A 69,325-nucleotide genomic window follows, 5' to 3' on the forward strand; every position below is an offset into this window, starting at 1 on the left:
CCCCCTTGAGCCCCTACTCTTGTGAATTATATCTTACCCAAGTGGGATGAAATATCACAGGGTTGGTACCTGTACCCTAGCTCCAAGACTGCCAAGGAGAATTCCCCAAGCATGTTCTGGTTTACTTAGTTTTTTTGTTATATCTGCCAGCTGCATGTACCAAGTGCCTTTTGAGATACGGTATCTCTCTCTCTCACCCAAAGTTGGAGTGCAGTGGCATGACCATGGCTTACTGTAGCCTTGAGCTCCTGGGCTCAAGCAATCCTCCCGCCTCAGCCTCCTGAGTAAGTGGGGCTACAGGCGCACACTACCACAACCAGCTAATTTTTTGATAGAGATGGGGTCTGGCTGTGTTGCCCAGGCTGGTCTCAAACTCCTGAGCTCACACAGTCTTCCAGCCTCAGCTTCCCAAAGTGCTGGGATTACAGGTATGAGTCACTATGCTTGGCCTAAAAGTTTTTTACATGATAGATCTCTGAATACCTTTTGAGTCTCTTCTCTGATAAATTGGTTTATTCAAGTTATTTTATGTTTCCTTGGGACAAAATTTGAAACATATTTTTCTAACTGGTGATTTCCTTTAGGTTTTCTCATTAGTTTCTATGAGATTAAATGTTACAGTTGCTTATAATTTCATTCATCAGTGAAGAGTCTGTGATTATCTCCTTTTTCATCTTAATTCTGTATTTTTGTTTCCTTCTCTCCTTTTTAAAAAAATCTGGCTTGGGGAAAGTTTCTCTCTCTTACTTTTTTTCAAAGAGTCAACTTTAAAATTTTTCTTATTATTTTTTTCTACTTACATGTCATTATTTTCAACTTTTATTTTTATTATTCCCCCCTCCATATTTTTTAAAAGAATATCTTATGAATTTTTCTAATTTATTAAGATTACTATCAGGTTTGTTTTTTATTATAGTCTTTCTTCTTTGGAAATTAATGTGTTTAAGACTAATAGAATTCTGGCTGGGCGCGGTGGCTCACTGCTGTAATCCCAGCACTTTGGGAGGCTGAGGCGGGTGGATCACGAGGTCAGTAATTCGAGACCAGCCTGACCAACATGGTGAAACCCCGTCTCTACTAAAAATACAAAAAAATTAGCTGGGCGTGGTGGCAGGCGCCTGTAACCCCAGCAATTTGGGAGGTTGAGGCAGGAGAATCACTTGATACCGGAAGGCAGAGGTTGCACTGAGCCAAGATTGCGCCACTGCACTCTAGCCTGGGCAATAAGAGCAAAACTCTGTCTCAAAAAAAAAAAAACAGACTAATAGAATTCCTTCGGAATGCAACTTTTACTGTGTTCCATTCCCTCCATTTTGCATAAAGTATTTTCCTTTTTATTGCATTCCATATGTCTAATCTGTTTTGACTTTCTCACTAATCCAAGATTTTTAGAAATATGTTTCCTTTTTTTTTCTTCTTTCTTTTTTTATTTTTTATTTATTAAGACAAAGTCTTGCTCTGTCACCCAAGCTGGCATGATTATAGCTCACTGTAAACTTGAACTCCTCTTCTCAAGTGATCCTCCCACCTCAGCCTCCCAAGTAGCTAGGACTACAGGAGGCACCACCATGCCTGGCTAATTTTTAAAAAATTTTTTTTTATTGAGACAGGGTCTCACTATGTTACTCAGGCTGATTAAAAACTCCTAGCCTCAAGCAATTCACTTGCTACACAGCCTGGCAAAATGCTGGAATTACAGGCATGAGCCATTGCACCCAGCCTAGAAATGTGTTAATTTATAGGTAATTAAGTCTTTTTGTTTATCTTTTTTGTACTTATTTCTAATTTTATTATGTTATAGTCTAAGTTTTTTAAACATTTGATGTGAGATTTTCTTTAAGGCCTGCAAACTTTGTTAAAATTTTAAAATTTTGTTAGAAGTTTTTCTTTGAGACCAATTACCAAACAATTTTTATAAATAATCTGTGGACATATGGGAAGAAATATACATATATATGTATATATATACACATACACACATACACACATTCTCACACACACACATATCCTTACTTAAAATATACAAAGACCGTATCTACTAACTTGAAATTGTTGACTATATCATTCAATTTCCCAGCATCTTTACTTATTTTTTCTTTTAAGATGGAGTCTTGCTTTGTAGTCCAGGCTGGAGTGCAGTGGCTTGATCTCGGCTGAGTGCAACCTCCATCTCCTGGGTTCAGTTGATTCTCCTGCCTCAGCCTCCCAAGTAGCTGGGATTATAGGCCTGTGCCACGATGCCAGCTAATTTTTGTATTTTTAGTAGAGACAAGGTTTTACCATGTTGACCGACTGGTCTGGAACTCCTGGCCTCAAGTGGTCTACCGCCTTGGCCTACCAGTGTTGGGATTACAGGCATGAGCCACCATGCCCAGCCTTTAATTACTTTTAGACTATTAAGTTTCTCTGATTCTGAAAGATGTATATGAAAATATTCCATAAAATAAAATCTCCCAATAACAATTTTAAAAATCATTATATTTTATCACCTTTCCTTTCCTTAAATTTAGCTCCATGTTGTTTGATGCCTACAGGTTTATGATGTAGTAATACCTTTATATGTTGTAAGTCATACACTAACATAATGTCCATCTTTGTATTGTTTTATTTGTATTACCTCAGTGTATCAATTTGTTTTCAAACCTTTATTACCCCATTTTAAATGTCTTTCTTATAAATAATATAGAGATGGGGGTTGTTTTCTGCTATAATATTTTAGAATTTGTTAATAGAAAAATTAATTTACTTCATTTTTAGTAAAACTGACCTTTTAATTTTATTCTTTTTGTCATCATATTTACTATTTATTTAATTTTTCTCTTTTCTTTGTCTTTGCTTTTATGGTTTTGACAAGTTGCTCTTCATTCTCTTTTCTCCTTCACTAACTTGAAGGTTTTATTGTAATTTTTTATTTCACTATTGATTACCTTTTATCTTCCCTATAGTTATATATTTCTTTAGTATAATTTTTTCTTTATAATAATAATTATAATAAATATTATATAATAAAATAAAGATATATTATTTTTAATATAATTTTATATTTAAATAACTATATTATAATAATGGTTATAATAAAAATACATAATGATATATTTCTTTAGTATAATAATAGTTATATGGAAACAAGAGCGCAAAAGAGCACCCTTTTCCTCTTATAGAAATGCTTAATTCTCCCAGTGTTTATTCTCTTCCCCTTAAGATAAGACCTTCAGAATGCGTTTAGTTCCCCACTTAGTGCAAATATTAGATCACTTTTACTTTCTCCCATCTGTCCAACATACCTCAACTCTTAGGTTGTTGTTGTTGTTTGTGTGTGTGTGAGACAGAGTCTCGCTCTGTTGCCCAGGCTGGAGTGCAGTGGTGCAGTCTTAGCTCACTGCAACCTCCACCTTCTGGGTTCAAGCAGTTCTCCTATCTCAGCCTCCCAAGTAGCTAGGATTGCAGGCATGCGCCACCACGCCTGGCTAATATTTGTACTTTTATTAGATACAGGGTTTGCCATGTTGGCCAGGCTGGTCTTGAACTCCTGACCTCAGGTGATCCGCCTGCCTCGGCCTCCCAACGTGCTGGGATTACAGGAGTGCACTACTGTGCCCGGCCAACTCCTAGGCTTTGAAGAGATAGTTTAGTCCTTTGTGTTCCTAGCCATTAGTAGGTTTTCCCACTAATGAATTGTATCTTTTGTATTTCAAGACACTTTATTTAATATTTAAGTTATACTTTCCTAGGTACTCTATCATTATCCTTTTAACCACATGTCAATGTGAAGTAACTCTTCTGCCACATATTAAGTCTCTGTTCCAATAACTTTGTTGTTTGGCAAGAGCTCTTAGTGGCACATGCAAGTGAGAGAGTCTATGAATTCTTGTTTGTCGGCAAATATCTTTCTTTTACCCTGGTAGGTGAATAATACTTTGGCTGAATGTTAAATCCTTGAGTTGCAGTCCTTTTCTCTCAGTAGCCTGAGGATGTTACGTGAATGTATTTTTCCTTCCAGTATTGAAGGTCAGCAGTCACATACTAGTTTGTTTCTTTTGTTTTTTTGTTTGAGACGGAGTCTCTCTCTGTTGCCCAGGCTGGAGTGCAATGGTGTGATTTCCTCTCACTGCAACCTCCACCTCCTGAGTTCAAGGGATTCTCCTGTCTCAGCCTCCTGAGTAGCTGGGATTACAGGCGCATGTCACCGCACCTGGCTATATATATTTTTTTTTTTTTTTTTTTTTTTGAGACGGAGTCTTGCCCTGTTGCCCAGGCTGGAGTACAGTCGCACGATCTCAGCTCACTGCAAACTCTGCCTCACGGGTTCACGCCATTCTCCTGCCTCAGTCTCCTGAGTAGCTGGGACTACAGGCACCTGCCATCACGCCTGGCTAATTTCGTTTTTGTATTTTTAGTAGAGACAGGGTTTCACTGTGTTTGCCAGGATGGTCTCAATCTCCTGAACTTGTGATCCACCCGCCTCAGCCTCCCAAAATGCTGGGATTACAGGCGTGAGCCACTGCGCCCGGCCTAATTTTTTGTATTTTAGTAGAGACGGGATTTCACTGTGTTGCCCAGGGTGGTGTTAAACTCCTGAGCTCAGGCAATCCACTTGCCTTGGCCTCCCGAAGTGCTAGGATTATAGGCGTGAGCCACCGCATCCAACCATTTGCTTCTTTTCCTTTCTGCCTAGAAACATATAAAATTTCCTCTTTATTTTTCCAGTTCAGAAATTATTTTTGATCAATCTGCCTGGAACTCAGTGTGTCTTCTTTCCCCTTCTTGATATTTCTTTTTTATTTTTCTGCAACTCCTATTATTTGCATGGGAAGTTTCTTAGATCTGAGTCCTTTATCATTTTCTTCATGATTTTTATCTTTTTATATTTTTGCTCTGGGTTGTGATATATTTCTATCACTTTTAGACTTCCAGGCCACGGTTTCAGATCTCAACAATGACCATCCTCCCTTTTAGATTATTTACTAATGTTTCTAGCCCACAAATCAAGATTTTTGTTCCCAGAAATTTTTGTGAGGGGATCGGGGGTATTCCATGAAAGGGGCCATATAGGCAAAGTGACCCCCAAAGTTAAAGGAGCCGAGAAACCAAAGAATGAGGCAGACAAATTCAGTTTCTTGGCATTGGGTGACTTATAAAGGGAACTTACAGAGAAAAGTGTAGTCTTGGGCAGCCAGGATACAGGTAGAGCTCCGCCTCACAAGGCCCCAGACCCAGGGCTTATATCATGGGAAAAAAGCGTAAGGACCCTGGAAAGAACGTACAGGTGGCTTTGGGGATCACAGCATATGATTTCTGCAATGAAGGTTGTTTTGGAAAAAATGTACAATGAATAGGTATTCCTACATAAAGAGTAATACATCAACTACATATTTTGGAGGCATTCCTGGACTCAGGCTTAGTCAGGCAGATTAGCAGTTAAAATAAAGTCAGTCTTGTCCCCACATGGGGGCTACTAGAGTTCTTGTAAATGCTCTTATTGTTTTTGGTTCAGGTTGTCATTTATTTTCTCCAACAGTTCCACTTTCGTGGGGACTGCCGACTTTGTGCTTGTTTGCCATTTCTCTGGCTATCGCGTCCCTTGGGTATTCTTTGCTATTTTCCCTCAGTGGCTCACTGAGGCCTAGGGAGAACTTACAGTGGTAGTATCTTAGTCCATCTGGGCTACTGTAACAAAAATCCTGGCAGGACATGGTGATTCACACCTGTAATCCCAGCACTTTGGGAGGCCAAGGCAGGTTGATGGCTTGAGCCCAGGAGTTGGAGACCAAACTCCAACTGGAGGCAAAAATTCCACTTCTACAAAAAATTCAAAAATTAGCCAAACATTGTGGAACATGCCTATAGACCCAGATAGTCAGGAAGCTGAGGTGGGAGGACCACTTGAGCCCAGGAGGTCGAGGCTGCAGTGAGAGGTGATTGTTGCGATTGTGCCACTGCACTCCAGCCTGGGTGACAAAGCAAGACCCTGTCTCATTATATAAAAAAAAAAAATCTCAGGCTGGGCCTGGTGGCTCACGCCTGTAATCCCAACACTTTGGGAGGTTGAGGCGGTTGGATCACCTGAGGTCATGAGTTTGCGACCAGCCTGACCAATATGGTGAAACCCCATCTCTACCAAAAATACAAAAAAATTAGCCAGGCGTGGTGACGTGCACCTGTAGTCCCAGCTACTCAGGAGGCTGAGACAGGAGAATAAATTGAACTTGGGAGGGGGAGGTTGCAGTGAGCCAAGATCGCACCACTGCACTCCAGCCTAGGCGACAGAGTGAGACTCCGTCCCCAAAAAAAAAAAAAAAAAAAAAAAAAAAAAAAAAAAAAAAAATCCTAAACTAGATGGCTTATAACAGTTTATCTCTTACAGTTCTAGAGGCTGAGAATTTCAAGATCAAGATGTCAACAGATTCAGTGTCTGGTGAGGACTCACTCTCTGCTTAATAGAAGGCATTTTCTATCTGTGTCTTCACATGGCAGAAGGGGTGAATGAGCTCCCTTTGGTGTCTTTTATAAGGGCATTAATTCCATCCATGAGGGCTCCATCGCCTTCCAAGGTCCCACCTCTTAAAACAATTGCACTGGGGATTAGGTTTCAACATATGAATTTGTCAGGGACAGATACAAACATTCAGACCATAGCAGGCAGCAGTACCATGAGTGGTGGAAGGAACACTACTCCTTCCCCACGTGGTTCAGCTGTGCACCCACTGCCCAGCTGACAGAGCCCACCTGAGCACTAGGAGGAGGCATCTCTCTCCCCAGTCTCCTCAGCTGACTGACTGTAGGCCTTGCGGGTAGAAAGAGCTCAGCCCCCTCACTCCTTGGCATGGAAGAGCAACCTCTAAGGAATTATTGAGTGGACGAGAGCAGCTCCTCCCCCAGGGATCAACAGGTCTTCCCACCTCAAGTATCTAGAGTTTGGTCTGATTCTCACCCCAGGGCTTCTCCATGGCTGATCTTCAGTCCTCAGCAGACTCAAGTAAGAAAGGTAACTGTGCCTGCTTTCTCCTGTGGAGGAGGGTCCCAGGCCCCACCATCCTCTGGACTCAGAAGAAGTACAGTGTTTGGATGGGAGATGTGGACAAAGGCAACCAGTATGAGTTCACGCTGCCATGTGCCCAGGGGCTCACAACTCCATTACCAAAACTGTTATTAAAACAGTTGCCTAGGATCAGGCATGGTGGCTCACACCTGTAATTCCAGCACTTTGGGAGGCTGAGGCAGGCGGATCACCTGAGGTCAGGAGTTCAAGACCAGCCTGGTCAACATGGCTAAACACCGTCTCTACTAAAAACACAAAAATTAGCGGGGCATGAAATGGTGGGTGCCTGTAATCCCAGCTACTAGGGAGGCAGAGGCAGGAGAATCACTTGAACCCGGGAAGCAGAGGTTGCAGTGAGCTGAGATCATACCACTGCACTCCAGCCTGGGCAACAGGGCGAGACTCTGTCTCAAACAAACAAACAAACATAAAAACCAGTTGCCTAAAAAATTTACTGAACTTTTAAATAAATAATAACATTAATTTAAACTTTTCAAAATACACATAAGCCTACAATTCTAACAAAAATATTTTCATTTTTCAATGTCCTTTTCTGATCTTTCTCTGTTTGCATGAGATTTTCACATTGCTGCAATCAGAGTACATGTCCAGGTGGTCCTGCCTGTCTTACTATGGCATCCGCTTCTCTGTGCCATTCCGTAGCAGCTTGGTAACATGCTAATGGCTGCATGAACAAGGTTTGGAAGCATTCTATGTGTCTGACAATAGAGGAATACCTTAAAAAGCAGTCATACATCCACTGTAGGTGATTATTTTCCAGGCTTTATTTTAACAATTTTGCAAATTTTCTTTTGAATCAACAATTATCCCATTTCCCACTCCATCCCACCTAGTGTTCTCATTGACTTACCTCTTTAAAGTAAGTGGGTCAGCATTCAGGAGCAACTTCCCTGTTCACTAGCCCTTCTATGTTAGACTTCAGAACTATTCTGAGAGCTATTTGACAGTCTCAACTCTGGCCAGGCCATGTCCTCACGATGACAGTTCCGGAGGAAAGATGCTTTAATTTAGCAGAACAAATTCCCTCACTGTGTTGCACAGCCTGGTTCCTCAACTGTGGCTCATCTGCAGCCCTGGATGATAGAAGCCTGGTATATTTTTATGACTTGTGGAATTTCTCCCTCTACAGCTCATTGATCTTCTTTTTCTAACTGCAGAAAGGCTGGGCGCAGTGGCTCACACCTGTAATCTCAGTACTTTGGGAGGCCAAAGTGGGAGGATCGCTTGAGCCCAAAAGTTCAAGACCAGACTGGGCAATAAAGTGAGAACTCATCTCTACAAAAAAATCAAAAGCTAGCCAGGCATGGTGGCGTATATGGTCCCAGCTACACAGGAGGCTGAAGCAGGTGAAGCACTTGAGTGCAGGAGGTTCAGGCTATAGGGAGCCATGTTTACACCACTGTACTCCAGTCTGAACAACAGTGAGACCCTGTTTCAAAGAAAACAAAAACAAAAAAAAATTGTTTGTGGCTGGGCACAGTAGCGCATGCCTGTAATTCCAGCACTTTGGGAGGCTGAGGTGGGTGGATTACTTGAGGTCAGGAGTTCAAGACCAGCCTGGCCAACATGGTAAAACCCCATCTCTACTAAAAATACCAAAAAAAAATTAGCCAGGTGTGGTGCTCCACACCTGTAATCCCAGCTACTCAGGTGGCTGAGGCATGAGAATTGCTTGAAGCCAGGAGGCAGAGGTTGCAGTGAGCTGAGATCATGCCACTGCACTCCAAACTGGGCAACAGAGTAGACTCTGTCTTAGAAAAACAAAAACAAAACAAAAAAAAAAAAAAAAAAAAAACCGAAAAACATTCTGTGGTAGTGAGATGAGTTGCTTGCCAGCAACGTGGATCTATACAGACACCTCTGAGCAGGCTGGGCTGCCTTTCCCACAGCAGCCCTCCATCCCCACTCCACCCCACATTACCCACCCACCAAAATTCACAGCCACATCTGAGAATATCTTTGGTCTCCAGATCTAAGCCATTATCTTCACATTTTCAGGAAGAATAGATTCTTGAGGGTAGTGGAGCTCTCTTGGGCATTTCTGGTCAAAAACATATAGTTTCATCTTCTTTTCTCTATAGGAGAATTTCACTCAATATAATTAAGATTTCTCCCTTGTCAACAGCTACAGGGTCCAGCATCCCTGTCACTCTCCAAGCCTTCCCGGAATCTCTGGTCAAAGGTCTTAGGGCAGGGCAGTCTTCTCCTAGCACAGCTTCTTCAAGCACTCTCAGAACTCGGTCTTGTCTTGTCTTTTCTTTTCTTTTCTTTTCTTTTCTTTTCTTTCTTTCTTTTTTTTTTTTCCGGGGGAAAGGGTGAACACAGTCCCCCATTACCACAAATTATGCAGTCAAGTTTCCCACATTTGGGGAAATCGCAGGGGTCAGCACATCCGGAGGGCAATGGATAAGCCTCACCCTGGGAAAACCACCTTCATGATCATGGTATCTCCCCTGGCAGGTAAATATAGAGCTTGGTCTTTTCTTCTCTGGTCCTGGTGCATCTTTGCAGGAAGCAAAGAAGCTGGGTGCAATTTTCCTTCTCAGCAGCTCGAGTGTCCTAGTCCAAGTGCTGATTGTCACTATTATGAATCAAGTTATAGGCAATCTCAGAATCAGATAACATTGTCATCTGGCTATATTTTAAAATATGGTTTGAGGGTGTGTCTAACTCCTGTCAATGCTTGATAAAAGTAAATTCTTCATTTATGAATCTTGAATTTCAGTCTAGGTGTGAAACTGGACTCCAACTCAAAAGAGTTGACTGTAGTTGATTTATTCACATCCTCAGTCCACTTTTACAAGGCTTTCCATGCCATTCCTCTACTAAATAGCTCCTACTGAGGTCATCAGTGACCTATCTATATCTTGCCAAAGTCAATGGTCCTTACCTTACCTCTCTGTGGGATTTGGCAAGCTGACCACTCCATGCTTCTGGAAGCCCTTTCTTCTCTAGGCTTCAGGGAAACCTCCCTCCTGGAGTCCTGTCTTCCTGCTTTCATTCTTGCCCTCCCAGCAGCCCCTTTTCCAGATGGCAGTCTGAGTGATATTTCAAAAACATTTGCTAGGCAAGGCACAGTGGCTCACACCTATAATCCCAGCACTTTGGGAGGGCAAGGTGGGAGGACTGTTTGAGCCCAGGAGATCGAGACTGCAGTGAGCCATGATCGCACCACTGCACCCCAGCCTGGGTGATAGAGCAAGACCCTGTCTCAAAAGAAAGAAAGAAACAAACAAACAAAACATTTACTTAATCACATCGCTATTCCTCCAAAAGCTTCCAATTATGTGTTGGGTAATAACCCAGCCCCTACCATGATCTACGGTTTGACCCTGCCTTCTTTGCCCAGTCCTCACCCACACTCCCAGTCATCTACCAGGCTCTAGCCACACTGACCTCCTTCTACCTGTCAAATTCTCCAGGAGCTTTCAAATTGTTGAGACTTCTTTTTAGAATGGTCTTCCTACGAGTCATCACGTGGCTGCCTCCTCTTCACTTGGGTTGCAGCCAAACATCAGCTCCTCAAGAGTTTTTCCCTGTCATACCTCTTCCTTCAAGTCATTCATTTTTCTCTTCACAGCTCATATTATCTGAAATTGTCTTCATTTGTTTGTTTTCTGGAGTGTGAGTTCATGAAGGTCAGGGACTTTATCTTGTCATATTATACCTAGTACTGAGAACCCCACAGAGCAGGCCCTCAATAAATACTCATAGGCTGGGTGCAGCGGCTCATGCCTTAATCCCAACACTTTGGGAGGCTGAGGTGGGTGGATCACTTGCAGCCAGGAGTTTGGGACCCACCTGGCCAACATAGTGAAACCCCCATCTCTACCAAACATTACAAAAATAACTGGATGTGGTAGTGCACCTGTAGGCCCAGCTACTTGAGAGGCTGAGGTGGGAAAATCACTTGAACCTGGGAGTTGGAGGTTGCAGTGAGCCAAGACCACACCACTGCGGTCCACCCTGGGTAACAGAGTGACACTCTGTCTCAGAATAAATACACACATACATATATACATACTCATAGACCGGCTTTTAATCATTTTACTATCCAATGTTCAGAAGCCCATTCTGTTTATTATGTAGACACCTCAACTAGACTGCAAAAAAATATATAGCAAATCATGTGGTTTGTAGTTTTTGTTTAACAGGTATTAGAATGCCTCAAGTTTTTTAGATTTCCTACATTAGAAATACTTGCCCATAAGTGAGCTGAAAGAAAAACATGACTATAATGGTTGGAAGTTTCTTTTTTACATAAATGCTTCTAATTTGTGGTCAATAAGAAGGTAGGTTAAAGATTCAAGAGAAGTACAAGACCTCCCCTAACTAACCTTTGTCAGTATCACTCACTTCAGCTTCCCTCCTAATGCAGGATACCTATCACGGGTCAGCCACTGGGCTAGATGATGGGAAATGAGTAAGACACAGGCTCTGACCTTGACTTTACACTCTGACTAGGGAGACAAGCACATAAATAGGTAATGTCAGCGTAATGTGGACTGTGCTGCCAGAGGGCCACCCATGAGACACAAGGTTGGTCATTTGGTCTGTCTGGAACATGCCGGGGATGTTTTCTCAAGGAGTCTACCTCTGTGTTTGGCCCCTACTAAGATGTATCACATTTCCTCACTGTGTTCCTGTGTTTTATACAGTATTTATAAACCACCTATCTGCTTTCTGTTCTTTTGAAACAAGAGGAATTTCTTTAGCTATATTTCCAAAGAAGATATGATACATATGATAAGATATATAGGATATATCAAGTGTCTTAGTCCATGTGGATTGCTGGAACAGAATGCCATAGATTGAGTGACTTCTAAACAACAGAAATTTATTTCTGGAGTCTGGAAAGTCTAAGATCAAGGCGCTGGCAGATTCGGTGTCTGGTGAGGGCCCACTTCCTGGTTCCTAGATGAACATCTTCTTGCTGTGTCCTCACATGGCAGAAGGGGCAGGGATCTCTCTTGGGTTATCTTTAATAAGAACAAGCATCTCATTCATGAGGACTCTGCTCATGACCTCATCACCTCCCAAAGACCCCACCTCTAATACCATCACATAGAGGATTAGAATTCAACATCTGAACATTGGTGTGACATAAATATTCAGTCTATATCATCAACATTGGTTTTTTTCTTCTTCATAGCATTGAATTTTTATCTGATATAATTAGATTTTCTGCCCAGAGGCCTTTGTGAAACTTTCTGACAGTTAATTGCTAGAATGTGTTTTAACGTTCTTACTATTGAACTTTCTGGGATGAGTCTTGTATTACCCAGATCAGATACGCTCCAGGTCAGCATATTTGGAGATGAAAGTGACCCTTTTAAAATTCCACTGAACCAGTAATGAATATATCAGTCAAAATATGATTTTAATTATTAAACTAGACTAAGATCTTTTTATTAGAACCAGCCAAACTGTCAGTCATCAGTGTTTTTCTGTCCCATATTTAATATGCAATATTTAACCATATTTAAATACATTTAAGTTACCTATTTAGAAAAACCTTTAGACTTTCTGTCTTTTCAATTGACACCCAGTCTCGTTTCATTTCATGGTTATTTTCTGTTTTAACCATTTGATTCTAGACAATATGGCTTGCTGGTTTCCATCTTTTGCTCCACAGGCCCTCATTTCTTTAAGGTTAATGAAATGCTCCCTGTCAAATAGAAATGTAACTTGTTAGTTCTTCTATAACCAAAGGACACTATGCTTGCCTGACACCGCCCTGAAAGGGGACTTGACTGTAACCATTTTCTTTGTATTGAAACTACTTTTCAGCTTCTGTGATAGTATTAATTCCTAGTTTCCTACCAAACTCACTAAATGCTTTTCAAGTGACAGAACTGTGATGCCCTTGGAGACAGGACTGGGCTAAATGTGCAAAGAAAATAAGGTAGTAGTGGTGGGGAAATTCTGAGGGAGCTGCAGCTTACAGGAAGCTGGACAAAATGCCAAGAGAAATGAAAATTAGGATGGTTTGGATCTAAATAATCTCCTGAAAGAGAAAATTATTATCAGGCATAATTTTACGGAAACATATATAAACATATTCTTGGCTGCAAGACCCTACATGAATAGCTTCTCCTTATATACACACATTCAGGCTCACACAGAATCTCAGACCTCATGTCTCATGACTCTTTCATTGTTCACTCTGCTACAATCAAGACAGGCCTTGGCCCCAGTTGAGCCTTTGCTCTGGCTATTCTCTCTTCCTGGAACACCCTCCCCTACAAATACCTAGGGTGAATTCACTGTCTTTGGGTCTTTGTCCAAATACCACATTCCTAAGGAGGCTGTAAGGGAGAAAAAGTAACAACATTTTCTCACCCATCACAAAGTCCTCCCATCACAAAGACCCCTATAACAAAAGCAGACTAACAGGGGAAGCATACAAATATACTTAATGGAAGTTTAACATGGCATGAGAGACTTCAGAAATAAAGACCTAGGGAAACAGGGAAAACTATTTTTGTAGAGGGTCATGCAGAAGTATGATTGGAAGGCAAAAGGATACGATTTAACGGTAATTAACTGGGAGGAACTTAGCAAGGCTTATTTGTTCAGATTTTTCTCTGTGTCTTCATTCATTTCCTCTGGGTATAGGGAGGACCTTTCTAGAATGAGGGTCTTATGACCTGCTTTAGAGGAAGATCAGATAGTTATTTTATGGCCTGTTTCAGGGGAGAACAGTGGGAGGAGGGCAGAGGGACCTTTCTGCTTCTGTTTTTTTCTAAATGCCAAAGTGTCCTACTTTGGGGTAACGTGTCCCAAACCCTGTCAAGGCCTTCTTTGATGATTATATTTAAAACTGTGAAGTATCCCTATCAAATGCTGGCTTTCAAAAACTATCACAGAAATAACCTATTGATAAGACAAAGCTGACTACATTCATGCTACAATAAGTCAGAGTGTGCACTACCTTGACAGTCTTAGAGCCCACAGGGGGTGAAGTTGGGATGTTTATGAGGTATGCAAGTCAGGTTTAAGGCAGATCTTTCATTGTGGGGGCTTGCTTAGGATTGCATAAAATTATGATATAATTTAGAGTTGGTAGACAGAGCAAGGTGAAGGTTTGAAATGAACCAATATTTGAGATGAGTCAACAGTCTTTGATCAAACCATTCATTTAAGTGGGTATTTTGGGAATTTCCTGGAATGAATGATAAGGTTATGTGCAACTTGTATCTCTTGGGCAAGAGTTTCCTGGAATAGTAAAATTATATTGATGAAGACAGAATAGAAAAGCTATGTTAGTGAAGACAGCCCAGTGGTAAGAGAATGTTAATATAGATGGGAAACTGTGAGTAGTTCTCACTTCTAGTCCCCTTTACCTTGCTCTCAGCACTTATTCACTTCTTACATACTATACAATTGAATCACTATGATTGTTTATTGGCTGTCTCCCACCATCCCCTCACAGTGAGAGTGTAAGCTCCACTAAAAGTACCTGACATACATTATTAATAATAATAGCAAATACTTATAGTACCAACCATGTATTGGATGCTGTTCTGAGGGCTTTATATTTATTTCCTCATATAATCCTCACTAAAACCTTATGAGAAGGTATTAATATTGTCTACATTTTAGAGGCATAAGCACAGAGTTACTAAATCCATTTGCCCAAGACCGCACAGCTAGTAAACGTAGAATCTGGATTAGAATCCAGTGTCTGGCGTCTTTTCAACCTCATTACTAAGAGCCTTCCCTGTGGGTGGACATTTTGGTGAACATTCACACAGAAGGTGTTAAAACAATTAATTGGATGCCATTAGGCTGAGGTGGCTATAGCATCCCGGGTTCCTACAGAAACAAACTGAAATCCTGCTCAGTATTAATAGTAAAATGAAACTTAAGCTTAACCAATCAGAAACTACCAACTAGCCTTTAGCTAGGGACTTTTCATCAGAATGATCCAAGTAAGGCTTGTTCACTTCAGCCAATCAAATGTTTTATCTGCCTTGCTTCTGCCTTCACCTCATATAAGTCTTCTTCCCTGATCCCACTTTGGTGGCACCTTTGAACCACATGCAGTCTGGCACTGCCCAATTCATGCATTGCTATCTGCTCAAATAAAATCTTCAAACAGTTTTAATAAGTTTTATTTTGGCCAGGCACAGTGACTAATGCCTGTAATCCAAGCGCTTTGGGAGGCTAAGGAGGGTAGATCACTTGAGGTCAGGAGTTTGAGACCAGCCTGGCCAACATGGTGAAATCCCACCTTCACTAAAAATACAAAAATTAGCTAGACATGGTGACGGGTGCCTATAATCCCAGCTATTCGGGAGGTTGAAGTAGGAGAATTGCTTGAACCCAGGAGGTTGCAGTGAGCCAAGTTTGCGCCATTGCACTCCAGCCTGGGTGACAAGAGTGAAACTCTGTCTCAAAAAAAAAAAAAAAGTTTTATTTTGTTTTTAATTGGCACTTTATTGTACATATTTATTGGATACAATGCAATGCTTTGATACATATATATATTGTGTAATGATCAAATCAGGATAAATAACATATTCATTACTTCAAACACTTGTCATTCCTTTGCAGTGAGAATATTCAAAATCTTCTCTCCTAAACAACCCACCAAATGAGAGAAAACATTTGGAAACTATACATCTGACAAAGGATTAATAACCAAAATATATAAGGAGCTCAGACAATGCAATAGAAACAAATCTAATAATCTTATTTTTAAATGAGCAAAATATCTGAATAGACATTTCTCAAAAGAAGACATTACAAATAGTCAGTGGGTATATAAAAAATGCTCATCATTTATCATCAGAGAAATGCAAGTCAAAACTACATGAGGTATCATCTCACTTCAGTTAAAACAGCTTTTATCCAAAAGACAGGCAATGACAAATGCTGGTGAGGATGTGGAGAAAAGGGAACCCTTGTACACTGTTGGTGGGAATGGAAATTAGGACAGCCACTGTGGAGAACAGTATGAAGGTTCCTCAAAAAACTGAAGATGGAGCTACCATATGACCCAGCAATCCCACTGCTAGGTGTATATCCCAAAGAAAAAAACCAGTATATCAAAGAGATAACTTCACTCCCATGAATCAGCCTAAGTGTCCATGAGGAGATGAGTGGATAAAAAAAAATGTGGTACATATACACAATGAAATATTATTCAGCCATAAAAAAGAGATCCTGTAATTTGCAGCAACATGGATGGAACTGAAGGACATTATGTTAAGTGAAGTAAACCAGTCAAAGACAAATTTTACACATGTGGGAGTTAAAAATTAAAACAAACTCATGGAGTGACAGAGTAGAATAATGGTTACTAGAGTCTGGGAAGGGTAGTGGGGAGAGGGGTGGATAAAGTGGGGATGATTAATGGATAAAAATAATAGAATTAATAAGATCTAGTATTTGATAGCACAGTGGGATAACTACAGTCAATAATAATTTTTTGTATATTTTTAAATAGCTGGCTTGGCACTGTAACTCACACCTGTAATCCCAGCACTTTGGGAGGCCAAGGAGAGTGGATTATTTGAGGCCAGGAGTTTGAGACCAGCCTGGCCAACATGGTGAAACCCTGTCTGTAGTCCCAGCTACTCAAGTGATTCTCCCGTCTCAGACTCCTGAGTAACTGGGACTACAGACGTGTGCCACTACACCCAGCTAATTTTTGTATTTTTGGTAGAGACAGGGTTCACCATGTTGGCCAGGCTGGTCTCGAACTCCTGGCCTCAAGTGATCCACTCACCTCAGCCTCCCAAAGTGCTGGGATTTCAAGTGTGAGCCACTGCACCTGACCATCTTCCATACTATTTTGAAGTATATGGTCATTGACTGTAGTCACCCTACTGTGCAATAGAACCCAGAACTTGTTCCTCCTCCTAACTATAAACTCTCTAAAATTTTATTTTATTTTATTTTGAGACGGAGTCTCGCTCTGTAGCCCAGGCTGGAGTGCAGTGGCCGGATCTCAGCTCACTGCAAGCTCCGCCTCCCGGGTTTACGCCATTCTCGTGCCTCAGCCTCCCCAGTAGCTGGGACTACAGGCGCCCGCCACCTCGCCCGGCTAGTTTTTTGTATTTTTTAGTAGAGACGGGGTTTCACCATATTAGCCAGGATGGTCTCGATCTCCTGACCTCGTGATCCACCCGTCTCGGCCTCCCAAAGTGCTGGGATTACAGGCTTGAGCCACCGCGCCCGGCCTAAACTCTCTAAAATTTTAATGTACCTAAATTTATCTTTCAATAGCAGCAAATATTTTTCAGCACTGAACCATTTCCAAAAGCCAGTCCACAAAGGATGTTCTAAAACTTCCTTGGCAACACCTGCCTTGAGGATTAAAAGTGTGCCTGGCACGTCTCCTTCCACTGAACAGCAAACATTTACTTCTTTCACTTTCCTTTCCCTCACTGCTATTGCTGATCAAGGACCCTTTCCTTCTGATTCACACATTCGTTCTTCAGTTGTGTCCATGCAATTAAAAAGCTTACTTAGAAGCATCTACTGACTTTTCATGTCTCTCTTATTCAGTACAGAGTTTGACTCTTCAGGGCAGTTAAGTCCTATTTCTGGCTCAGTCGCCCAGGCTGGAGTGCAGTGGCCAGATCTCAGCTCACTGCAAGCTCCGCCTCCCGCGCTTACGCCATTCTCCTGCCTCAGCCTCCCGAGTAGCTGGGACTACAGGGGCCCGCCACGTGGCCCGGCTAGTTTTTTGTATTTTTTTTTTTTTTTGAGACGGAGTCTCGCTCTGTCGCCCAGGCTGAAGTGCAGTGGCGGGATCTCGGCTCACTGCAAGCTCCGCCTCCCGGGTTTACGCCATTCTCCTGCCTCAGCCTCCCGAGTAGCTGGGACTACAGGCGCCCGCCATCTCGCCCGGCTAGTTTTTTGTATTTTTAATAGAGACGGGGTTTCACCGTGTAGGCCAGGATGGTCTCGATCTCCTGGCCTCGTGATCCACCCGTCTCGGCCTCCCAAAGTGCTGGGATTACAGGCTTGAGCCACCGCGCCCGGCCTGTAATTTTTTTAGTAGAGACGGGGTTTCAACGTGTTAGCCAGGATGGTCTCGATCTCCTGACCTCATGATCCGCCCATCTCGGCCTCCCAAAGTGCTGGGATTACAGGCTTGAGCCACCGCGCCCGGCCCCAACCTGTCCTTTCTACTCTGATTTAGTTGGGTATCACAAGAATGACCCAATTTGCATAATCAACATTCAAAAGAAAAAGTAGCCAGCGCTGGTGCTGGTTCCAGAGGATGCTGAGTAGGCTGAGACTGGGGACATGCACACCATGATATGTCTAAGCAAAATGGCCAGGTCTAGTGCTTTGACTGCAGTGAGGAGGGTGCCGAGGGAAGGGACACATCAGTGGAAGATTGATACAGAAGTTGATACAGGTGTGAGCAGGAGACAGTCACATAGTGGTCCTCACAGAAGATGGTGGTGTCTTCCTCTGAGGCTGTTTCCAGAACAGTTACAATGTGGTCAGGCTGTTGGAGCCCATGAATAAGACCACGATGATTGTGCAAGTGCAGCTGGACATGCCCATGGTGAAGATGGCCTCAGGAAATGGCCACTTGGTGATGCTGACAGCGGACAGTGATCTAGATACCTTGTGTTGTGGGAGCAGGGAAATCCCGGCCTTGTGCTTGAATTATGTGCCAACCGTGATGGCCAATAGGGCATGATTCCTGGTCCCCCAGATATGATGCTGAAATTCAGGGGACACTGGGACCTGATGCCTTCTGTGGCACCTGTTTCACCGTTCCATCCCCTGTAAGGGGCACATACACAGAATATGGCTTTGGCCTCTTCAACAACAATCAGCTTGGAACCTCAGGCACAGAATCTTGCTTCATACCCCAGAACGTGGGATCCTTCAAGAACTCTACCAAGTCCAGGCCAGGCGTGGTGTAATCCCAGCACTTTGGGAGGCTTAGGCTGGTGGATCACGAGGTTGGGAAATCGAGACCATCCTGGCTAACAAGGCGAAACCCTGTCTCTACTAAAAACACACACACAAAAAAAATTAGCCAGGCGTGGTGGTGGGCACCTGTAGTCCCAGCTACTCAGGAGGCTGAGGCAGGAGAATGGCGTGAACCCAGGAGACGGAGCTTGCAGTGAGCCAAGATCATGCCACTGCACTCCAGCTTGGGTGACAGAGTGAGAGATTCCATCTTAAAAAAAAAAAAAAAAAGAACTCTACCAAGTCCAGGTAGGCTTCTCTGGTGGCCAGCACCATACAGTCTTCATGGATTCAGAAGGAAAAGCATGCAGCCTGAGCCAGGCTGCATATAGACAGTGGGCCTTCATGGGTGCTAAGGAGAAGAACATGCCCAGCCTCATCTCCATGCTGGTGCTGTCTCCTCAGTGGCTTTGGGCCTCTGGAGGGTAAACTGTGATCAGTGATGGATGTGTTTTTGCTTGGGACATGGACAGCAACTATCAGCTGGGCTCAGAGCAGGATGAAGATGACTGGAGCTTGGTGGAGATGACAGACCAAGATCTGGAGAACCATGTGGTCCTCTAGTAGTCACGGGCAAGGAGTGGAGCTGATGAAGCCTCTGAGCGACTGGTTCACGGCCCCAGGACCCTTCCACACAGAACAGGGAAGCACTGACAGCTACAAATTCCAGTAGGTCTCCCCTAGCCCTGAGCACTCTGCCATGTGCCTTTTTCCCATCAGCATAACAGAATCCTTTTCTTCTTTGTCTTCCTCCTTTCTGGAATCATCCTGGAACCTGTAGGATGAAGTAGGGGATGAAAGAGGGGATGTCAGAAGGAGCATTGCTCACCCCACAGCTAAGTGGTTAGACCTTTCCTCCCATGTCCCTACCTTTCATGGCCCTGGCTGATTCTGGCTTTGCCTATCAAAAAATCAAAATATGGCAGGGCATGGTGTCTCATGCCTGTAATCCCAGCACTTTGGGAGGCCGAGGCGAGTGGATCACTTGAGGTCAGTAGTTCGAGACCAGCCTGGCCAACATAGTGAAACCCATCTCTACTAAAAATACAAAAACTAGGTGTGGTGGTGTGCGCCTGTAATCCTAGCTACAGGCTGGGCAGGAGAATCGCTTGAACCTGGGAGGTGGAGGATGCAGTGAGCCGAAATCGCTCCACGGCACTCCAGCCTGGGTGGCAGAGTGAGACTCCATCTCAAAAAAAAAAAAAAAAAAAAAAGGTTTACATCACCCCTGGGGGCTTGTTGTCCATGCTCTGAGGAGCTGGGGCTCGATCAAGCCGCACTCTAGTCGTGTGCCATTTGTCCGGTCCCTAACATCCACAGGCAGATATCTGGTACAATCATCAGACTCAGCAGAGAAGAGGCAGAGCAACCCTGTAGTGAAAAAGAGGAAAAGCCCCTACTTCATCCTCTGAAGGTTTACTGAAAATGAACTGACAATAGGCAGATTAATAGGAGAAAAATGCATACAAAATTTATTTATTTATTTATTTATTTATTTATTTATTTATTTATTTATTTTGAGACGGAGTCTCGCTCTATCGCCCGGGCTGGAGTGCAGTGGCTGGATCTCAGCTCACTGCAAGCTCCGCCTCCCGGGTTCATAGCATGGGGGAATCACAAGAGAATGATTGCCCAGTGACTCAACAGGGTATAGGCGCTTACATGCCTTCTTCACAGGGGAAGGGGAGATGGGGGGTGCAGGAGAAAATGATTTTCAGGGGGAAAGAATGGACCCAGGGCTCAGAGAATGGTAAGTAAATAGTTTTCTCTGGGGATTGAATGGGACTGGAGAACAAATGGTGGTTTAGGACAATTTTTCCAGGCTCTAAGTGTGGCACAGTCTCTTCCTCTGTGATATGAGTTTTAATCTTCTCTGATTAATGAAATTTCAAACCGGGTGCAGTGGCTCATACCTGAAATTCCAGCACTTTGGGTGGCTGAGGTGGGCAGATTGCTTGAGCTCAGGAATTTGAGACCAGCCTGGGGAACATGGTGAAACCCTGCCTCTACAAAAAAATTAAAAATTAGCTAGGTGTGGTGGCGTGTGCCCATGCTACCAACTACTCAGGAGGCTAAGGTGAGAGGATTATTTGAGCCCGGGAGGCCGGGGCTGCAGTGAGCCATGATCACAGCACTGCACTCCAGACTGGGTGACAGAGCAAGACCCTGTCTCAAAAAAAAAAAGAAAGAAAAAGAAAAAAAAGAAAAAAAGTAAAAGAAATTTCAGGGAAGGGATTGAAGATCATTATATCCTCTTTAGGGACCCAGTTTCTACAATAAGGGAACTTCAGAGAATGGTCTCATCCTGCACTTTAGGAGGAGAGACAGAAGGTCAGAAAGACAGGAAGGGGGCAGGTCAGACAGACCTTGAGGCTGCTTCTTTTTTTATTCTTTTAATAGTAGAGATACGGTCTCACTATGTTGCCCAGGCTGGTCTCTAACTCCTGGCCTCAGGTGATCCTCCTATTTCAGCCTCCCAAAGTGCTGGGATTACAGGCACGAGACACGAAGCCCCGCCTGAGGCTTCCTCTTTAGTTCCATATTTTGGGGTATCATTTTCTGAGTACCAACAACCCCAAACCAAATATTTGGCTCTGGGCAGGTGTCCACAGGACAAAAAGGGCAATAATCCTCCACTCGACCAATAAAAAAGCTAGTGAGTCGCTCTCCTAGAAGTCAAAGCATTCTCTGCCCCTCAGGCATCCATCTCTCTAGTCAGCCTCACCTGCAGCTCTGGGCCTAAAACTAGAGGAGAAGCCACTCTGGGCAGGGCTTGCGGAGAGAGAAGAGGAGGGTTTTATAAACAATCTTATAGCAATATTGAGAGCAGAGAGAGGGGGGAAAGAGTTGGAGAGGCAGGGGCTGGTGCTGAATAAGAAAAGGAAGCAGCAACTCATACAGTGGCTGACAAAATACACAATAGTTTTGATTTATTTTATTTTATTTTAAGACAGAGTCTTGCTCTGTTGCCCAGGCTGGAGTGCAATGGTGCAATCTCGGCTCACTGCAACCTCTGCCTCCCGGGTTCAAGCAATTCTCTTGTCTCAGCCTCCCAAGTAGCTGGGATTACAGGCGCCTCCCACCATGCCTGGCTAATTTTTGTATTTTTTAGTAGAGATGGTGTTTCACCATGTTGGTCAGGCTGGTCTCCAACTCCTGACCTCAGGTGAGCCACCCGCCTCGGCCTTCCAAAGTGCTGGGATTACAGGTGTGAGCCACCGTGCCTGGCCTAGGTTTGATTATTATTAATTGTAAAATATTTTGGAGGGGAGAGCAAAATCTTTTAACACTTTGAATAAATTCAGAGCTCTATAAAAGAAGCCGTTTGTTTTCTTCGCACTTCCTGCTTTCTTAAGGGAGCAGAGGCTGTGTGCCAGGCACTGTGGGGAAGGGCAGAGGAAAGCCATGCCTGAGAACCTGGAGCCCGGTGATGATGTAAGGGTTGTCAAGGCCCAAGGTGCTCGTGTGGCTAGTTCAAAGGGCTCTTCAAATCCATACAAATCCAAGAAGAAGAGAAGAGTTGATTGAGTTATATTTGGGTATTGATGTTTCAGGAATCAATGGATTTAAAATAAAATGATGTTGCATCATAGAAGAGAAATGAAATGGATCTTTTACTATCTTAATCCCAAAACAAGATTTTTAAGTATAGCACATCTCTAGAAAGGCTTACTGAGCTGCTTTTATCATTTTCAACAGCTGTCATCCTTGTATAAACATGATTACTTGCACAATAACTCTGAAGACAGCCTATATATGTGTATATTAATGTATATTATGTATATTTATTTTCATAAGCACTCAAGTAACCTAATCATATAGGACTGACCTGTCCAATGTAGTGGTCACTAGCTGCATGTGGTTTCTTACATTTAAATTAATTAAATTTATTTAATAATTAAACTTCCTTATTGAACAAGCCACATTTTAAGTACTCAGTGGTCACATGTGACCAGTGACCATGGTATTGGACTGTGCAAATATAGAAATATATAGAACAAGGCCGGGCACGGTGGCTCACACCTGTAATCCCAGGACTTTGGGAGGCCGAGGTGGATTGATCACGAGGTCAGGAGTTCAAGACCAGCCTGGCCAAGATGGTGAAAACCCGTCTCTACTCAAAATACAAAAATTAGGCAGGCGTGGTGGCAGGCGCCTGTAATCCCAGCTACTCAGGAGGCTGAGGCATGAGAATCACTTGAACCCAGGAGACAGAGGTTGCAGTGAGCCGAGATTGCACCATTGCACTCCAGCCTGGGCAACAGAGCAAGACTCTGTCTCAAAAAAAAAACAAAAAAAAAACAACTATATACACACACACACACACACACACACACATATATATAAATGTGTATATATACACATATATATACACATTTATATATATGTGTGTGTGTGTGTGTATATATACACATATATATATATAAACAAGGCTGGGCAGGTGGTTCATGGCTGTAATCCCAACACTTTGGGAGGCCAACACAGGTGGATCACCTGAAGTAAGGAGTTCAAGACCAGACTGGCCAACATGGTGAAACCCTATCTCTACTAAAAATACAAAAGTTAGCTGGGTGTAGTGGCATGCACCTGTAATCCCAGCTACTCAGGAGGCTGAGACAGGAGAGTGGCTTGAACCTGGGAGGCAGAGTTTTAGTGAGCCAAGATCATACCACTGCACTCCAGCCTGGCCGACAGAGCAAGACTTTGTCTCAAAAAATAAAATAAAAATTTAAAAAAGAAATACATAGGCCAGGCGCGGTGGCTCACGCCTATAATTCCAGCACTTTGGGAGGCTGAGGCGGGCGGATCACCTGAAGCTGGGAATTCGAGACCAGCCTGACCAACATGGAGAAACTCTGTCTCTACTAAAAATACAAAATTAGCCGGGTGTGGTGTCACATGCCTATAATCCCAGCTACTCAGGAGGCTGAGGCAGGAGAATCACTTGAACCCAGGAGGCAGAGGTTAAGGTGAGCCGAGATCTTGCCATTGCACTCCTGCCTGGGCAACAAGAGTGAAACTCCATCTTAAAAAAGAAAGAGGCCGGGCGCGGTGGCTCAAGCCTGTAATCCCAGCACTTTGGGAGGCCGAGGCGGGCGGATCACGAGGTCAGGAGGTCGAGACCATCCTGGCTAACACAGTGAAACCCCGTCTCCACTTAAAAAATACAAAAAATTAGCCGGGCGAGATGGCGGGCGCCTGTAGTCCCAGCTACTCGGGAGGCTGAGGCAGGAGAATGGCGTGAACCCGGGAGGCGGAGCTTGCAGTGAGCTGCGATCCGGCCACTGCACTCCAGCCTGGGCGACAGAGCGAGACTCCATCTCAAAAAAAAAAAAAAAAAAAAAAAAGAAAGAAAGAAAGAAATATATAGAACATGCAAATACAGAATATGTCCATCCTCGTAGAAATTTACAATGAACAATGGAACTGGAAAGTTTTATTAGCACCAGAAGGATTCTTCTTGCATGGCAATGACTCTTGAAAAATGAATATAATGAAAAAAAGGAACTTATAAGTGAAAGGAAAAGATTGCCCTTGTGGAGTTAAGCTAGTAGTATGCATACATATATGCAAAGTGAGCTGAAAAAGAAAGACTGGCTTCCAGATTGGAAAGATTATGTTCCTATAGGGCAAGGGAAAGCTTCCCCTTTACCCTCTGAAGGTTCACTGAAAATCAACTGGCAAAAGGCAGATTACAGCCAGGTACGGTGGTATGCACCTGTAGTCACAACTACTCAAGAGGTTGAGGAGGGAGGATCCCTTGGGGCCAGGAGTATGAGGCTGTAATGCACTATGATCACGCCTGTGAATAGCCAGCACACTCCAACCGGGGCAACTAGGGATACCTCATCTCTATTTTTTTAAAGGCAGATTAATAGGCGAAAAGGCGTACAAATTTACTTTTTCATACTTTTATATGACAGGAGAGCCTTCAGAATGAAGACACAAAGATACAAGCGAAACTGTACATTCTTATGGTTAGGTTCAACAAAGTATCAACAGCCTTGTAGAAATACAATCAGAGAAAAAGGGTGTGAGCTAATGCTAACAGGCTGAGTGGGGAAACCCAGCAAGGCCCTTTTGTTGAGATTCCTCTTGGCCTCTCCAAGCAGCATTCCTTCCTTCTGGGTGTGCAGCAGGACCCTCTCTGGAATGGGGGTCTTGTCACCTACAGTCACATAAGTTGGGTCAGATAATTTCTTTATAGCCAGTTCTTATAGAGAAGGGGCAGGAGGAAAGTTAGAGTAGTATTTTTAGGTTTTGTGACTGGTTTGGGGAAAAAGAAGTTCTGGTTTCTATGGCCTTGGGGAAGAGGAATTCTAGTTTCTATGGCTGGCCTAGGGGAGAATGAGGGGCCAGAGACTGGGGGGGGGGGGGGGGGGCGCAGGAGAAGGTGAGAGAAACTTTTGCTTCAGGCTGCTTCTGAGGTCTCCTTTGGAGGTATCACTTTCTAAGCCTCAACATTCCCACAGGAAAAATCTACATAAAAAGGAAAGCTATCAACCAGATAGTGAGTGGACTGTCAGGCAGGGAAACAGCATTATCATCATCACTCTCTTCTTCATTTTCAAAACAACAGGTACTAGGCTAGGTGTGAGGGCTCACGCCTGTAATCCAAGCACATTAAGAGGCCAAGTCCGGCAAATCACTTGAGGCCAGGAGTTTGAGACCAGCCTGGCCAACATGGCAAAACCCTGTCTCAACTAAAAATACAAATATTAGTCAGGCGTGATGACTCACACCTGTAATCCCAGCTACTCAGGAGGCTGAGGCAGGAGAATCATTTGAGCTTGAACCAGGGAGGTGGAGGTTGCAGTGAGCTGAGATCACAGCACTGCACGCCAGCCTGGGCAACAGACAGACTGTCTCAAAAAACAAACAGCAACAACAACAACAACAACAACAACAAAATGGGTACTATTTGTTGAACTGAGATTATGGGACAAACGTTCCTTTTTTTTTTTTTTTTTTTTTTTTTTTGAGACGGGTTTTGCTCGTCTCCCAGACTTGAGTGTAGTGGCGCAATCCCGGCTCACTGCAATCTCCACCTCCCGTGTTCACGCCATTCTCCTGCCTCAGCCTCCCGAGTAGCTGGGACTATAGGTGCCCACTATCACGCCGAGCTAATTTTTTGTATTTTTAGTACAGATGGGGTTTCATCGTGTTAGCCAGGATCGTCTCCTGACCTCGTGATCCGCCCACCTCGACCTCCCAAAGTGCTGGGATTACAGGCCTGAGTCACCACATCCGGCCGGGACAAATGTTCTTAATTCGCATAGCAACCTGTTGAGTGAGTTGTTATTGTGCCCATATTCTTAGAGAAGAAAATTCAGGCTCCAGGTAACTCTCTTGTCTCCAAAACCTGTCCTCCTAACTATGATGGCAAACTTTCTCTATAAAGAGTTGGACGGTAAATATGTTAGGTTTTGTATGTTGTGTGGTCTTTGCTGAAACTTCCCAACTCTGCTGTTGGAGCAAGAAAGAAGCCACACACAGACACGAGTGAAGACTGTGACTGTGTTCTGATAAAACTTTATAGACACTGAAATTTAAGTTTCATATATTTTTCTTGTGTCACACACACAAAATATTCTGATTTTGTGTGATACATATACACCACGGAATATTACACAGCCATAAAAAGAATGACACTGTGTCCTTTGCAGCAACATGGATGTAGCTGGAGACCATTATCTTAGCAAATTAACGCAGGAACAGAAAACCAAATACCACATGTTCTCACGTATAGGTGGGAAGTAAACAATGGGTACACATACTCAAAGGTGGGAACAATAGACACTGGGGACTATCAATGGGAATATTCTGTACATAAAAAAAATAGACACTGGGGACTATTAGAAGAAAGGGGGAGTGAGGGGGGAATGGGGTGAAGAACTACCTATTGGGTGCTATGCTCACTACCTGGGTGATGGGACCATTTGTATCCCAAACTTCAGGATCACGTGATATACCCACGTAACAAACCTGCACATGTACCCCCTGCACCTTAAATAAAAACGGAAAATATATGCATTCTTATTTTGATTTTTTCCAACCACTTACATATGTAATCATTTTTCTTAACTTGAAGGTTTACAGAATTGGCCAGGGAGCTATAGTTTGCAGACCTCTGACATGTTTCAAGTTTGACTAAGTAGTCAAAAACACCAAACTGGCAGCACCCATCCAAGCACGTTTCTGGGGGAAGGGAATCCTACTCAGTGGACAAGAGTCTGTTGTGGAGATGGACACATTAATGCCAACATCTAATGCATATTCAGGACCAACCACGTGCCTAAGCTCCGCACTTTAACTTAGACTATCTCATGTCATCTTCAGAGGAACTCCATTAAGTAGTTACCTCTGATTTCACCCCTTTACAGTTGAAGAAATCGAGCCATAAAGAAGTTAACTAGCTTGTCCAAGGTCACACAACTAGTTTGTGGTTGGGTGGGGATTTGAACTGAAAGAGTCTAACATCGTGCTGAATGCCTTCCATTAAACATTTAACTGTAGTCTCCCTCTCCCCTGCATTCTTACTCTCCAACCCACAGGCCTTCTCTCCATTCCTCTCAAACTCCCACTTTGATCTGCCTCTGCTTCAGCACCGCCCAGTACTTTGAATGCTTCCTGCCACACACACACCAGACCGTTTTCTGGATCTTTTTGATTCTTCAGGTCTTAACTCAAATTTCGCCTCTTTAAGGAAGCCTTCATTGATTACCCAAGTGAAAGAAATAACACAGGCACGCGCAAAACATACACAAGCATATACATAAGTTCTCTGACTCTCTCCTCGTCCTATACAACATTCAGTTTTTATAGAAGTTATATCTATTTGGAAATTTGAAATTGTCTTATTTATTCATCTATTTTATTGTCTTCTGTTAGATTGCAAGTACTTGACTTTGTCCATCTTTTACCACATTATAATTAGTTTCCACAATGCCTGACACATTGTAGATGTTCAATATATTATTTTTCACTATTATTATTATTATTATTATTATTATTATTTTGAGTCAGAGTCTCACTTTGTTGCCCAGGCTGGAGTGCAGTGGTGTGATCTCAGCTCACTGCGACCTCTGCCTCCCTGGTTCAAGCAATTCTCATGCCTCAGTCTCCCAAGTAGCTAAGATTACAGGTGTGCTCCACCATATGCAGCTAATTTTTGTATTTTTAGTAGAGATGGGGTTTCACTATGTTGACCAGGCTGGTCTTGAACTCCCGACCTCAGGTGATCCACCCACCTCTGCCTCCCAAAGTGCTGAGATTACAGGCGTGAGCCACCATGCCTAGCCACATCATAGATGTTCAATACATTCTAACTCTTTGTTCTGATACTGCATTTACTGAGAAACTTTCAAACTCTATTTTAATTCCATCTATTGGGAGAGATTTGCAACTTATGAAAACTTTTGGTCCCTGTATAGGGTGGATTCTTGCAGTAGGTGAACAAATAATTATTCTGTTTAAGATGTGACTTCGAGGGCATCAACCACAGCATAATATCTAATGATGCCTTAACCTGAGAGTTACGTTTTCCACTGGAAGTTCATAAATCAGCATTTCTGTTGCCCACTTATGTATTTTAGTTAGTCCTCATCTTCCCCCAGAAAGTGTCCCTGGTCCTTGAAAATAGAAGATCTAGCCATCACGCACTTAGAAGACAGATTTTTCTTCAAATAATTCCTTCCAGGATCACCCAGACATGACTGTGTTTAGCTAATTTAGGGAACTGTGTCCTTAACAGTCTCTCATCTGCCTCCCCAGTCTCTCTTTTCCTCTTATCACAACCTGCCTACACTTCTCTCTCCTCTTCCTATCTTCCAATGCAGACCTATCCCAGGATGTCTCTCTCCTAGTCTTATCCCCTCTTACCCTATCAGATATACCTGTCATGCCCCTTATATCCCAGTGGCTCTACTTTTAAAGACCCTTCCTAGTGAACTCTTCTCAAATGCAAACAGGATCATTGATGATATGAATGTGTGGAAGGTGTATGGCTTCCTTCCTTCCTTCTTTCCTTCCTTCCTTTCTTCCTTCCCTCCTTCCTTTCCTCCCTCACTCCTTCCTTCCTTCCATCCCTCCTTCCTTTCCCCCTCCCTCCTTCTTTCCTTCCTTCCCTTCCTCCCTCCTTCCTTCCTTTAGTATCCCAGACTTCAGCATCATGTGATATACCCATGTAACAAACCTTCCTTCCTTCCTTTCTTCCCTCCCTCTGTCCCTCCCTCATTCCTTCCCTCCTTTCCTCCTTCCCTCTCCTTCCCTCTCTTTCCCTCTCCTTCCCTCTCCTTCCCTTCCCTTCCTTCCTTCCTTCCTTCCTTCCTTCCTTCCTTCTTTCTTTCCCAAACTTTCTGTAAATTGCTTACATTATTTTATAATTTAAAGTTGATTTTTGACTGGGTATGGTGACTCACACCTGTGATCCTAGCACTTTGGGAGGCCAACGCGGGCAAATCACTTGAGATCAGGAGTTCGAAACCAGCCTGACCAACATGTTGAAACATTGTCTCTACTAAAAATACAAAAAAAATAAATAAATAACCAGACATGGTGGGGGGTGCCTGTAATACCAGCTACTTGGGAAGCTGAGGCAGAAGAATGGCTTGAACCTGGGAAGCAGAGGTTGCAGTGAGCCGAGATCATGCCACTGCACTCTAGCCTGTGCAACAGAGTGAAAGTCCATCTCTAAATAAATAAATAAAGTCTTTTTTTTAACGTTAAGCCAAAATTCCGTCACAGCCTTCAGAGCCTGGACCAGAGCATACCCCACAAGAGCCATGACAACAAAGGCCATGTGCGTGTTGGAGGCCTAAGGCCTCATACGGGCACCATCCACTTTAAACAGAAGGAAAATAGGCCAGCTGTGGTATCGGTATGCATTACAGGATTGACTCAAGGTCAGCACAGATTCCATGTCCATCAGTTTGGAGCTAATACGCAAGGTTGATACGCACCTTAATCCTCTATCCAAAAAACATGGTGGCCCAAAGGATCAAGAGAGGCATGTCGGAGACCTGGGCAATGTGATTGCTGGCAAAGATGGTGTGGCCAATGTGTCCACTGAAGATTCTGTGACCTCACTTTCAGAAGATCATTCCATCATTGGTTATAAAAGGGTGATCCAGAAGAAACAGATGGCTTGGGCAAAGCTGGCAATGAAGAAAGCACAAAGACGAGAAACACTGGAAGTCATTTAGCTTGTGGTGTCGTTGAGATTGCCCAATAAACATACCCTAGAATGTGACCCGAGTGCCAATAACTCCACCGTTATCCTGCTAGCTATGAAAATGTAATGTGAGGCTGGGCGCAGTAGCTCACGCCTGTAATCCCAGCACTTTGGGAGGCCAAGGCGGGCGGATAACAAGGTCAGGAGTTCAAGACCAGCCTGAATGACATGGTGAAACCCCATCCTACTAAAAATACAAAAATTAGCCGGGCGTGGTGGTGGGCGCCTGTAATCTTAGCTACTCAGGAGGCTGAGGCAGGAGAATCACTTGAACCCGGGAGGCAGAGGTTGCAGTGAGCTGAGATCGAGCCACTGCACTCCAGCCCGGGTGACAGAGTGAGACTCCATCTCAAAAAAAAAAAACCGGGCCGGGTGCGGTGGCTCACGCCTGTAATCCCAGCACTTTGGAAGGCTGAGGCAGGTGGATCACGAGGTCAGGAGATAGAGACCATCCTGACTAACATGGTGAAACCCTGTGTCTACTAAAAACACAAAAAATTAGCCGGGTGTGGTGGCGGGCGCCTGTAGTCCCAGCGACTCGGGAGGCTGAGGCAGGAGAATGGCGTGAACCCGGGAGGTGGAGGTTGCAGTGAGCCGAGATTGTACCACTGCACTCCAGCCTGGGCGACAGAGCGAGACTCCATCTCAAAAAATAAAAATATTTAAAAAGAAAGAAAGAAAGAAAGAAAATGTAACGTGATAAACATTAAATACTGTACTTGTAACTGCCCAAGTGGTTCACCTTGCCTGCTGCCTAGACAGAACCGATTCATCCAGACAGAGGAATTGCAATAGACAAAGAGTAATTCAGTCCAGGCGCAGTGGATCACACCTGTAATCCTGGCACTTTGGGAGGCCAAAGCGGGAGGATCACTTCAGGTCAGGAGTTCGAGACCAACCTGGCCAACATGGGCGAAACCCTGTCTCTACTAAAAAATATGAAAATTAGCTGGGTGTAGTGGCGTGCAACTGTAATCCCAGCTACTAGGGAGGCTGAGGCAGGGGAATCACTGGAACCCGGGAGGCGGAGGCTGCAGTGAGCCAAGATTGCACCACTGCCCTCCTGCCTGGGCAACACAGTGAGACTCAAAAATGAAGAAAAAAAGGAAAATGTATATGACATCAAATAAAATGAAAAGCATTTGCCACAAATAGAAAGTAACTTTAAATACCACGGAAATAAAACAGTATTCTTAAATCTAGTTTAATACCTTTGCCTGGTGAAGGGTGGGATCTTTTGTTAAAAGGATGATTAACGCCGGGCGCGGTGGCTTAAGCCTGTAATCCCAGCACTTTGGGAGGCCGAGACGGGCGGATCACAAGGTCAGGAGATCGAGACCATCCTGGCTAACATGGTGAAACACCGTCTCTACTAAAAAATACAAAAAAACTAGCCGGGCGAGGTGGCGGGCGCCTATAGTCCCAGCTACTCGGGAAGCTGAGGCAGGAGAATGGCGTAAACCCAGGAGGTGGAGCTTGCAGTGAGCTGAGATCTGGCCACTGCACTCCAGCCTGGGCGACAGAGCGAGACTCCGTCTCAAAAAAAAAAAAAAGATGATTAACAAGTGTTAGGGATCTTCTCCTAAATTTAATTAGAATGACTGGGAGAACACTGAGTCATTGTTACCTAGTACAATTATTGTCATACCTCTTTCAGGGTCTGTTTGCACTTCAATGAAGCAATTGGATGCTTGGCTGAAGGGAAAACACTCTCTCAAAGTTGTATTTCAGGTGCTAGGGCTGGTGGGGGCAGGAAAGGTAAGGGTGCATGCCTTAGGGTTAGGTTTGGGTGATCAGGTGGTATTTTCCTGAAGATAATACATCCTATGGTATCCTAAAGTGTCTGGCCCCACAGGTAGAGATTCAGGTATGTGGGTGATAAACTACTCATTCCCAGGCCTGAACACATCCCTATAGCTACTCACACAGATATTCAAGCAGGAAAAAGTATGCTTTCTCTCTCTTTATTTTTTTCTTAGTAGAGACAGGGTCTCACTATGTTGCCCAGGCTGGTCTTGAACTCCTGGGTTCGAGGGGTCCTCCTGCTTTAGCCTTCCAAAGTGATAGGATTACAGGCATGAGCCACCATGCCTGACCACCCCTCCCCTCCCCTCTCCTCCCCTCACCTCCTCTCTTCTCCTTTCCTTCCTACCTCCTAGATTTCTTTTCTTTCTTTCTGTTTCTTTTCTTTCATTTTCCTTTCTTTCATTCCTTCTTTCCTCCTTCTTTTCTTACATTCTTTTTTTTTTTTTCCTTTCCTTCTGGATCTCATATCTGTTTCCCAGGCTGGAGTGCAGTGGCGTGATCTCAGCTCACTTCAGCCTCGACCTCCTGGGCTCAGTGATTCTCCTACTTCTGCATCCCAAGTAGTCGGGACTACAGGCATGTGCCACTGTGCCCAGCTAATTTTTTATATTTTTAGTAGAGACAGTGTTTGGCCATGTTGCCTGGGCTGTATTTGCTTTCTTTCTACTGGAAATATTTAATAGGGAAAGGCAGAAAAAAAGACAACAACAAAACTGACAGCAAATGAACTGCTGCAGAAGTAAACTGTGCAAAACTGGCCTTGCAGGTTTTCCCCTTCTAATTTAGTCTTTGTTCATTGTTACAGTTACTGTCACTAACTACAACCAAAGATCTAGAGAAGATCTATTACTGTTAATTTAGTCTTTGCTCAATGCTACAGTTACTGTCACTAACTGCAACCAAAGATCTAGAGAAGATACATCTATTAATTTAGTCTTTGCTCATTGCTACAGTTACTGTCACTAATTATAACCAAAGATCTAGAGAAGATACATCTATTAATGCTATGATGTAGTCAAAAGAGCTCTAGATTTGGAAGCAGGAAATCTGAAATCTGTTCCTCCTTTACTACTTCTTAGCTGTTATGATTACCTTGAGCAATTTCTCCCTTGCCTGCTGTTTCTCATTTTCCATTAAATCTTCCATTTTCTCCCCGCTAGGTGAACAGATTCACCTTTGAGGGCCCAGTGAGCTCCTCTTTAAGATGAGAACAACAATATTTTATCCTGTCATGGAAGACAGGGGACTGGACTAGTTAATTTCTTGTACCCACCATTTCCGGGATCATAAAATCCTATGAATTAGAGAAAACCAACTGTAGGCTGGTGCCAGACTCTTGAACAGGAAGCAAGTATGGGACATACCAATGTTTCAGCATGTGCCTACCCACATGACAAACCGTTGTTTATAGAGCACCAACTATGCACACAATAAAGATGATAAGTCATTTTTGAGTATTTACTCCTCACAGCAACCCCATGAGCTAGTTTGTATCATTATCCACACTTAAAACATATAGAAACGGAGGCACGGGGAAGCCAAGGCATTTGTGCACAGCACAAAATCCATAAGCAGCAGAGATGATTTTGAATACAGACCATCTGGTGAAACTGACTACAAAGAAGCATAGGGAATTTTGAGGGGTGATGGAAATGATTTTTTTTTTTTGTAATTATAAAATTAAATGTCAAAGGTGGAGAACTGCTTCCCAGAGAGCAGTTTCGAAACTATTTGTAGCCAAGTTTAATTTGTTATATTTTATTTTTATTGTAAAAAAATTTCTTTCTGGGCTCGGACCTAGTTCGCGACGACATGGCCAAAGGTACCAAGAAAGTCGAGATCGTCGGTAAATACGGGACCCGCTATGGGGCCTCCCTCCGGAAAATGGTGAAGAAAATTGAAATCAGCCAGCACGCCAAGTACACTTGCTCTTTCTGTGGCAAAATCAAGATGAAGAGACAAGCTGTGGGGATCTGGCACTGTGGTTCCTGCCTGAAGACAGTGGCCGGCGGTGCCTGGACATACAATACCACTTCCACTGTCACGGTAAAGTCCACCATCAGAAGACTGAAGGAGTTGAAAGACCAGTAGACGCTCCTCTACTCTTTGAAACATCACTGGCCTATAATAAATGTATTAATTTATGTTAAAAAAATTTTTTTTTGAGAGATGATGCCTCACTGTGTTGCCCAGGCTGGAGTGCAGTGGCATGATCATAGCTTACTGTGGCCTCAAACTCCTGGGCTCAAGCCATCCTCCTGCCTCAGGCTCCCGAGTAGCTGGGACTACAGGCATATGCCACCATACCCAGTTGGAAATGGTCTATGTCTTGATGGAAATGTTCTATGTCTGGGTGGTTATAAAACTATAGAACTGTACACCTAAAGAGGGTAAATTCACTCTAGGTAAGTTATATTTTAACAAACCTGACATTTAGGACAAAAAAAAAAAAAAATAGAATGCAGAACAAACAGAATTTAGAACAAACCAAAAAACCCAGAATGAAGCCAAGAGGTAAGGAAGAGAGGAAGGGAGGGAGATTGGGAGGAAGGAGGGAGGACTCTGCAGAACAGGCTGGAAGCTAGGAAGAATGCCCTGTATGCGCTGACCAGGCAAGCACAGGCATCGCCTGGAGAGCCACGCCTCTGCTATCTGTTTCCATTGCCTCAGGGAGAAAAACAAAAAGATGATAAATTCAGCTTCTCTTTTTCCTTTGTTGGTGGCCCTCTCGCTTCACCTTCGTTTCATGATTTTGCTTCAGAGGGCAGTCTCTGTTTTTCAACTCAGTTCCGGCTGCTCAAAGTGGAGGTCTAGACATCTGATCTCTTCTTGATTTGACCAGAACAGCCTGTTCAAGAAGGACAAACAGTAACACAGGGATTTTGGCAAAGAATCAGACTGTAATGATCTAAGTAAATGAATGAATACATTAGTGTTTTTACGGCCAGCAATCTGGTAAGAACTCTTATAAACATCCAGCAAGGGTTAAGTAGGAAACAATGGTGTTCCCTTGCCAACATCCATCCTGGTGTGTGGAGAATTATTTTCAAATTTTTATTTTGGATGCAGGCATGAAAGGGGACAAGGTTCGAAAAATTATGCTCACTACTTGGGTGATGGGATCATCCGTATCCCAATCCTCAGCATCACACAGTATACCCATGTAACAAATCTACATGTATCCCCTAAATCTAAAATAAAAGTTAAAAAAAAAATTTTAATTCCATTTTGGCAAGTGCATTTCATATTTCACTAGACTGGAGCCTCTGACCCTCTCAGGACACCTCTCAGGCAGGGGAGTTTCCTCATCACAATCACAGGATGAAAAAGTTTATTTCTTCCTGAATTACAGCCCTAAATCCTTTGCTGAGTTGCCATTTTCATGTGATCAAAGTATACTTGTTAAAGACTTAAAGGTGATTAAATAGCAAAATAAACCACTTATCTTCCTATACATCTTCAACTCCCAGAGCTAGTTGTTCATTTGTGACAAGAGTTTTGGTGGCCACCAAGAAACCACACTATAAGAATTTTAGAAGAGGGTTACTTTCATTTCATCTTTAAATTGTTTGTATATTTATTTATTTATTTATTTTTTGAGGCAGAGTTTCACTCTTGTTGCTCAGGCTGGGGTGCAGTGGTGCGATCTCGGCTCATTGCAACCTCCACCTCCCAGAGTCAACTGATTCTCCTGCCTCAGCCTCCCAAGTAGCAGGGATTATAGGCATGTGTCACCATGCCTGGCTAATTTTTTTTGTATTTTTAGTAGAGACAGGGTTTCACCATGTTAGCCAGGCTGGTCTCGAACTCCTAACATCAGGTGATCCACCCACCTCGACCGCCCAAAGTGCTGGGATTACAGGCGTGAGCCACTGCGCCCAGACAAATTGTTTATTTTTTAAAATGTTTGATTCATTCCTATGTCTAAAAAAATAGGAGAAAATTACAGAGGGAAGTTTCCTTCTACACTTGTCCCCGTCTACCCAGCATTCCCTTCCTAAAACAAATTTCTTTTTTATTCTTCCAAGGATTTAAATGCATATGAATATCAATATTTATTTACCGAAGTATATACACCTAGAAGCCAGGTGCAGTGGCTCATGCCTGTAATCCCAGCACTTTGGGAGGCTGAGGTCAGGAGGTCGAGACCAGCCTGGACAACATGGTGAAACCTCATCTCTACTAAAAATACAAAAAAAAAAAAAAAATTAACTCGGCGTGGTCGTGGCAGACGCCTGTAATCCCAGCTACTCGAGAGGCTGAGGTGGGAGAATTGCTTGAACCCAGGAGGCAGAGGTTGCAGTGAGCCGAGATGGCACCATTGCACTCCAGCCTGGCGGACGAGCGAAACTCCGTCTCAAAAATAAAAAGACAGAAAGCTTTACCAGATTCTTTTCTCTCTCTTTCTCCCACTCTTTTAACTTTTATTTTAGGTTTAGGGTACATGTGCAGGTTTGTTAAATAGGTAAATTTTGTGTCACAGGGGCTTGGTGTACAGAAAAATTTGTCCCCCGGCAATGAACATAGTACCCAATAGGTATTTTTTCTGATCCTCTCTCTGCTCCCACCTTCCACCCTTAAGTATGCCCCAGTGCACCTGTTGTTCACCTCCCAGTGTCCATGTGTTCTTGTGTGTAGCTCCCACTTATAACTGAGAACATGTAGTATTTAATTTTCTGTTCCTGCATTAGTTTGCTTATAATAATGGCCCTGGCTCCATCCATGTTGCTGTGAAAGATATGATCTCGTTCTTTTTTATGACTGCATAGTATTCCATGATATATATGTAATTACATTTTCTATTTTTTTTTTTTTTTGAGACAGAGTCTCACTCTGTTGCCCAGGCTGGAGTACAGTGGCACCATCTCAGCTCACTGCAACCTCTGCCTTCTGGGTTCAGATGATTCTTGTGCCTCAGCCTCCCTAGTAGCTGCAACTACAGGCATGTTCCACCATGCCTGGTTAATTTTTTTTTTTTTTTTGAGACAGGGTTTCACTCTTGTTGCCCAGGCCTGGGCAACAGAGTGAGACTCTGTCTCAAATAAAAAAAAAAAAGATAGAAAATGTGGTTACATATATACCATGGAATACTATGCAGCCATAAAAAAGAACAAGATCATTATTCTAAGCAAACTAATGCAGGAACAGAAAATTAAATACTGCATGTTCTCAGTTATAAGTGAGAGCTACACAACAAGAACACATGGACACTAGGAGGTGAACAACAGGCACTGGGGTGTACTTGAGGGTGGAAGGTGGGTGTCCATCTACTAGAAATATATAAAATATAATAATATACAATGTTATCAGAAGTTGATTTTAAGGGATTGGGAAGGATCCTGTGTGGCTTTGGGCAGTATTGGCCATTTTGAACATATTTGTAGTTTGTGTTAAAAATAACTAACATTTTCACAGAGCCTTAGAGGCTTAGAGTTACTCCATACTTATGTTATTCCGCCTACATTAGTGGTGGAATGAGGCAGGAATATATTATCATTTTTATTTTACAGATGAAATGCAAAGAGATTAAGTGACTGTCCAAGAACTAAGTAGTAAGTGGAGTTGCCAGGAGTTGAATTCCAGTTGCCTGACTTGATGTCTAGCATAAAGGCAGCCAAGCAACTATATGATTTAGCTATGTAATGTTACCCTTTAGAGCCCACACCTTGCAAGCTCTGTGCCATAGCTTTTATATTAGTTGCTTAAAACTAAAGCCAAGCTTTTCAGTGGCAATGATTTGAGTTCCTAAATATAATCATGACTCTCAGGAAAGTTGTATTTTAACTTTTTATGATCTAGTTTTTTTTTTTTTTTTTTCTTTTTTTTTAAGACAAGGTCTCACTCCGTCATCCAGGCTGGAATGCAGTGGTATGATCTCAGCTCACTGTAACCTCTACCTTCCAGGTTCAAGCAATTCTCTTGCCTCAGCCTCCCAAGTAGCTGGGATTATAAGCGTGTGCCACCACGTCTGGCTAATTTTTCTATTTTTAGGAGAGACAGGGTTTCACCATTTTGGCCAGGCTGGTCTTGAACTCCTGACCTCAGGTGATCCGTCTGCCTCAGCCTCCCAAAGTGCAGAGATTAAAGGCATGAGTCACCATGCCTGGCCCTAGTTTTCTAAAACTTTGAACAGGTTTTTAAAAAATGTATTCTGTTGATCTACTATGGATCAATATAAAGACATTTGCTAAGGATCTGATCCCATGTAATATCTTACACATTGGGTATAGATTAGGCTGGAACCTAGTTCTTAGATTCCTACTCAGTTATTTCACTAAATGAATACTTAATTATACTTAATGGATATTTTACTTAATTATGCTTACTAGGCAGAATAGTAGGAGATGTAGCTCTAACTTCTAGTGACATATTTTAATAAACAGGTCATAGCCTGGGTAACAAAAGCGAGACCCTGTGTCTACAAAAAATATAAAAAATTAGCCTGTGTGGTGGTGCATGCCTGTGGTCCTACTACTTGGGATACCCAGGCGGAAGGGAAACTCCTGAAACAGCCTGAGCCCAGGAGTTTCAGGCTGCAGTGAGCTGTGATCTTGCTACTGCACTCCAGCCCTGGTGACAGTGAGATTCTGTCTCTAAAACGAAAACGAAAACAAAACCAGATCAGACATACCAGTATTATGGTTCTTGGTGCTTTTGGTGGATTTTCACCTTGGTTGGAGGAGTTCTAGAGACATCTTTTCTGCAACTGATTCCTGAACAGGGAGGACAGTAACCCTCTCGCTCCCATATCCACAAGGGAGACGTTCAGAGCCTGAAAATGCCCATAGTACTGAACCTGATCACCATCAAGTGGAACACAGTTCTGTTTATGACTTCCACCCACACATTTTAATTTTTGTTTGTTTGTTTTTCTTAACTAAGCACTTATCACACACTGTTGTGAGCTTTGCAGTTTGAGGTGCAACAACAAAACTAGCATGAGTTTCTTTTTCTTTCTTCACAATCTCAGGGATACACGATTCCTTCTTACTGCAGATCTTAGCAACCTCAAAATACGATGGTTTCCTCTTATTAAGTTGAGAACTTTCACCTTTTCATTCAGAGGAAGCACTTCCGGCTTCTCTTTGGCTTTTTTTTTTTTTTTTTTTTTTTTTTTTGAGACAGAGTCTCACTCTGTCCCCCAGACCGGAGTGCAGTGATGCAATCTCGGTTTACTGCAACCTCGGCCTCCCGGGTTCACGCCATTCTCCTGCCTCAGCCTCCCGAGTAGCTGGGACTACAGGCGCCGCCACCAACCCAGCTAATTTTTGTATTTTTAGTAGGACGGGGTATCATCATGTTGGTCAGGCTGGTCTCAGCTAATTTTTGTATTTTTAGTAGGACGGGGTATCATCATGTTGGTCAGGCTGGTCTCCAACTCCTTACCTTATGATCCGCCCGCCTCAGCCTCCCAAAATGCAGGGATTACAGGCGTGAGTCACCGCGCGCGGCCGGCTTATTTATTTATTTATGTTTATTTTTTATTTTTAGACGGAGTCTCGCTCTGTTGCCTCTGTTGGAGTGCAGTGGCGCGATCTTGGCTCACTGCAACCTCCGCCTCCCAGGTTCAAGCGATTCTCTTGCCTATAGCTGGGATTACAGAGTTCCAGGTTGGAAATCACTTAAATTCTTCTTCAAAATTTGTGTATTTAATCATTTCAAGGATCCCTTCAAATGCAATTATCTTAGGCAGGTGGGGCAGTTCAGGCTAAATGGCCCTGACCCCACACCCTCCTCTTCCATTGGGTTATTTAGGTAGCTGCCTCTTGTTTTTTCTTTTTCTTTTTTTCTTTTAGAGATGGGGTTTCAACCTTGTTGTCCAGGCTGGAGTGCAATGGCGCGATCTCGGTTCACTGCCACCTCCACCTCCCCGGTTCAAGTGATTCTCCTGCCTCTGCCTCCCAAGTATCTGGGATTAGGGGTGTAAGCCACCATGACTGGTGAATATTTGTATTTTTAGTAGAGACGGGATTTCACCATGTTGGCCAGGCTGGTCTTGAACTCTTGACCTCAGGTGATCTGCCTGCCTCGGCCTCCCAAAGTGCTGGGATTACAGGCGTGAGCCACCGCCCCCGGCCGCCTCTTGTTTTTTCTACCTGCAACAAGTAAGCTTAGGAGGAATGAGGAAGAAATACAGGTAGAGGCTCTTGCGGCTCAGCGAAGTGTCCTGTTTATCCTTTTGTACACCGCATTGTTAGAGCAATGACAGCACTTACGCAGTTATCTGCAGCATGTGATTTAAAAATGCATCATACCAATATTGTTATACCAGTAATGCTGCTTGTATCTAATTATTAACCAACAGAGATACTACAGTTTTTATAATCATTTTAAATGGGAAGTCATGGTGACATATAAAACTGTCCTTTTCAGGCCAGGCATAGTGGGTCACACCTGTAATCCCAGCACTTCAGGAGGCCAAGCGGGTGGATCACCTAAGGTCAGGGGTTCAAGACCAGCCTGGACAACATGGTGAAACCCTGTCTCTACTAAAAATATGAAAATTAGCCGGTCATGGTGCTGGGCGCCTGTAATCCCAGCTACTTGGGAGGCTGAGGCAGGAGAATTGCTTGAACCGGGGAGGCGGAGGTTGCAGTGAGCTGAGATCGTACCACTGCATTCCAGCCTGGGCCACAGAGCGAGACTCCGTCTCAAAACAACAACAAAAACAAAACAAAACAAAACAAAAACAGGAAAACAAAAAAACTGTCTCCTTTCCCTCGTCCCATAAATCTTGGGGCAAATTAATTAAAGCCATACCTACAAATTGGTGGGATGAGTGTACCCTTTAGCACAGCCACTTTTCAGTTTGCCAGGTTAACCAAAGGAAACCTCCTCCAAAGTTTTTAATGCAAATCTGAGGGCTTTCCAGTCACAGGAATGGGAGGAGCTTGGGTTTTAGGTTGACAGGTTCTGGGATGAGGAGGTAATAGCTTTTCTGCTGGTTTTGTTCTGGTTTTCTATTCTAGGTAAAGATAATCTCTATTTGGACTATATAGCCTTTAGTTGTCCCAAAGACAAAGGCTAAATAGTCATTAGATTTTTTTTTTTTTTTTGGAGACGGAGTCTCACTCTGTTGCCCAGGCTGGAGTGCAGTGGTGTGATCTCGGCTCACTGCAACCTCTGCCTCCCTGGTTCAAGCAATTCCCCTGCCACAGCCTCCCGACTAGCTAGGATTACAGGTGCCACAGGCGCCTCAGCCTCCCGAGTAGCTGGGATTACAGGCTCACGCCACCACGCCCAGCTAATTTTTTTGTATTTTTAGTAGAGATGGGGTTTCACCATGTTGGCCAGGCTGGTCTCAAACTCCTAACCCCAGGCGATCTGCCCGCCTTGGCCTCCCAAAGTGCTGGGATTATAGGTGTGAGCCACCATGCCCGGCAATAGTCTTTAGATTTTTTAAAACAAAGGAAGATTCTCTGAGATCAGCAGCCTCTAGTGAACTAGGGAATGTCATCTGTCCAAATTATTTCGATGACTTTTTTTTGGTTTATTATTTTCATCTTCCTTCACTCTTAAAAAAAAAAAAAAAAAAAAAAAAAAACCATCACTTTTCCTTGCTCAAAACCTCCAATCAGACCTCATGAAGTTCATCTGTTTTTTTTGTTGTTGTTAGAGTCTCACTCTGTCACCCAGGCTGGAGTGCAGTGGCATGATCTCAGTTCAGTGCAACCTCTGCCTCCCGGGTTCAAGCAATTCTCCCGTCTCAGCCTCCCAAGTAGCTGGGACTATAGGCACCTGCCACCATGCCCGGCTAATTTTTGTATTTTTAGTAGAGATGGGGTTTCATCATATTGGTCAGGCTAGTCTCGAACTCCTGACCTAAGGTGATCCCACCCGCCTCGGCCTCCCAAAGTGCTGGGATTACAGGAGTGAGCTACCGTGCCCAGACCATGAAATTCATCTTGATTCTTTTCAACCACAACTTCATCAAGGATATATTTAAACCTGATAAAAATAAGTGATATGTTTACTTCTTTATGTATTTTTCAATGATTTCCACCTATTTAAATACTTTTAAATTTATGTTATTTAAATGTGTGAATTATTTTAAGAACAAATGCAGTTATAATTATGAGTAAGTGTCCTCTTCTAACTTTTCCTTTGCAGTTATTTTGGGAAGTTCTACCTTGATTTACAGAAATTTGGGTGAATGAACTTGACTTTCCTTTGATTCTCACAAATACCAACGTGGGACGCAGCCACATAGAGAGCTGGAAATGACACTAGTTGTGAGGTTAAAAAGAACACCCTGGTCCCCAGTTTCACTTTTCAACTTAGTAACTTGTGATTTGTGTAAGTTACTTAAACTTTTTAAAGATTGCTGTCCTTGGCCGGGCGCAGTGGCTCACGCCTGTAATCCCAGCACTTTGGGAGGCCAAGGCTGGCAGATCACAAGGTCAGGAGATCGAGACCTTCCTGGCTAACACGGTGAAACCCTGTCTCTACTAAAAATACAAAAATTAGCCTGGCGTGACGGTGTGCACCTGTAGTCCCAGCTGCTGGGGAGGCTGAGGCAGGAGAATGGCATGAACCCAGGAGGTGGAGCTTGCAGTGAGCCGAGATCGCGCCACTGCACTCCAGCCTGGGTGACACAGCGAGACTCCATCTCAAAAAAAAAAAAAAAAAAAAAAAAAAAAAAAAGATTGCTGTCCTTATAGGCAAAATAGAATAACACATAACTCTCAAGGGGACTGAAAAATTAAGTAAAAACATGAAGGTGAAGTCATTTAACAAGTAGATATTCAATTCATTCATTCCACAGATATTTATTGAATGCTTTTTAGTTCCAAGCACTTGGACCAAAATAATCAAAATGAACAAAATAGATAAAAACATGTTGCCTTGTAAAGATAATGTTCTATTAAACTGCATAATAAGTAAGTATGCTGTATAATATGTTACAAGTTGATAGAGTGATGTCCAACAGTGGGTATGGCTGAGGGGTCAGAAGGCTAGGGTAGGTCACACTGAAAGGTGACATCTGAGTAGACTGTAAGGTGATAAAGAGGTGAGCCAGGCAGCTATCCAGGGAAAAGCATTCCAAGTAGATGGAACAGCCAGCACAAAGGTCTCCAGGTAGAGACAGGCCTGTCTCCTGAGCAGCAGAGGCCAGTGTGCTGTGCTGAGTGAGTTAGGGAGAATGACAGGAGACAGGGCCAAAGAGGTGAGGGCTGGCGGGGCTGCCTGCCAGATCAAGCAGGGCTTTGGAAGCCATCTGAGGGACTTGGGCATTGGCTCTGAGGGAAATGGGGAGCCACTGCAGGGTGTGGATCTGATGTCCTTTTGAAAGGATTATTCTGGCAGAGAGGAGACTATCAGACAAGGGAGGAGGCAGGGAGAACTACTAGGAAGGATTGTAGTCATTCAGCTCAGACTGATGAGGTGAGGTGAGATCAGGTGAGAAATGTCAGGTGCTGGATACATTGTGAATGCAGAGTCACAATGTCCTCACAGATGCTAGGTGGAGCTTGAGAGAAAGAGTGACCAAAGATGATGGCAAGGATGTAGGCCTGTGAGGAAGGAAGGATCGGTTGCCGGCATTTGAGGGAAGGAAGACAGGTTGGGGATGAGAGGAAGGTGGACTTTAGTGTTGGGCTAGAATATTGTTTTGTTTTTTGGGGGGCAGTTTGAACCTTTAATAGTTTTTAAAGTATAATTAGAAGCTTTTTTGGGGGGGGACAGGTTCTCACTCTGTCACCCAAGTTGCAGTGCAGTGGCGTGATCTCAGCTCACTGCAGCCTCGACCTTAGGTGATCCTCCCACCTCAGCCTCCTGAGTAGCTAGAACTACAGGCATACACCACCACACCTGGCTGATTTTTTTATTTCTTATAGAGATAGGGTCTTACCATTCAAGACCCAGACTGGTCTTGAATTCCTGGGCTCAAACAATCCACTGGCCTTGGACTCTCAAAGTGCTGGGATTACAGGCAAGAGCCACCTCGCCCAGCCAGAAACTTTCAATATAGAAATAATCCTAGCAAACCATTTAAAAATTTTGTTGTTTGACAGAAATTTCACATCAGGTCATATGGGTCCAACCCTGAGTCTTTCACCCATACCCCACAAATCCCCATTCAGGGGTGAAATGCTCAATGGGACTGGCACTCTGTCGTCACCAAAATTACCCTACTACCTGGGTCTGGACATCCAGTTGCCAGAAGCCACAGAGGTTTCTATCCTGGGCTGGAAGCTCCGAGAACCTCCTCTCTTACTGCTCAAATTTGTAAGCACTCCCATACTGGCTTCACCTGAATGCTCAGAGTCAAGAACACCTTCCCTCACACAGGAGCTCTGAGCTCTGCACACACCCCTCAGGGCCTGAAGTCAGCCTGATAGTCATGAGGACAGAGACCCTGCTTCCGCCTCCAGCTCCCCTGGACCAGGTGGGGCTGCCTACTGGTAAGCCCTGCAGCCCCCTCTCTGGCACCCACCTTCTGAGGCCCACAGAGTTCCCTCACTCCATCCTTTACTGCAATGTGAAGGCCTAGCACACAGAACCACAGGTTTTTGGCAGCTTGGGCAAGTGGTGAGACAGGTGAGAAGAAGAGCAGGGAGCTCAGGAGTGAGGTCTGGGCTGCAGGCATATATTTGGGAGTCATCAGCATGACAGAGATAATTTAAAGGGCGAGACAGAAAGAGTCTATGAAGGGGAAAGCAAGAAGAGGCTGGCAAGAGGTCCTGGAGCCCTCCTGTGATAAGAACGGAAAAAGAGGAACAAGGAAAGAGACGACAAGGAAGCATCCAGGAATGAGGAGAAAAATCAAGAGGGTGTGGTGTCTCGGAAGCAGCACGAAGAAAGTGCTTGGAAGCAGAAAGAGTGAGCCGCTGTGTCACACGCTGCCTGCCCAACGTTCAGGTAAGATGAGAGGAGACCAAGAATGGCGGCGGGATTTAGCATGTGGGGGTCATTGGTAACTTAGCGAGCAGTTTTGGTAGAGTGATGGAGGATGGTTTCAGAGAAATTTGGAGAATTGTGGACCTCAAGTACAGAATATTCTTTAGGGATTTTTGCTTTTTTCAGAGCACTCATGGATGGTGGCAGGGGCAAGCCAAGGAAGAGTTTGTTTTGTTTCGAGATTGTTTTGTTTCTAGATTGGAGAAATAGGCCAGGCATAGTGGCTCACACCTGTAATCCCAGCACTTTGCGAGGCCGAGGCAGCCGGATCACTTTAGGTCAGGAGTTCGAGACCAGACTGGCCAACATGGTGAAACCCTGTCTCTACTAAAAATTCAAAAATTAGCCAGACGTGGTGTTGCATGCCTGTAGTCCCAGCTACTTGGGAAGCTGAAGTGGGAGAATCAGTGGAACCCAGGAGGCGGAGGTTGCAGTAAGCCAAGATCACACCACTGCTCTCCAGCCTGGGCAACAAAGCAACAGTCTGTCTCAAAAAAAAAAAAAAAAAAGATTGGAGAAATAACAGCCTTTTGGTACACTAATAATGATTTAGTAGAACAGGGAAAAATGATGACACAGGATAGGGTAGAATTAGTAGGGCAATATCCTTGAATAGTGGAGAAGGATGTGAATTATTGGCCTCGGATTGGAGCACAGAGTCTATGGCAGGGATCAGCAAACTTTTTCTTTTTTAGATAGGATCTTGCTCTGTTGCCCAGGCTGAAGTGCAGTGGCGTGACTATCACGGCTCACTAGAGCCTCAACCTCTGGGGCTAAAGCGATCCTTACCTCAGTCTCCTGAGTAACTGGGACTATAGGTGTGCACCACCATGCCTGGCTAATTTTTAAATTTTTTGTAGAGGTGGTGTCTCCCTATGTTCCCAGGCTAGTCTCAACTCCTGGGCTCAAGAGAGCCTCCTGCTTGGGCCTCCCAAAGTGCTGGGATTATAGACGTGTGCCTCCATGCCCACCAACTTTTTCTATAAAGAACCAAATAGTAAATGATTTAGTATTTGTGAGTCATACAGTTTCTACGGAAACTACTTCATGGTCCCAGCTCTAAAGCAATACATGGGCAATACAAAATGAACGGACATGGCTGTGTTCCAATAAAACTTTATTGAGGATTGCTGAATTTTAATTTCATATGATTTTCTTATGTCATAAAATATATTCACCTCAGGCTGGGTGCGGTAGCTCACACCTGTAATCCCAGCACTTTGAGAGGCTGAGGCAGGTGGATCATTTGAGGTCAGGAGTTCGAGACCAGCTTGGCCAACATGATGAAATCCCATCTCTACTAAAAATTCAAAACTTAGCTGGATGGTAGTGGTGCACGCCTGTAATCCCAGCTACCCAGGAGGCTGAGGCAGGAGAATGGCTTGAGCCTGAGAAGCGGAGGTTGCAGTGAGCCAAGATTGCACCACCACACTCCAGTCTGGGCGACAGGGTGAGAACCTGTCTCAAAAAGAAAAAAAAAAAAATTCTCCTCTATCTAAAAATGTAAAAACCATCCTTAGCTGGCCAGCTGTATAAACACAGGCAATGGGCTGGATTTGGCTCAGGGCCAATAGTTTGCCGACCCTGATCTATGTCATGGACAAGAAGTTAACTTAGATGGGTACAAACAAGTTGGATGAATGTGGTAAGGGGAATCAGGAAATTCTCCTGAGTGCTTCGGTTTTCTCCGTGAAGTAGGACCCTGAGGATGGGGACGAGGGAGAAAATATAATCAATTTGAGGATAGAGGCACAGGCATGAAATACAGAGTGTGAATGGAGTAGGGGAATCTAAGTAGGATGATTCACTAGGCAGCAGGAAGACCCCATTCGAGGGCTGCTGTTGTGAATTTAAAGTGAGACCTGCCCAGCAGGGTTGTGCTTTCCCCCAGCCACAGTCTGCTGCAATGAGGGAACACAGAGTGGTCAGGAAGCTGGGCTTTAACCTCAGCTGTGCTTTTGCTGAGGGAGTTTCAAGTCAGAGGGAGCCAAGGAGGTTGGGAGTTAATGTAAGGGAGTGATTATAATGATTGCAGGGTTGCCAGATGTAGCAAATAAAAATATAGAATAGTCGGGCACAGTGGCATGCACCTGTAGCCCTAACTATTCAGGAGGCTGAGTCAGGAAGATTGCTTAAGCCCATGAGTTCAAGTTCAGCCTGGGCATCATAGACCCTGTCTCTCAAAAGAAAACACAACAGGATGCTTACTTAAATGTGAATTTCAGACAAACAATAATTTTTTGGTATAAAAATTAGTGTCCCATGGTAAGAAGGGAGAGAACATGAAGCAGGTGAGGGAGTGTTATGAGTTAGAGGATTGATAGATTCAAGTTTCTAGTTGGGGAAAGATTTTTGAAGAGGGCTACCAGGTTACTGGAAAGGCTGATCTGAAATGATAGAAGGTGGGAGGCATGGATCGAACGCTTGACTTTGAGATTATGACCAGTTGCAGTTACTAGTCTTGATAAGGTTTAGGTTCCAACCATGAGGGTGAGTGGGAGGCACTGGGTGGAGGACAAGATCATTGGAGGTAAGGAATGTAAGGAACTGAGGGTTCAGAGGGTTCGTCTACATGGACAGTGTATTGATAATACCATAAAATGACTGAAATAACTGCATGCTTATGATATGACCAGGACTGTGTAGGAACACAAAATAAAGATTATTACTAAGAGTATTCCAATCTAGGGTGATCTATGGAACTCATAGAGGCTTGCAAAGTCCTCTAGATTAGGGAGGCCTTTGAATGCTATGCTAAGAAATTTAGTACCACTAGTTTAATAGCACCCCACCTTCCTGTAAAGAAAATAGCAAAATCGGCTGGGTGCGGTGGCTCACACCTGTAATCCCAGCACTTTGGGAGGCCGAGGCGGGTGGATCACAGGGTCAGGAGATCGAGACCATCCTGGCTAATACGGTGAAACCCCGTCTCTACTAAAAATACAAAAACAAAATTAGCCGGGCGTGGTGGCGGGCGCCTGTAGTCCCAGCTACTCAGAAGGCTGAGGCAGGTGAATGGCATGAACCCGGGAGGTGGAGCTTGCAGTGAGCCGAGATCAGGTCACTGCACTCCAGCCTGGGTGACAGAATGAGACTCTGTCTCAAAAAAAAAAAAGGAAAATAGCAAAATCAATTAAATCAGTACATCTCCATCTCATTTGGCATACGTGAATATGAGTGTTTTTTAAATACTTAAAACACACTTCTCTTAGTCCTTGAGCCTTTTTATTCCAAAGTTAAAAGTAAGACATTCCAAGTGCGTGGTTCTTGGTTTTATTGCCCTGTGTAATGTAGCCTCAGGGGTTTGGAGCATGAATATACCTCCGTTTTATGTGTGTTATAGAATCATATACATTGAGATTAGAAAAATTTCGGTGAGTTTTTTTCTAGGGCTTCATAGTCTTCTGGTTGCTTTCTTTTCTTTTTTTTTTTTTTTAAGAAAATAGGACATGATTTTTTGCATTTCCTTCTATTTATTTATTTACTGAGACAGGGTCTCACTCTGTCACCCAGGCTGGAGTGCAGTGAGTGACTCATCACAGCTCACTGCTGCCTTGACCTCCTGGGACTCAAGCAATCCTCCTGCCTCAGCCTCCCTAGTATAGCTGTGACCACAGGTACATGCCACCATACCAAGCTAATTTAAAAAAAATTATTTGTAGAGACAGTGTCTCACTGTGTTGCCCAGGCTGGTCTTCAACTCCTGTCATCCTCTCACCTTGGCCTTCCAAAGTGTTGGGATTACAGGCAGGAGCCACCACGCCCAGCCTTTTTTGCTTTTTCGTTTCTAAAACAAATGAGTAAGATCAGACTGAATGGAAAGGGGAAGGTTGAGCCTTAAAATATGCATTGGATGGGTGTGGTTGGTACTGTAAGATTGTTCTAAGGAGGGCTAAGGGAGAGGTCAGCAAGCCCTTGGTCAGTGACCTGAACAGGGAGAGGTGTAGGTTCACGCCCCTCAGGAGAGGGAAGGAGCAAGCCAACATTTTTTACTAATTACGAACCCTGCACTGCTTAAGTGTGCACACGTCCCCCTTCCACATCGTGTATACAGGATGTGACTGGGATTTTAAAACAAACTGGAAGTCAAAGGAGGACATGCAGGGGGCTTTAGAGAAGTTAGGTTTCCAAATTCCAGTTTGCTCTGCAAGATGTTCGGCTGAGATGTGTGGCCACTTAAGAAAAGGTAGGCCCGTCACGGTGGCTCATGCCTGTAATCCCAGCACTTTGGGAGGCTGAGGCGGGCAGATCATCTGAGGTCAGGAGTTCAAGACCAGCCTGGCCAAAATGGTGAGACACTCTACTGAAAATATAAAAATTAGCCAGGCGTGGTGCGTGCCTGTAATGCCAGCTACTCCGGAGGCTGAGGCAAGAGAATCGCTTGAACTCGGGAGGCAGAGGTTGCAGTGAGCCAAGACTGTGCCATTGCATTCCAGCCTGGGCAACAAAGCAGGACTGTCTCAAAAAAAAAAAAGAAAACATAATATCCATTTTGGCATCCAATCACAAATGGAAAATGATCTTTCCAACTTATTTCCATAAGTTATTTGCATAATTATAAGATAAAATAATTTCAGGAAAATGCTACAGACTTAGCAGAGGAGCAGAAAACCAACAGTATCTACAGACATTCTTATGGAGCCTGGAGGGGAAGCAAAGCCTTCTTGAAAGGGAACAGGTGACTGTCAAGAACTCTCCAGCCTAACCCTAGGGACTAAGTTCCCAGAGGGTAGAGGAGACGTTTGTGTACAACTATGTCTTCAACTGCACAGAGCTCCTGGCACAGTTAGGAGGACTAGCTATATAATAATAATTATTATTATATATATTATATGTTTATATGGTGTGTGTGTATATATATATATTTTTTTTGAGACAGGGTCTCACTTTGTCATCCAAGCAGGAGTGCAGTGGCGTGATCTCAGCTCACTGCAGCCTTGACCTTCTGGGCTTAAGTGATCCTACTGACTCAGCCTCCCAAGTAGCTGGGACTACAGGAGCACACCACCATGCCCTAGCTAATTTTTAAATCTTTGTAGATATAGGGCCCTCCCTATGTTGCCCAGGCTGGTCTCAAACTCCTGGGCTTCAGCAATCCTCTCACCTCTGCCTCTCAAAGTGCTGGGATTACAGGCATGAGCCACCATGCCTGGATAATAAATACTTTTTGAGTGAATTAATGAGTACAAAATAGTGAAAGAATACCTTAGGAATCTCCTAGGCTAGCTTTGGCCATTTACCCGGATATTGGCCTTGGGCAAGTTAATTAGCATCTCTGAACCTCAGTTTCCTCATGTGAATGAGACTAATTTGGACCAACACCTCTTGGCCTTTTGCAAACATTAAATGAGATAGCACCTAACACTTGCGAGTAGTGATTGTTCTTGTTACTGATGGGAAAAGAGATGGGGATTGCCAGATTTCACCGTGTTCAGGGAGAGGGCCCTTCCCTACAGCCTTGGCCTTCGCTTTTAGCTCCTGGGTTTCTTCTGCTTCTCCTATTTTTTTTCTGTTTGGCCTCATGTTCCTCGTCCATCTCCTTGGCTTGCTTCCTGGATTGTTTCAGGGGCTTCTTCCCACCTTTGAGGCCGGACATGGCACCTATCACCCATTCCCCAGGCCCTGCCATTGGAAATCAGAATTTTTTTTTTTAAAGGAAAACTGTGAAAACTTTTGGAACTCTTGGAACCTAGGAGAAGATTTTCCAAGCAAAGTTTATTATTTATTTTCTATTATATGTCAACTCATTTGGAAGACAGTTTTATATACATTATCTCATTTGATATTAGAAAAAATTCTTGGGGATAGGCAACATTCCAAAAAAATGTAACATATGCAAAAGGCTAACCAGGGCCGGGCATGCTGGCTCATGCCTGTAATCCCAGCACTTTGGGAGGCTGAGGCAGGCAGATCATGAGGTCAGGAGATCTAGACCATCCTGGTCAACATGGTGAAACCCCGTCTCTACTAAAAATACTAAAATTAGCCGGGCGTAGTGGCACTCGCATGTAGACCCAGCTACTAGGGAGGCTGAGGCACAAGAATCGCTTGAACCCGGGAGGTGGAAGTTGCAGTGAGCCGAGATCGTGCCGCTGCACTCTAGTCTGGTGACAGAGTGAGACTCTGTCTAAAAGAAAAAAAAAAAAAACAAAGGCTAACCAGAAGCAGGCTAAGTGATGGATAGAAGAGGATTTCAAACCCAGACTGCCTGATACTAAAACCCATACTATTCCTACTATATCAAAATGTAGGCTAATATCTTAGAATATTAAAGTTAGGGTTGGCTTATGAGGTTTAATTTAACCTCCCACTCAGTGCCCAAATCTTCTCAGTAATAATTATTTCTAGATTTGGGACAATCGTTGCACCTCTTAAGACAGTCCAATTCATTTTGAATGGAACTGGTTATTCAAAAGTTCTTCTTTCCAAAAAAAATTGAAATCAGTTTCTATCAATTTCATGCTTTTGACACCAAGGCTGCTTTCCGGAGCTGCACAGAGGAAACCCAGTACCAGCCCGAAGGTGAGGCTATGTCCTAGTGGTGGCTCCCTGCAGACATGTGTGAAAGTTACAGCCTTGAACACAGTGGACACTCAGAAAATGCTTGCTGCATTGAATCTAGCTTTGCCCTTTCTTGCAATGATTACTAACAAACAAAATAGCTCCCATTTCAATCACACCAAGGTCACTGCTGCTGTTGTGCTATGTGAGACTCTGGCTCTGAGCCCTGACCTGAAAACGCTGTGGGAAGATTGATTTAATCTCTCATTACTTTGTTCAGTCAAGAAGTATTTATTGAGTACCCGCTATGTACCAGGCACTGTTGTAAGTGTTGGGCCCATATTGCCAAACAAAATAGACACCTTCCTTTGCAGAGCTTATCTTCTAGTGTGAGAAAACAGAGATCACATCATGAATATACACTCTTTTAGAAGGCGCTAAATGCTAGAGGGAGAAATAAGGTGCGAAAGAGGAATTAGGAGTGTCAGAAGGGGACGTGTGGTGGCTATCATTTAAACAGGTTGACCATGTGAGCATAGATGACAAGATGTGAAGAAGGCAGCTCTATGGATATTGGGGGAAAGAGCAGTGGAGACAGAGGGAACAGGCAGTGCAGTCTCAGGCATGCCCCTTGGCTGGAGCAGAGTGAGCCAGGCAGAGGGTAGCAGAAGGCAAGATAAAGAGATCAGAGAGATGATCTGAGAAATGTGGTCTCTGACTGTATAGCCTGATACGGTCATCTCTGGCCACAGATGCTGCTCAGCACTTGAAATGTAGCTGGTCCAAATTGGCATAGGCTGCATGATTTTTTTTCCTTTCCTTTTTTCCTTTTTTTTTTTCTTTTTTCTTTTTTGAGATGGAGTCTCTCTCTGTCACCCAGGCTGGAGTGCAGTGGCGTGATCTCAATTCATTGCAACCTCCACCTCCCAGGTTCAAGCAGTTCTCCTGCCTTGGCCTCCCGAGTAGCTGGGACTACAGACACGTGCCACCACACCCAGATAATTTTTGTATTTTTAATAGAGACGGGGTTTCACCATGTTGGCCAGGCTGGTCTCAAACTCCTGACTACAGGTGTGAGCCACTGGGCCTAGCCTGGCTGCATGATTAAATAATACACCATGTTTCAAAGACTTTGAATGAGAATTAGTTGTAATTTTTCTCAATTTTAGTTTTTATTCCATGTCAAAATAATGTTTTAGCAATATTGGGTTAAATGAAATATATTATTAGAGTTCATTTCATCTGTTTATTTTTACTTTTTCATCGTGACTCCTGGGAAATTTAAAATGCCCCATGTGACTTGCATTCTATTTTGACTGGACTTTGTTGGTCTAGAATCTTGCATGCCTTTCTAAGGATTTTGGCTTTTATTCTGACTAATGTGGGGAGGCCGTAGATAGTTTTGAGCAAAGGAGTGACATGGTCTGGCCTTTTTAAAAGAGATCACTCTGGGTGCTCAACTGACAATAAATTGGAGGAGATGTAGGAAGACTACTTAGGAGGCTATTGAGTAATCCAGGGGAGACAAATTGATGGCTTGTCCCAGAGTGGTAGTGGGTATAGGTGGTGAGACATGGTAAGAATTCATATATATATATATATATATATAAAAGAATTCACATATTTTTTTTCTTTTTTTCTTTTCTTTCTTTCTTTTTTTTTTTTTTTTTTTTTTTTTTTTTTTGAGATGGAATCTTGCTCTGTCCCCAAGGCTGGAGTGCAGAAGCGCGATCTTGGCTCACTGCCGCCTCTGCCTCATGGGCTCAAGCAATTCTCCTGTCTCAGTGTCCTGAGTAGCTGGGATTACAGGCACCCGCCACCATGCCTGGCTAATTTTTGTATTTTTAGTAGAGATGAGGTTTCATCATATTGGTCAGGCTGTTCTCGAACTCCTGACCTCAGGTGATCCACCCGCCTCACCCTCCCAAAATGCTGGGATTACAGGCATGAGTCACCATGCCTGGCCTAATTTTTTTATTTTTAGCAGAAACAGGGATTCACCATATTGGTCAGGCAGGTCTCAAACTCCTGAACTTAAGTGATCCACCCGCTTCAGCCTCCCAAAGTGCTGGGATTACAGGCACGAGCCACCACACCCAGCCTGAATCCCAATGTATTTTGAAGGTACAGCCAGCAGGATTTCCTGAGGGAGCTGATATGGAGTGTGAGAGAAAGAAAGTGGTCACCACTGATGCCTGCAGTGATTCTGGCCTCAGAGCCTGGAAGGATGGGTAGCCATTAACTGAGACAGGAAGACTGTGGGCAGAGCAGGGGAATATCAGGATAACAGTTTGGGGGCCGATTAAATTTTCATGTGGAGAAGTTGAACAGTTGGGTGTCAGAGTATGGAGCTCAGGGGAGAAGTCTGAGCTAGAGGTATAAATAAGTGCAAGGATCATGCCTTAGAGAACTTGGTAATGATAGATTGGGGAGAAAAGGCAGACTCCACAAAGAACTAAGAGGGGAGGAGAAGCCAGTTGATGGTGCCCTGGGAGTCGGTGAAGTGAGGAGCTAGCAATCAAGTGCTGTTTATAGATAAAGTGAAGATGAGGATAGGGTTGGCCAATAGATGTAAGTGATGCAGAGGTCAAGAGAAGTTCCTTTGGGATGGTCTGAACAAAAGCTGATTACAGTGGGTGTAGCCGAAAATAGGAGGGAAGGCTTTGGAGTTGGTGAGTATCGGCAAGTATGGAAAACCCCAAGAATTTTACTGCAAAAAAGAACAGAAATAGGGTCATACCTGATAGAAAACTGGGGCCCAAGAGGAATGATGAATAATGATGGGAGAGATAACAGCAGGTTTCTGTGCTAATAGGAATAACCTAGTAGAGAAAGGAAAATTGATGATGTGGGGGAAAAGGTGCAGATTTTCTGGAGTCATGTTTCCGTGGAAGTGAGAAGGGATTTTACCTAGGGCACGGGAAGGGTTGCCCTTAGGAGCCAGGACAGTTCACCTACCTTCACTAGCAGGAAGCCCAACCATACCGGCGTGGTCGTGGTAGGGCGCTGTGGAAGTTCCATCTATCTGCTTCGTTTTCTCAGTGAACTGGAAAGCAAGACCGTGAGCAGAGTGAGGTGTCGGAGCTCAGCTGAGTGAGTTGCAAGTGTGAAACAGTGTGAGAATGAACAGACGGGGAGATGACAGGGTAACGTTCATGGACATGGGTGTAAAGTGATGACCCAGGATTGTGGTACCTGCAAAGGTGTTGAGGCTGCATTCAAGAGAGTGATCTTAATGATTGACATAGAGTCAACTCACTCAAACAAATATTTGCTGAGTGCTTATCACAGTAGCAATGTATTATAATAAAAACTGCTTTTTAGGCTGAGTTGCTACACGTCTGCGTGCTCCTGCACTGCCTCCCGATGGCCCTGACAGGAACTGCGGCTGAGGCACCACCCGGGACAGGGCTGCCATCTCCCGGCCAGTCCCTGCTACTGCAAATACAGCAGGCTCACAGGCGCTGCTGGACTTTCTCAGTGCCCTGGATTGGTGACTGGTAGAAAAGATGACCCAGCCAAAGGCTAGTCCTCTGGTAATCCCAGAGGCCATTACCTCTGCCTTTGCCTACCCTTCACTTTTCGATTCTTACTCCATTTTACTTATTTTTAAAATAAGCTTTTAATAGAAATTTCTTTATTTTATTTTATTCTATTCTATTCTATTCTATTCTATTTTATTTTATTTTATTTTATTCTATTTTATTTTATTTTATTTATTTTATATTTGACGGGGGACTTGCCATGTTACCCGGGCTGGACTTAAACTCTTGAGCTCAAGCTATCCTCCTGTTTCAGCTTCTCAAGTGACTTGGATTATGGGCACAGCTGCCATACCTGGTTCCCTTCTTATTCTCAGTTACAAGCAGGTTACCCCCTACTAAGGGGTGTTCCTTTCCTGAGAAAGTTCCCATCCCAACTCTAAATATCAAAAAACCCTCGAGACCCAATGAAATGAAACTGTCATTGAATTTCAAGCATCTGTGGAATATAAATGCAGGAAATATTTTAGATGCAAGAGTCCATACTGCCCCCAATATCCTACCCCGTAGGTAGGGTACCACACTCAGGGTAATGAGTTTCGTGCCCTTCTGTCACAAATCCCATTAGATGTTAATTGAGAATCCATGATGCTCTAGGCTCTGGATAATGTACTCATTGCCCAGTGATTTGGTTTCGGAAACCTCAAATATTCCCCACTCTTCACACTTATTTCCTGTGTTGATTAAAATTTTTACAATTAGTCATTTTAGCATAGAAGTATTGGAGCCTTTGAAAAATTAAGTAAATTCGCCGGGCGCGGTGGCTCACGCCTGTAATCCCAGCACCCTAGGAAGCCGAGGTGGGCAGATCACCTGATGTCAGGAGTTCGAGACCAGCCTAACATGGTAAAACCTTGTCTCTACTAAAAATACAAAAATTAGCCAGGCGTAGTGGGAGGCGCCTGTAATCCCAGCTACTCAGCAGGCTGAGACAGGAGAACTGCTTGAACTCAGGAGGCGGAGGTTGCAGTGTGCCGAGATCGTACCTTTGCACTCCAGCCTGGGAGACAGAGCAAGACTCCGTTTCAAAAAAGAAAGAAAGGAAGGAAGGGAGGGAGGGAGGGGAGAAGGAAGGAAGGAAGGAAGGAAGGAAGGGAGGGAGGGAGGGAGGGAGGGAGGGAGGGAGGGAGGAGAAAAGAAAAGAAAAATTAAGTACATTATCTTATAGATATATATAGACAATATATCAGGCTTTATTTTGCTAATATGTCAAATTAGTTACCTGACACTACAGTCCAAATGAGACAGAGCTGCAAGTGGGCAAATATTTTTCATTTCTATCAAAGCAATACCTGTGTATAAATTCAAGTAGTGAAAAAGGCTTGTCATGAAAAACTGCAGATAGCTAACTGCCTTTTCTTTTCTTTTCTGTTTTGTTTTGTTTTGTTTTTTAAGACGGAGTTTCACTCTTCTTGCCCTGGCTGGAGTACAATGACGTGATCTTGGCTCACTGCAATCTCTGCCTCCCGGGCTCAAGTGATTCTCCTGCTTCAGCCTCCCAAGTGGCTGGGATTACAGGCATGCACCACCACGCCCAGCTATTTTTTGTATTTTTAGTAGAGATGAGGTTTCACCATGTTGACCAGGCTGGTGTCGAACTCCTGACCTCAGGTGATCCTCCCGCCTCAGCCTCCCAAAGTGCTGGGATTACAGGCATGAGCCACCATGCCTGGCCAGCTAACTGCCTTTTCTTATCTCATAGCCCTGCACCCACGGAAAATTATCCTTATCTCTTTTAGGAATTTCCCTAAGCATTTATCTCCATGTTTCTGAATAATATGCTTATATTGTGTTTCTCAATTTGTTAGTTTTAGACTTTACTGATTCATTCACCCCTCCCAAGGTAATTATATAAATATTTTTGTTAGTAGTTGGCATTTACACTACTTTGACAAATATTGTTCATTGCTAACATATGATTCTTTGTTTTTCCTGGAATTAATAATTGCCTCACTTTTTCATTTACCTCCTTTTCCATGTAGTCATAATTAAATTTTGTGACTCTCTGACACACATTGAGCAATGATCTTCTTTCCTTCCTTCCTTCCTTCCTTCCTTCCTTCCTTCCTTCCTTCCTTCCTTCCTTCCTTCCTTCCTTCCTTCTCTCCTTTCTTTCTCTCTTTTTTTTGTGAAATAGAGTCTTACTCTGTTGCCCAGGCACAACGTTCTAGGCTCAGGTGATCCTCCCACCCCAGCCTCCCAAGTAGCTGGGACTACAGGCACGTACCACCATGCCCTACAACGTTTTGTATTTTTTTCTGTTTTTTTGTTTGTTTGTTTGTGTGTTTTTTGTTTTTTGTTTTTTTAATGGAGTCTCACTCTGTTGCCCAGGCTGGAGTGCAGTGGTGCGATCTCAGCTCACTGCAACCTCCGCCTCCTGGGTTCAAGCAATTCTTCCTGCCTCAGCCTCCCGAGTAGCTGGGATTACAGGCATCTGCCACCACGCCTGGCTAACTTTTGTATTTTTTAGTAGAGATGAGGTTTTGCCATGTTGACCAGACTGGTCTTGAACTGACCTTGGGTGATCCACCCGCCTCGACCTCCCAAAGTGCTGGGATTACAGGCATGCACCACCACGCCCAGCTAATTTTTGTATTTTTAGTAGAGACAGGGTTTTACCATGTTGTCCAGGCTGGTCTCGAACTCCTGACCTCAGGTGATCCACCCACCTCAGCCTCCCAAAGTGCTGGGATTACAGCCAGGGGCCACTGCACCTAGCTAAGTTTTGTATTTTTTATAGAAACAGGGTGTCACTATGTTGCACAGGCCGGTCTCAAACTCGTGGGGTCAAGCAATCCACCTGCCTCACCCTCCCACAGTGCTAAGATTACAGGCATGAGCCACCATGCCCAGCAATAATATTTTCTATATTCACAAAGCTTTGCTTTCCATTTTTTTCCTATATGTACTTCTGTACTGGTCAGAGTTCTCCAGGGAAACAGAACTGATGGAATGTGTGTTGTGAGAAGGTGGAGCAGTATGAGGGTGTGTGGGGGTGGTGGAGAGAGAGGGGAATTCAGTTTAAAGAATTGGCTTACATGATTGTGCAGGCTGGCAAGTCTAAAATCTGCAGGGTAGGCTGGCAGGCTGGAGACCCAGGGAAGAATGGCTGCTGCAGCTCCAGTCCAAAGGCAATCTATAGGCAGAATTTTTGTTTCTTTGAGGGTCATCAGTCTCTGAAGGCTCTTAGGGCCTTCAACTGACTGAATGAGACCACGTGATGGAGGGTAATCTGCTTTTCTTAAAGTCTACTGATTTAAATGTTACTCTCATCTAAAAATACCTTCACAGCAACATCTAGATTGGTGTTTGACCAAATATCTAGTTATCATGGCCTAGCCAAGTTGACACATAAAATTAACCATCATAGCTTTAAAAAAAATTAACCATCATGACCTCTCTCCCAGATTCTCTGTTCATGAATACGGCCTTCTGCATTCCTGCCCTGCTGGAACATCCCGAGCTTTTCTTCCTTGCTCTCTGGAATGCTTTTTTTCATTCACTTGCCCCCATTTTGATGGAACGTATCCTCCAGTAGCTTCCAGTGCACAGAAAGTGGATTTTCAAAGCCATAGTATGTTTCAAAATGTTTTTATTCTTCCCTCACACTTAACTGACTTGGGTCACTCCAGAATCGTGGCTTACTCTAGCAACTCTGGGTTGTACATGCTTTTGCCTTGGAATTTTGGAAGCAATACGCCATTTTCTTCCCGTTTTCTGAAGTTGATGCTTTTGAACAATCCAGTGAAATTCTGATTTCCCACCTTTTGCTTATACTTTTCTTTTTCTCTCTGGGAGTTTAAGAATGTTTTCTCTTGATTCCCAGTGTCCTGAGCTTTCACAGTGATGTGTCCAGGGCAGGTCTTTTTTCACTTACTGTGTTGGGCACTCAGTAGAATTTTCATTCTGGAATCTCATGTCCATCAAGAAAATGTCTTGTATCACTTTATTAATTTCTTTTTTCCACTTTCAGTGATTTCGTTTTCTGGCAGCTTTTAATTTTAGCTGAGTGGACTTTCTGCCCTGATCCTCTAAATTTGTTTCTGTTTTTCTTCCCTCTGACTTTCTTTCTTTTTTTTTTTTTTTTTTGAGATGGAGTCTCACTCTGTCGCCCAGGCTGGAGTGCAGTGGCGTGATTTCAGCTCACTGCAATCTCCGCCTCCCGGGTTCAAGCGATTCTCCTGCCTCAGCCTCCCAAGTAGCTGGGATTACAGGCGCCCACCACCATGCCCAGCTAATTTTTGTATTTTTAGTAGAAACGGGGTTTCGCCATGTTGGCCAGGCTGGTCTCGAGCTCCTGACCTTGTGATCCGCCTGCCTTGGCCTCCCAAAGTGCTGGGATTACAGGCGTGAGCCACCGCACCCGGCCCCCTTTGACTTTTTAGTTAACCTTTTGGTTGGTGGGTTTCTCTGATTTAATTTTCCTAGTTATTATGAATTTTTATTTACACTGTTACATTTACAGTTTCCCAGAACCCTTTCTTGGTTTCTGCTGTTTGTGTGGTGTTTTTTTTCCTTGTTGTATCTCAGTTGCTCCATTCTCAAGGACCTTAATGGCATCATTGCTGCATCTTCTTGCACTATTTCTCTTTCCTCCAAGGCTTAGTTAGTTAGTTGGTTTTAAATCTTTCTCTTTTATGTTGGAGACTTTTCCCAAATGTGTAGTCATTCCTGACTGTCTGTTCCTATTTAAGACAGTGAGGTCGTTTTTTAATAAACAGATGTGAAGTTCTATGTGGGACTTACTGACGAGTTAGTGGGTTCTCTATTAGGGAATCAATCAGTGAGCCACCCTTTTCATGGCGGAGCCCTAAGCTCTTTGCCCCTGATCTTCCGAGGATGGGACGGGGGAAAGAACTGTGGTCCCCACAGTTTATCAGGAGACTTTCGTCATGCTGAATTCAGTCTGGTGCTCATCCCAACCTTCCCTTTTTTTGGGATGGCAGGGGGATGGAGTCTCGCTCTGTTGCCCAGACTGGAGTGCAGTGGCGCGATCTCAGCTCACCGCAACCTCCGCCTCCCGGGTTCAAGTGATTCTCCTGCCTCAGCCTCCTGAATAGCTGGGATTACAGGCACACGCCACCATCCCCAGTTAATTTTTTTTTTAATTTTTAGTAAAGACAGGGTTTCACTAAGTTGGCCAGGCTGGTCTCGAACTCCTGACCTCGTGATCAGCCCACCTCGGCCTCCCAAAGTGATGGGATGACAGGCATAAACCAACGTGCCTGGCCTTCCCTGTTCTTTATGTCCCTAAATTCAGAACTTTTCCAAATCCAAAGCTTTGGTTATTCAGCTTCCCAAGAGAACAATCCTCAGATCTCCTACGGGTCGGGGAGGGACTGTTTGTTGTCTTATGAGTGGATACAGGAGAATGACCCAACTGCTCAGTGCTTTAGTTTCGTTGAAGTCTTTTCTTCATGGTACTTGGGAAATCCAGGTACTAAGTCTGTGAACCAGCTGGCTTTCTTCTCTTCCATATCCGCCTCTGCTTAGGTTGTAACATTCTCCCTTGTTAAGTTGATTCCTCTGGTGTCTACTTTGTCTTTCAAAAATTCATTGAAATCTTTCTTCCACTGTGATCCTGTAGCCTCTCTTGGCAAGGGAGTAACACTATTTTTTTAGAAATTAGATTCAAGGGGCGCATGCGCAGGTTTATTACATGTGCAGTTATATTGCATGATGCTGCAGTTTGGGCCTCTGTTGATCCCATCACCCAGGTAGTGAACACAGTACCTGATAGGTAGTTTTTCAGCCCTTTCTCCCTTCCCACCCTCCCCTCTTTTGGAGTCCTCAGTATCTATTGCAGTCTTTTTTTTTTTTTTTTGAGATGGAGTCTCACTCTGTCACCCAGGTTGGAGTGCAGTGGTGCAACGTTGGCTCACTACAACCTCCGCCTCCCAGGTTCAAGCGATTTCCGGCTAATTTTTGTATTTTTAGTAGAGGCGGGATGTCACCATATTGGTCAGGCTGGTCTCGAACTGCTAACCTCAGGTTATCCACCTGCCTTGGCCTTCCAAAGTGCTGGGATTATAGGTGTCAGCCACTGCGCCAGCCTATTGCTGCCATCTTGGTGTCCATGTGTACTCAGTGTTTAGCTCCCACTTATACATGAGAATATGCAGTATTTGGTTTCTGTTTCTGCATTAATTCATTTATAATAATGGCCTCCAGCTGCATCCACGTGGCTGCAAATAATATAATTTCATTTTTTATGGCTGTGTAGTATTCTATAGTGTATATGTACCACTTTTTAAAAAATAAAACTCACCATTGATGGTCACTTGGGTTGATGCCATGTCTTTGCTACTGTGAATAGTGCTGCCATAAACATATGAGCGCAGGTTCCTTTTTGGTAGAACAATTTATTTTTCTTTGGTTATATACCCAGTAATGAGGCTGCTGAGTCAAATAGTAATTCTATTTTTAGTTCTTTGAGAAGTTTCCAAACTGCTTTCTACAAGGGCTAAACTAATTTACATTCCTCTCAACGGTATATAAACATTCCCTTTTCTCTGCAACCTTGCCAACATCTGTTATTTTCTGACTTTTTAATAATAGCCGTTCTGACTGGTGTGAGATGGTATCTCATTGTGGGTTTTCTTTGTTGTTTTTTTTTCTTTGTAGAGATTGGATTTCACTATGTTGACCAGGCTGGTCTCGAACTCCTGGCCTCAAGTGATCCACCCGCCTCGGCCTCCCAAAGTGCTGGGATTGCAGGCGTGAGCCACCGTGCCTGGCCTCATTGTGGTTTTGATTTGTAACTCTCGATTAGTGAAAGATATCAAGCATTTTTTCATGTTTATTGGCCACTTGTATGTCTTTTTTTCAGACAGAGTCTCGCTCTGTCACCCAGGCTGGAGTGATATCAGCTCACTGCAACCTCCACCTCCCAGGTTCAAGCAATTCTCCTGCCTCAGCCTCCCAAGTAACTGGGATTACAATGTGCCACCACACCTGGCTAATTTTTGTATTTTTAGTATAGACGGGGTTTCACCATGTTGACCAGGCTGGTCTTGAACTCCTAACCTCAAGTGATCCACCACTTCAGCTTCCCAAAGTGCTGAGGTTACAGGCATGAGCCACCATGCCCTGCCTGTATGTCTTCTTTTGAGAAGTGTCTGTTTATGTCCTTTGCCCACTCTTTAATGGGGTTATTTTGGTTTTCTCTTATTGGTTTGTTTAAGTTCCTAGATTCTGGATATTTGTCATTAGATGAATAGTTTGCAAATATTTTCTCCCATTCTGTAGGTTATCTGTTTGCTCTGTTAATTTTTTTTTCTGTGCAGAAGTTTAATTAGGTCCTAATTATCAATTTTGTTTTTATTGCATTTGCTTTTGAGAGTTTAGTCATGAATTCTTTGTCTAGGCCAATCTCCAGAAGAGTATTTCCTAGGTTTTATTCTAGGATTTTTATAGTTTGAGGTCTTGCCTTTAAGTCTTTAATCCATCTTGAGTTAATTTGTGTGTATGGCGATAGGTAAGAGTCCAGTTTCATTCTTCTTCATATGGTTAGCCAGTTTTCCCAGCACCATTTATTAAATAGGGTATCCTTTCCCTCAGTGATTATTTTTGTTGACTTTGTCAAAGATCAATTGGTTGTGGGTGTGTGACTTTTTCTGTGTGTTCTCTACTCTGTTCCACCGGTTTGTGTGTCTATTTTTGTACCAGTGCCATGCAGTTTTGGTTACTATAGCCTTGTAGTATAGTTTGAAGTCAAGTAATGTGATGCCTCCAGCTTTGCTCTTTTTGCTTTGTATTGCTTTGACTATTCATGTCCTTTTTTAAGTTCCATATGAGTTTTAGAATTTTTTTTCTAATTCTGTGAAAAACTGTGGTTGAACCTGGTGGCAAACACCTGTAATCCCAGCACTTCGAGTGACTGGGGTGAAAGAACCACTTTATCCTAAGAGTACAAGACCAGCTGGGCAACATTTTGTAGAGACTTTGTCTCTACCAAAAAAAAATTGTTGGCCAGGTGTGATGGCTCACGCCTATAATCCCAGCACTTTGGGAGGCCAAGGCAGGCAGATCACAAGGTCAGGAGTTCGAGACCAGCCTGGCCAACATGGTGAAACCCCATTTCTACTAAAAATACCAAAATTAGCTGGGCTTAGTGGCAGATGCCTGTAATCCCAGCTACTCGGGAGGCTGAGACAGGAGAATTGCTTGAATCCAAGAGGCAGAGGTTGCAGTGAGCCAAGTTCGTGCCATTGCACTCCAGCCTCGGCAACAAACCAAGACTCTGTCTCAGAAAAAAAAAAAAATTGTTAAATTAGTTGGGTGTGGTGGCATGCACCTTAGTCCTAGCTACTCAGGAGGCTGAGGAGAGAGGATTGCTTCAGCAAGGGAGGTTGAGGCTGCAGTGAGTTATGATCACGCTACTGCACTCCGGTCTGGGCAACAGAGCAAGTCTCTGTCTCAGAAAAACTTATGTTGGTAATGTGATTGGAATAATATTGAATCTGTAGATTGCTTTGGGCAATATGGATATTTTAACAATATTGATTCTTCCAATCCATGAACATGGAATGGTTTTTCCATTCCTTTGTGTTGTCTCTGATTTCTTTCAGCAATGTTTTGTAGTTCTCCTTGTAGAGATCTTTCACATCCTCGGTTGGATGCATTCTGAAGTGTTTATTTTATTTTATTTTATTTTATTTTATTTTATTTTATTTTATTTTATTTTATTTTATTGTGGCTATTGTAAATAGGATCGCTTTCTTGATTTGGTTCTCAGCTTGAATGTTATTGGTGTATAGAAATGCTGCTGACTTTTGTATGTTAATTTTGTATTTTGAGGCTTTACTACAGTTGTTTTTCATGTCTAGGAGTCTTTTGGTGGAGTCTTTAGGGGTGTCTGGGTATCAAATTATATAATCAGTGGAGAGAGAGAGTTTGACTTCCTCTTTTCCAATGTGGATTCTCTTTATTATTTTATCTTGCCTGACTGCTCTGGCTAGGACTTCAAGTACTGTGTTGAATAGGAATGGTGACAGTGGGCATCCTTATCGTGTTCCAGTTCTTAGGGGGAATGTCTCTAACTTTTGCCTGATCAGTGTGATGCCTAACACTATTTTACCCTGTTTTATAGTTACTCTAGCAGGGTTTTGGGAAAGAGGGGAAATAAATGTGTGTGAACAATCTGTCATTTTAACCAGAAGCTCTAAGTAGGCAAGTTTTCATGAGGAAACAGAGGGCGGGGCTTTATCTGGAAAGAGGGCTCAGATGGTGCATCGCAGGGCTGGGCATACTGGGCAGCTTGAAAGTACAGAGCCCCTGGGTAGAGCTGAGAAAGGTGCGTTCCAAGGATCTGCAGAGAGGAAACCCAAGAAGGCTGGAGCACTCAAGGAGCACTCATAGTTTTGCTCTGAGTAATCCTGCTTGAACCAATCACCATACCTATAATGAATTTAATACCTACCTTTTCTAAACTAAGCACAAGAATCAAAGAGCAATCAAAGTTCTTCCTATCTAACCTATATAACCCCTCCTTTCCTTGTCACTTTTTGTTGGTTTTCTCTCATTTTGCAGGGTCTTTCACAGAAGTTGAGGTCATTTTATTATTTTCTAAATATATGTTAGTAGGTCTGATCTCACATAGACATACCTTCATATTCAAAAATAAGTATTTGCTCTCAGGGAGACTGTCACATAAAATTGTATGATCACTGTGTGCAGGGGCTCACGTCTGTAATTCCAGCACTTTGGGAGGCCAAGGTGGGTGAATCACTTGAGGTCAGGAGTTCAACACCATCCTGACCAACAATGATGAAACCCCATCTCTACTGAAAATACAGAAATTAGCTGGGCGTGGTGGCACATGCCTGTAATCCCAGCTACTCAGGAGGCTGAGAATCACTTGAACCCGGGAGGCAGTGCTTGCAGTACGCCAAGATCAATCACACCACTACACTCCAGCGTGGGTGACAGAGTGAGACTCTGCCACACACACACAGAATTTCATGATCAGAAGGATCTTAAGATGTTGTCTAGCTTATGTTTCTGTGTCTTAAGATGAAATGATACTTAGGAAGTGACTTTACATGCTCATTCACAACTGCTGAGAAACAGAGGGACAGAGCTGGGAATGGCATTACAAAGCTCTGTTGGCGTCCCTGCTCTCACATTGCCTGGAAATGAGCTAATGGCTGAGATCTTCAGCTTCTTTGTCCACAAGATTGCACAAATACTTGCCCTGCCCATTTTGTCAGGTTGTCGTAAAATCAAATGTGGTAATTTAGATGAAGATATTTCTTAATTGTATGCTATGCTGGTGTATTTATAGATAAGTTAATGGTGTTTTCCAGGAACTTTGCAAGGTGTAATATGGAATGTGCAGTTAAAAGTTGTACAGTCTCTGACCTTATGAAACTTACAGTTTAGTAACATCCCTTTAGAGAAAAACAACAGACGAAAATCTGGCTTCATTTTTTTTTAACACTGGAATTTCCTTTTCAAACTTGAAATAACTCAGTGCATACTTCTCTGATTCATGCCTACTACCATTAACTCTATTTTGCTTTTTTCTTTTTACCTGTGTACAGCACATTATATTAGTACTAGATTGTACTTTCAACAGTTTTCAGGAGTTGCTCTAATCTGCAAATGAAGGCTTTAAAAAAATTAAATGCAGTAGAAACAACCCAAATGTTCATCCATGGGTAACTGGATAAACTAAATGTGGTATATACATACAACAGGATATTATTCATCCTTAATCAGGAAGAAAATTCTGATACATGCTACAAGCATGGATGGACCTCAAGGGCATTATGTTAAGTGAAATAAGCCACTCCCAAAAACACAAATACTATGTGATTACAATTATATGAGGTACCTACAGACATAAAGTAGAATGATGGTTGTCAGGTGCTGGGAGGAAAGGGGGGTTATTTAATGGACAGAATCTCAGTTTTACAAATGAAAAGAGTTCTGGAGGTAAACAGTGTTGATAGTTGCACAGCAATGTCAATGTGCTCATTATCGAACTTAAAAATGTTTAACATAGTAAGTTTTATGTGATTTTTATTTTGCCACTTAAAAAAAAAATGAAGTACTGATACATGCTACAACACGGGTGAGCTTTAAATACATTCTGCTCAGTGAAATAAGCCAGATGCAAAAGATCACATGTTATATAATCCACTTATACGAGATACCTAGAATAGGCAAATTCATAGAGACAGAAAGTAGAATAGTGGTTCTCAGGGGCTGGGGACTAGGGGGAAGTGGGAGATTGAGAGTTATTACTAATGGGTACAGAGTTTCAGTTTGGGTTGATAAAAAAGTTCTGGAGATGGATGGTGGTGATGGTTGTACATCAATTTGAGTGTAATTACTGCCACTGAACTGCCACTTAAAAACGTTTCAAAGAGTAAATTTTATGTTGTGTATATTTCACCATAATAAAAAGTGAAGAAAAAGCTTAGAAATAAAATCAAGTGGCTGGACACGGTGGCTCATGCCTGTAATCTCAACACTTTGGGAGGCCGAGGTGGGTGAATCATCTGAGGTCGGGAGTTTGAGACCAGCCTGGCCAACATGGCGAAACCCCGTCTCTACTAAAAATACAAAAATTAGCTGGGTGTGGTGTCATGCGCCTGTAATCCCAGCTACTCATGAGGCTGAGGCAGGAGAATTGCTTCAACCCAGGAGACGGAGGTTGCAGTGAGCCAAGATTGCACCGATGTACTCATCTGGGCAACAGGACGAGGCTCCAAAAAAAAAAAAAAAAAAAAAAAAAAGAGAGAGAGAGAAAGAAAAAGAAAGAAAATGAAGGGTGCATGACATCTGCTACACAGCAGTAGACACTCATTACCGAACTTAAAACTCGTGGGATGTGTTGAATTGCATTGGATTCCTACATACCTGCTTTTCAAGTGATTTCAAGGCTGAAATTATTCTCAAGCCTGAGTTTTCTGGACAAAATTTGAAGGAGTTAAAGAAAACGTGACTAAAATTGCTTTCAGTAAATCCTAAATTCCAAATTTTACATTAGAGAAAACGGCAAAATTATGGGGACTACACTTTCAAAAGGAGAGTCCATCTCAGTTGAATTATATTCCTAACCTTCTAATGACTAAATGACTGGGATTTTTGGTAAATGACAGCCCTTCCACTACGAGGGATCTTGGGCAATCATCCAAACCAGCCCATGCCTTCAGGCTGGTAAGAGATCATCAGCTCATTTTTCAGATTAAGCAATCCTAGTGCCCAGAGAGGTAAAGCCACCTGTCTCAAGTCACACAGCAAGTGGGGGACTGGCATCCAGACTTCAGGACTCCCAAGACTTGTGCTTTTTTTCTGTTGTCATGCTGTTTAATGTAACTTCTTTGGATCTCTATTTTTCTACCACATTCTAGAGTTAAAATATTAGCCATTCTAATCATTGTGTAAAAATTCCTTGAGTGTCCCAGGCAGTTGCTTATCTAGGTAAAGGTGAGTGATCAAAAAGCTTTTACAGGGGAGATGTCGTAGTTATCTGGAATCCAGTCCTAGATTCAGAGTATAAACACAGAAATCTGAGCATGTGATCTGGATGAACTGGTTAATCTTTCTAAATCTCAGGTTCTTCATCTGTTTCAAAACATGCCCAACTAAAATATTTTTGGGAGAGTTGAATGAAATTTATGAATGTATTTTGTAGAGCATAAAGCAATGGTGTGGTCCAGGGAGTCTTAGGGCTCCCCAGACCCTTGCGGGAAGTTTCCGAGATCAAAACCTTTTTTTTTTTTTTTTTTTTTTTTTTTGAGATGGAATCTCGCTCTGTCACCCAGGCTGGAGTGCGGTGGCGCAATCTCAGCTCATGGCAACCTCCACCTCCCAGGTTCAAGCGATTCTCCTGCCTCAGCCTCCCAAGTAGCTGAGGTTACAGGCGCACACCACCACGCCTGGCTAATTTTTTGTATTTTCAGTAGAGTCGGGGTTTCACCATGTTGGCCAGGCTGGTCTTGAACTCCTGACCTCAAGTGATCCACCCGTCTTGGCCTCCTAAAGTGCTGGGATTACAGGCATGAGCCACCATGCCTGTATTTTTTTTTTTTTTTTTTTTTTGGAGACAGGGTCTCTTGCTGTCACCCCAGCTGGAGTACAGTGGTGTGATCACAGCTCACTGCAGACTTGACTTCCCCAGGCTCAAGTGATTCTCCCACCTCAGCCTCCTAAGTGGCTGGGACTACAGGTGTGTACCACCAGACTCGGCTAACTTTTGTATATTTTGCAGAGACAGGGTCTTGTCATGATGCCTAGGCTGGTCTCGAATTCCTGGGCTCAAGCAATCCTGCTTGGGCCTTCAAGTGCTGAGATTACAGGTATAAGTCACTGCACCTGGCCCCAAGATCAAAACTACTTTTATGATAATATTAAGATGTTATTTGCCTTTCTTTTTATTTTATTATTATTATTTTTTGAGACAGAGTCTCACTGTGTTGCCTAACCTGGTGTGCAGTAGCATGATCATGGCTCATTGCAGTCTCAACCTCCTAGGCTCATGTGATCCTCCCACCTCAGCCTCCCAAGTAGCTGGTACCACAGGCATGTGCCACCACGCCCAGGTAATTTTTTGTAGCTTTTGTAGAGACAGGGTCTTGCTATGTTGCCCAGTCTGGTCTCAACTGCTGGACTCAAGTGATCCTCCTGCCTCAGCCTCCCAAAGTGCTGGGATTATAGGTGTGAGCCGTCGCACCTGGCCTGGTTGCCTTTCTTCACAAGTATGCAACAGAGTTTCCAGAAGCTATGGGACATGTGATATTTGTAACAGATTGAATGCAGAAGGAGATGGAAGATATCCAACTGTCTTCTAATAGGTCAGACATTCAAGATATTTTGCAAATATGTTAAACATTGTTACTCTTCTCATTAATTCTTTTGGAGATAAAATATTTTCCAGAAAAATGTTATCTATGTTAAAATGTAATGTGTTATTGCTATTGTTTTAGATTAATTAATAATCTAAAAACTGTTGCTTAAAATTTTTTTCTTCTTTTTTTTTTTTGAGACTGAGTCTTGCTCTATCACCCAGGCTGGAGTGCAGTGGCGCGATCTCAGCTCACTGCAACCTCTGCCTCCCGGGTTCAAGCAATTCTCTGCCTCAGACTCCCAAGTAGCTGGGATTACAGGCACACACCACCACACCTGGCTAATTTTTGTATTTTTAGTAGAGACAGGGTTTTACCATGTCAGTCAGGCTGGTCTTGAACTCCTTTCCTCTGGTGATCCACCCGTCTCTGCCTCCCAAAGTGCTGGGATTATAAGCGCAAGCCACTGCGCCCAGCCTAAACATTTTTTCAATTCTAATTTCTGTTATGATACATATTGTCAGGTATAACCACATAA

At 43.4% G+C, this 69,325-nt stretch overlaps 1 protein-coding gene, 1 non-coding gene and 1 pseudogene across 2 annotated transcripts; 2 read left to right on the top strand and 1 right to left on the bottom strand.

Moving 5' to 3' along the window:
* Positions 1-9,364: 9,364 nt before the first annotated feature.
* On the bottom strand, positions 9,365-9,528 carry LOC115897229. Its single transcript, XR_004057146.1, has one exon. It is a non-coding gene; the product is annotated as a U1 spliceosomal RNA (small nuclear RNA).
* Positions 9,529-29,793: 20,265 nt separating this feature from the next.
* Positions 29,794-30,242, top strand: LOC104662864 (annotated as a pseudogene).
* Positions 30,243-33,860: 3,618 nt separating this feature from the next.
* Positions 33,861-34,139, top strand: LOC104662873 (60S ribosomal protein L37a-like). The gene has a single exon (XM_010364008.1). It carries the CDS (start codon positions 33,861-33,863, stop codon positions 34,137-34,139), a length of 279 nt encoding a protein of 92 aa, XP_010362310.1.
* Positions 34,140-69,325: the final 35,186 nt, after the last annotated feature.

Source organism: Rhinopithecus roxellana, chromosome 4, assembly GCF_007565055.1.
Source record: "Rhinopithecus roxellana isolate Shanxi Qingling chromosome 4, ASM756505v1, whole genome shotgun sequence".
Taxonomy (NCBI): Eukaryota; Metazoa; Chordata; class Mammalia; order Primates; family Cercopithecidae; genus Rhinopithecus; species Rhinopithecus roxellana.

What these genes read in the sequence shown, in the direction of transcription:
- LOC104662873 (XM_010364008.1), top strand. Translation starts at nt 33,861, where the DNA reads ATGGCCAAAGGTACCAAGAAAGTCGAGATCGTCGGTAAATACGGGACC.